Source organism: Schistocerca cancellata, chromosome 8 (assembly GCF_023864275.1).
Source record: "Schistocerca cancellata isolate TAMUIC-IGC-003103 chromosome 8, iqSchCanc2.1, whole genome shotgun sequence".
Classification (NCBI taxonomy): domain Eukaryota; kingdom Metazoa; phylum Arthropoda; class Insecta; order Orthoptera; family Acrididae; genus Schistocerca; species Schistocerca cancellata.
In genome coordinates, this window is record NC_064633.1 from 17,206,779 (window position 1) to 17,278,867 (window position 72,089).

Below are 72,089 nucleotides of genomic sequence, written 5' to 3' on the forward strand. Positions count from 1 at the left end.
TCCGTTCAGAAAAGTGTTCTTACCTCCCAATTTTATAATCGACGTCATTCATACTTCTCAATAATTAGACTTGGTTTCTCACTGTAGCCAGCAGAAAACCAACAGTAAACAGTTGTCACTCTTTCTGAGCTAATGATCGCTATCCGTAAAAGGGAGTAAGTGCCTTGGCGTTATTAATGGGAAATCATAAATCAGATCTGGCGTTCACTTACGTATGTAATAAAGAGGGCAGATTTTCTTTTCAGTTTCCTTTACTATTTCTTTTTTTTCACAGACAGAGTACGCATAGGAGAACTTAAACTGGTACTCGTCAGCAGCACTCGTTTGGCTGTCACCGCTGCTCAGCGATCCCAGTGCTGTGAGTCCACGGACAGGGTGGAGACGGCGTCGAGCAGGCCGCGACCCCTGGGGCAGGCCGCGTACCGCCGCCGACACCCTCCGCCTCCGCCGCCCCCGCTGCCGCCCATGCCCGCCTCCCGGGCCAGCACGTGCTCTGCCAGACCGGCGTCGCCGTCGCTTGGCCTGCGGACACCAATCGCGCAGTTTTAAATCTACTAATGATTGGTCCTCTGTCAAAATCTCTGTCAAATTTCATCCCGTGAGGATCTTCTGATCCAGCGTCCACTATCATTGTATATAATCAAGTATGTTGGTTAACTTAAAAGATCTGAAAGCAAAGCGTCTTTTGTATATGAGGTGAAAATACGAGTTGCTGTAACCAGTCACATTTATTACACTGAGGCGCCAAAGAAATTGGCATAAGCATGCGGTAACGGAGAGGAAGGTCCAGGGAGAAGTGGAATGGCGCACTTCGTCAAGCCAACCTTAGGGTTGAATACTGAAGAGAGGAGAGATTTCGCGCCAGACCGACATTGCTCTAGGAAGGGTTACTTTGCACTGGATGGATGAAAAGCACACAGCTGACAGTGCGTTCCACCCATTCTGCTAGCAGCGTGCAGGCTGTAGTACTCACGTCAGCAACAGGTGCGCCACCTCCCCAAACAGTCCGTTGTGCAGCAGCGGCGTTTCGGCCGCCTCGCAGACAGCCCTCAGCAGGCACGCGTGACCGTTGGTGCCTAACCTGCCGTACAAGATACAACAGTCAGCACTACAAGTTTATAAAGCAATGACTAGTAACTGTACTTTCTTATGAGGTGTAAAAGAAAAACTCTTCCGAATCAGTGGGTGTTTGACGTAGCACCCACTATCTAGTTACTGCTTCATTCATATGCACCTCTACGGCTTCGGGAGATGACTGTGTGAAAACTACGAGACATGAACAGGGGAAAAAAAGAAACGGGGAGTACGAGTAGAACTCGCTCTGCGAGATTTCCGTGCAACTTAATTATGTATATAGGTAGTTCATTCCTCCCGTAAACTGGTAATCTTCGTGATTTTTCCCTGCGCCGCTCGTGGTCTCGCGGTAGCGTTCTCGTTTCGCGAGCACGCAGTCCCGGGTTCAATTCCCGACGGGGTCAGCGACTTACAGTTGCCCCGAGTTGACTGGGTGTTGTGTCGTGTTGTGTCGTCTTCATTATCATCATTCATCCTCATTACGGTCAGAGGAAGGGAACGTCAAACCACCTCCACTAGGACCTTGCCTAGTACGCCGGTGCGGGTCTCCTGGAACGTTCCCCTAGGCTCTGTCTAGGCTCTAGCTCTAGGCTCTAGCATGGGACTTCATTTCATTTCCATTCATCGACATCGATACTGACAAGGCACCTGTGCTGGAAATTCCAAGATTTTCGTGAGTATATTAATTTCGGAGTCAAATTTTTATTGTAATTTCGCATTAACAGTTACAATTATTCACTAATTTTATTAATACGCTTTGCTAATTGGTAAGTGCAGATGCATTGACTTTGTCTGTTCTCATCTCTTTTGCGATTACTGGTAAGATTTGCGGAAGTCTGTTGTTGTTACGCAAATGTCGTATTGTTCTGCGGAACACAGCAATGGATATTTTATTGGCTATTGAAATCTCACCACAAGCAATCGAAGTGCTATCACGCTTTACTTGCAAGTATTACTTTACTCTGAAACATAACAGGTGCTTTTCGTGTTGAAAGCATACTCCCTCACGAAATCTCTGTAAGGAGAATGAGATGATGTGGCGGAAGTCGAGCGGCCTTGGCCTGTCACTTCTGGATAACAGAGCCATCGTTTTCGCAGAGACAGTACGCTTCACTCCATTGTGCCAATCAGCACGAAATATTTCTAAATTATACACACAAAGCTTCCTCGTGAATCATTCTAGTTATTACTGAAAATCACATCAAAATCTCTGCGACTTTTAGCAAATCATGGATGCAATGTAAGTTCGTAATCGCGAAAAAATATTTTTGTGCGATATAATTACAGATTACAATCTTCGGATTTTTTCCTTTACTTTCTCTGTTAAACCGTGCTTCTTGCCAAATTTCATGATTGTAATTCAACCTGCAAGAATCCACCACTCGTACTAAACCTCCAGAAATATCTCAGTTTAGCAGCTGAGTGCGCAGATGGCGGTATAAGGGGAGCACCGTATAACTGGCCAGGATTACCCACCCGAATTTTGCGATAATTAAGTCAGTCCGTCTTTAAACTAAGCTACTGAGCCGCTGCGTAGGAATTCTTCCTACATGTGGATATGCTCTCATAGTTTTATGTTCCCTTGCAGAGCCGCAGCAGCGCCGTCGGATTCTCAAAACCCAGCAGCGCCGTCGGATTCTCAAAATTCAATACTACTGCCTATGTTTTACGTAATTATTTGTACAAATAATGTTTACACGGGATGCCATTATGGTGCCTTTATTTAAGAAATACCGTAAAAGAAACTTGTTCCCACTGATTATAAGCCAACTATTAACGGTACGAGAGCGTGGTCTACCGCATGACTAGATCGAAATACATCCTATCGACGACTGCCGAATATGGCGCACAGTCTGTAACTTGAGCGGACAGTCGGCACAGATCGTATAAGATCGTACATCTTCGGTTATGCCAAAACTATTCATGTATTTATTAATATCACCGTTTCCTGGCATTGTAAAGTTACTGAAAGATAGTATTTATGACCCAAAGACACCTCCAAATGTCTGAGTGGCGAAAGGCGACTTTATTTAGCAAATATTTATTAATGACAATTACTTGATTCATGGCAGAATAAATGTATATTCCACACACATCTCTCTGCTTACGTCACGAGCAATTTCTGCATCGGAACCTCATCCCACTCGGTCTGAAATCGCCAGATGGCCAACCGCCTCTGCTAGCCAAAGTGGTGGGAAGCTACAGCTCGCCCCTTACTCCGCACGTACTGCAGCGCTGATGCATTCGCTTTACGTAGCATCACTGGAAATGAAGTAAAATGCTCTCTTATCTGCAAATAAGTATTACCTTACAAACGGGGAGTACCCTATAGGTTTTGATGAGTGAGTCTGCGAGTATCAAAATATGGCTGTATCTTTTTATTGACTTGCAAGGTTAAATTTTTGTACGCCCCAAAACGCCATAGAGGTTACTATGTGACATAAATTTCAACTTAATATCTCTGAGCATTCCTGAGGGAAAGGGGCCTTAACAGTCGGACAGGCAGATGGACAACGAAGTGATCCCATAATGGTTACGTTTCTATCGACTGAAGTACAGAACCCTAAGAATGACAGTTATTCCTGAATAGAGCATATCTCAACGATATACACACCATGGGGTACTTTCATTTAGGAGCAGATGTGTCAGGACATAATGTCGCATCAAATTAGTTCGCACCTGATTCTGTGTTTGTAGAATAGCGGAAAGCTTTTGATACCATTCCTCGCAAGTGGCTTATAAGCAACTTGTGTGCCTGTGGATTTCCTCTTAGTAATAACTGACGGAAAGTCGTCGCGTAAAACAGAAGCAATACCTGTCATTCCTCCAAAGAAGTGTTATACGCCCTCTGCTATTCACACTTCTTGTAAATGATATAGAAAACAATCTGAGCAGACCGCTTACGTTGTTTACAGACGACTCTGGCATTTAACGTCTAGTAAATTCATTGGAATACCAAAACAAATTGCAAAATTATTAATGTGGTTTATCGTGTAACCGAAATTTAACAGATTCCTTTTAGTACTCATGGGGATGACTTCAGTCTTTTCATTATTTATGGTCAATGGTGCGAAAGGGGCCATTGACAATAAATAATGACAACACCGAAGTCATCCACATGAATATTAAAAGGAATCCATTAAATTTCGATTACACGATAAATCACATAAATCCAGGGGCTGTGAATCAAGTAAATACCTAAGGATTACAATTATGAGCAACTTACATTGGAACGTACATGTATACAGGTGGTGTCCGTTCTGTCGGATATGGCCGAAACAACAGAAAATATTCCTATATGGCTTATTTCAATAGTGGTACAAGTCCATTTGTGTTGCCCGCATCTCGTGGTCGTGCGGTAGCGTTCTCGCTTCCCACGCCCGGGTTCCCGGGTTCGATTCCCGGCGGGGTCAGGGATTTTCTCTGCCTCGTGATGGCTGGGTGTTGTGTGATGTTCTTAGGTTAGTTAGGTTTACTAAGTTCTAGTGCTCAGAGTCCTAAAGTTAAATGAGCACTGAAAAATCTGCAGTTCAGATATCAGAAATATTCAAGCATATGGCTTCTTGCTAGAGATGGACCTTTCTTTCTGTTTGTTTGGATCATTAATTTCAGATGCATTATAGGCAGAAAAGTGGCGGTAATGGACTTGTACCACTATTGAAATAAGCCCTTCATATATTACGGGGCTCAATAATTGTAAGTAGGTTAATGGATGAACACCGTATTGTAGCATGCGATAAGCTGGAAATCTGGATCGATCAGGGACCGCGTCCCGATGGCCGAAGCGGTTAATGCCACAGCTCATGACAAGCGGTAGATCCAGGTTCGAGCTCCGGTCCAGCAGAAAATTTCAACTTTCACCATTGCATTTCCAGAGTGCACCCAGCCTTTCCCTTTCCTTCACATTCCTCTACTTCATATTAAATTCGCACGAAAACTTTCATAACCAAAGACTGTGTTTATTGGCAGAACAGTTGGAAGATACTACAAATCCACTAAAGAAGACTACTTACACTACTCTTGTCCATCCTCTGTTAGGGTATTGCTGTGCGACACTGAATCCTTACCAGATAGGACTGGAGGAGGACATCAAAATAGTTCGAAGAAGGGCAGCTCGTACCACATTATCTCGAAATAGGATAGTGTGTGTCGTGGATATGATACGAGAGTTATGATGGTACGCATTAAAGTGAAGGCGTTTTACGCTGCGCCGAGATTTCATGAAATTCCAGTCGCCAACCTTCTCCTCCGGATGCGAAAATATTCTTATCACTCGCACTGCTTACTTGAGAGGTAACGTGTTTGCCTAACATGAAGCGATCCCGGGTTCGATTCCCGACCGGATTGGAGATTTTCTCCGCCCATGTACTGTGTGTCAAGTTGTCATGATCATGATCATGATCATCATCTCATCACCAACGTGCAAGTCCCCCAATGTGGCGTCACCTGGAATATGACTTGCAACATGGCGGCCGAACTTTACCGGTTGGGGCCTCCCGGCCAACAATGCCACACGATCATTTTTTTTCTGTTGACCACTACCTGCATGGGGGGGACATAAGCATCGTGATAAAATAAGAGAAATCACACCTCGCGCGGAATATTTAAGTGTTAGTTTTTCCCGAGCGCTGTTCGAATGTGGAATGGCAGAGAAATAGTGTACAGTAGCTCGATGAACCCTCTGCCAGACACTTACGTGTGTTGAAGAGTAGTCCCATAGATGTAGATACAGATACGCAACCCAACGAACAAGCCGGCCCAACGACTGTGATGGTGTTATCCCAACGCATTACATTCCTCCACGGCAGACCGTCAATGCACAGCATTACTGTTCGCTTTTGGAGCATCACCTGAGGACAGCTTTGCGAAAGAAGCGGCGACACTTTCTGCGCAACTCACCCATCATTTTGCACGCAAGCGCCGGCCGCGGTGGTCTAGCGGTTCTAGGCGCTTCAGTCTGGAACCGCGCGACCGCTACGGTCGCAGGTTCGAATCCTGCCTCGGGCATGGATGTGTGTGATGTCCTTAGGTTAGATAGGTTTAAGTAGTTCTAAGATGTAGTGGACTGATGACCTCAGATGTTAAGTCCCATAGTACTCAGAGCCATTTGAACCATTTGAACAAATTTCCGAAAATATGCTTTCGTCGCGACTTCCCAGACAGTATGTGCTGCCGGTTTCATCAAATTGCACGGACGTGTTGAGCTTAGCCGCATCGTAAATGCTTCCCATACTGAGCAACTGTGTTTTGTGTCAAAAACTTGTGCAGTTGTTTTATCTGCTGAGTTGTATCTCTTTTGTGTATGTCTGGTAGTTGCTGCACAGCCGTCTTCTGAAATTCTGGAAGTGCTTATTACTAGCACTATACTTTTTTCGTCACAAAATCGTTCATAAAATGATAATGTAGTTGTAACAAGTGCGTAGACCCAACGCACTTCAGTGAACACTGTAAGTAGGCTGTTTATGTTTTCTTATCGGCAACGTTACGTAGCGCTCGGTATGAAAATCACTGGCTGTTCTGTGTGCAGTCTGTGGCTAGTTTCCATTGTTGTCTGCCATTGTAGTGTTGGGCAGCGGCAGCTGGATGTGAACAGCGCGTAGCGTTGCGCAGTTGGAGGTGAGCCGCCAGCAGTGGTGGATGAGGGGAGAGAAATGGCGGAGTTTTGATATTTGTAAGAATGGATGTTATGAACTGTTATATATATTATGACTATTAAGGTAAATACATTGTTTGTTCTCTATGAAAATCTTTCATTTGCTAACTATGCCTATCAGTAGTTAGTGCCTTCCGTAGTTTGAATTTTTTATTTAGCTGGCAGTAGTGGCGCTCGCTGTATTGCAGTAGTTCGAGTAATGAAGATTTTTGTGAGGTAAGTGATTTGTGAAAGGTATAGGTTAATGTTAGTCAGGGCCATTCTTTTGTAGGGATTATTGAAAGTCAGATTGCGTTGCGCTAAAAAATATTGTGTGTCAGTTTAAGCACAGTCTTGTATAAATGTTTGAAAGGGGACGTTTCAACACCATACGAAGGTGAAGACACAAGCAAATATCAACATATGCTTGCATACAGTGAAATTCCTGAGCTGTTTCTGTAAAAAATATTTTATCAAAAACGGATGTATGATGATGCTGGAAAAATGGCCTTGCAAATACAGCGTTTACACGGCACATAGGATTTGTAACATTCAAGAACAAGGTCCAGTTCCAGCCTTGCGCTTTGACTCATAGCGTCCTGTACCACGTCATTAGTTTACATTGCGAAAGATGCAAGCGACCTGTTATTATACGTTATCTGTGCTTGCCCGTATATCTCGTGTAGTGTGTGATGTTCGCAAACAGCAAGCTTAGCTTAAACTGTCAATAGGGAAACAAGTAGACCGGGTGGAACCGCACCTTACTATATTGATGTAGTTTGGTGGCCAGAATAGATTAGCTTGCAGCTTAGTACACTTATTAAGTACATTTGTATGAAAAAATTTTTTACTTAATCTAATTCTGAATTTTGTTTCCGAATGGGAATTTTTTTAATTGTTGGTTTTTATGTTGTGTTTCGTTATTTTCATTTGGAGGGCTATGTTTTTGGTACCAACTGATGCGTTTCAGTTCTATAGAACTGATGAAAATTACGATGGTGTTTCTTGTTCGGTTTGCGGGTTACGGTATCGCTGTCTTCGTTAGATATATATAAGCCAAAGAAAAAATTCTATTCCCAGTGTGCGATTTGTATATTTTTAGGCTTGGTTTATTTTAGACAAATTCGTTTATTTGATTTCTCGATTCTCTCGTCTTTTGGGGAAAAGAGTGTCCGGTATCGTTGTCTTCGTTTGAGCTAGGTCAAGAGAATTTTTCATTTTCAGTTTTGTATTTTGTTTATATTTTCGTTACATTTCTTCAAATAAATTAGCGTGTCCTATTTTGATATCCTGGTCTTATCTTTATTAACCTATTTTTTAAGTTTGCCCCAGTCACAAACCCCTTCATACCCATAGTTTTCTTGCTAATTTCATTTTTTTCATTGAGTGAAATACTTTGTGTATTTTTTACGTTTGTTTGTGAACGTAATGGTCTCTCTTGTCGCCATCTCGAAGAATGTAACCGGCCTGTGTTTTCTGCTGTTGTCTCAGTAATTAACGTAGGCTATCGTCTTTGCGGGTAATATGAAGTCATTGGTCAAAGCAGACGACAGAATTGGACAGCACTCTATTCGTGATTCTCTTTAGGTGCAATCTAATGGCCGCAGTCCGCCATCTGATCGGCACTCATTCCAGTCAGGTTAGGATTGGAGAAACATAGGAGAAGAGCTCATCCGTGACCTTTTCAGTGGAACACTGCCAGTCTTAGCCGATTTAGGGAAATCATGGAAAATCTAAATATGTTCGGGCGATTGGGATAGGAATCGCTGCCCTCTCGAATGGCGGTCCAGCATCCTACCACTGCACCAGATCGCTCGGTCTTCCATTGGTTTCTCACAAAACTAATTTTAACGGTATTCGTCGATTTTAATATCTTGAACTCTTTACATAAAAAGTAGCGTTATACGTGAAAGAAGCAATAATAGATATAAAAATCTCATATAGCCCGTCTATTACTGAGACTCTTGACATTCGAATTTGTAGGCTGATGCATACGCCTTCAGTACGAACACATGCCACTCGTTAACACTCATCTCTTTGCGAAAATTGATTGACAATTTTATACAAAGAAAGACCACAGGTCTACAGTGTTCGGGTTGTAGACACATTGGTTGTTACGGACACTTTCCCTCTCTGGAGGCTGCGGCAGAGTATCCAGAGTTCGGTTTCAGGAGGTGTGGATGGATGGAAGGAGGATCTGGGTTTCATTCTCTCTCTCTCTCTCTCTCTGTCTCTGTCTCTGTCTCTGTCTCTCTCTCTTTCTCTCTCTCTGTCTCTTTCGTTCGCCTCCCTCTTCCTCACCTTCCTTCCTTCCCTCCCTCCCTCCCAAAACAGTCATGAATGTGGGTTAAACGCTCCTCCCCTCTAATGTGCCACAGGTACCTACAAAAGTATTAATAATAAAAGTAAAATTTATTGCCCGTCATTTGTGGATAATTTTGTAAGGTGGCAACATTTGTCCAACACATATTTAATATTCTGTAAATTCTTTTTTCATTCATATTCATATTGGATCAATGCTTGTGACGCACAATCCCATTATTAATCGTTTCATTGGCTGATACCAGCTAGCACTGTGTATCAACCATTTTTGAAGTACTGCGTGTCTGGGTGTTGATTACAGCTCAACGCTGAGAGAAAGGGTAATGTTGGCAACACATTCCTCAGAAGCTACTATCAGCTAAAGCGAAATGGGAAGAGTGTCGTAACCTGCAGGGGTGGACATTTATTGCCCTGAGAGAGAGCAGAGTAAGGAGGCGGCAGTTTGCAATGCTGCAGGCCACAGAACCCCCACAGTGCAGACTGTACGAGATGTTACCCTCTGGTCGGCTGAAAAATATTTCGGAACAGCATAGCTGGCAAAGGGGAGGAACAAAGTCAAAAAGCATTCTTTGTAGTGCGAAGGGATGCGCGGGGGTTCACAAACGATGATCGCAAGCTGACGTCCAAGGGATCTTCTCACAGGAAGCACCGGATCACACTTATCTGCAAAAAGCAGAGATGAGTACTTGACTGGCGGAGGGCTAACGATGTAGGTGGGGAAATGGGAACTTCTAGAAAATCTTCTGAAAGGAGTATTATCTTCAGGCGTTTAGCTGGTATATTCATGATCTATGCACTGGGAAGTAACGTTTTTTTAACGGTCACTGGGATTCGTCACCTGAGCGCAAACATAGACAATGCGTGTCGAGGAGGAAGCAGGTGTGCAGTGTAGAGACACACTTCCCTGCAAGGATCGATCGGAGACACTTCCCTCTGTGGATCAAACCTCGCTCGGGAGAGCCACAGCAGAGAATCTCACGGTTAGATTTTGGGAAGGATTGATTTTGCCACAAGAAGCATGTGAAGCCGGTTCTCTGTGGACAGAGCTGTTATTCTGTTACTCGAATGCTTGGCCTCTTTTGAAGTCTGACACAAATTGAAGTGCACCTTTATGGAAGGATACTTGAGTCGAGTTTCTGTTTGTTGAGCAAACAGAAATCTAGACTTGTGTTCTGTCTTATACTGACATCATTTCGGCTCTCTGAGTTTGCAGATGGCATATAACGTCCACTGCACAGGCAGACAATTAAAGGTACGCCACACACACCGCCTCCACAGCAGAAAAAGCCGCGACGGGCAGGTCATCGGTGCAGTATAACTGCTGTCCGTATTTCGACAGGTGATATGCCCGCTTCTGTTCGGCGAGTAGGGAAACACAGTAAATGTGTTGAGTTCCATTTGCTTGTCCACTGAGCTTGTTCCAGAGTGTATGTCAGTCAGAGTGTATGTCTTCTGTTCCTCACCGCTAATCAGCATCAGCCACTTTTGTGTACGTCTAATAAATGGGGCACTGTCTAAAGAAAATTAAACATATGTTCTGCCAGCCTCGAGAACCTGACATTGTGTATTTCATATTTGTACAGTTTTTTACCCTTCGTATTTTTTGAGAATAAATCGTTTACGGTATCCAGGGCGTGATTCTTTCTAGTGGCATCACGATAGGAATAATTGGTTTGAGTTGCTAAACTGAAAATCTGTAGGTGTAGACTGTCAAAGGCAGGGTCGTTATAATAATTTCTAGGCGTGAGAATTTCATTGTGGAGATAACATTAGGCAACCACACATAAATAAGCTATATGTTGCATACACCATGGGGGCTTACATAAAAAATTTTTCATGCTTTCTGAAAGCCTGATAGATGCAGCAGTGCAAGTCAGTGTTCTGGACGATACAGCCAACATGACAGGCTGAAGATTTCTGCAGAGGAAACATGATTTATGGCAAATATCAGTAGTGCTTGGAAATGGAAATTTGTCGTAAGTACTATGGGACCAAACTGCTGATTTCATTGGTCCCAAGGCTTACACACTACTTAACCTAACTTACACTAAGGACAAAACACACACAGACACACACACACACACACACACACACACACACACACACACATGCCCAAGGGAGGACTCGAACCTCCGACAGAGGACGGGGGGGGGGGGGGAGAATACATGCAACAAAATGTCCTTATCAAAGCTTTAAATAAAGCACTGCAACACAATAGTGAACAAGAATGCCTATATGAAACCGAATGTATGGTATTAAATTATAAGTTTCATAAACTAGAAACAATAAAAAGAAGAGTTATAAGGAAAGGTTACGTTCTCATGAAAAGGCAGTGTTTTCGATTTTGGGATCACGTCAACGAACACCTACTGAAAACTATAAGGATGCGGAGATGACTACTTTTTGGAAGTATTTACGGAATCAATGATAAAAGAGTCACTGTGTAGAGCTTCAAATATCTTAGAAAAAAGTAATCGACAAACACCTGGATTCAAGACTTGGAAACGAATAATATAAGAGAAGAAGAATTATTGGAAAGAGATTTTAGGAAAAAGTTCTTCAAACTGGAAGGTGTCCAGAACAGGAAGAAAAGAAAACTAGCCAACGTGGTCTGAAGATAGAAAAGAGAAACATAGTGAAACAATGAAGGAATACTAGACGAAAAGGTAAGAGTAACGAAGGATTAAGAAATGAAATTGGAACGTGGCCTGTAGAAGTACTTAATACAACAAGAAGAAGAAGAAAAACAATAAAACATACAATCTGTTTTAATATAATAACAATAATACTTTGTTAACATCAGTGATTCGTACATCGCTTTAGCACAACTTCGAAGAAATTGTCATTCCGTGAAATGAAAAATTAGAGACTTGCCTGCGGGATGCCATTACTTTGAGGTCACAATAACCACAAACTCAGATACCATAGTCAACACCAAAATTTGTAAAATATAAATTTGAAGGGTGCATTCGCCAAATATCTTTATTTCATTTAGGTTGTGAACACATGTGTGCTTCGACTGAGCTAGTGGAAACTAGTAAACCTGTTACCTTCAGCCATTACCGCCTACATTCGAGAAGTTGGTCTTTCTGTATTTCTTTTCTTAGTAGGGGTCTTTCCGTTTCTGCATTGGCTTATTCAACATCAGGTACTGTCATCCTGCGAATGGGCACCTTTCCCTGGCAGGTAAGTTCTCTACCTGTGGTCCATACGTAAATCCGTCAACTTGGAATTTTAAGCTGTGAAGTTCCCTGTGTTAAACATTATTGAAATATCTAGAATTCTTTGCAATTTTTGACACTGTTAGTTTTGATGCTACATTATTCTCCAAACGTTAACTGAGGAATAATGGATATTGAGTTTTAAGTAAAAAAGGTTTTTTTGGATTGTCTGCGTGTTCATGACAACTCCTTCTCATCCCTTCCTCTTCTATCTATACCTCCCTCCCATACTGCTCTCATCGCATCCTACAGACACATACGAAATTCTATGGAACTATTGTAATTGATCACATATTCCACAAACATCAAGAAATTGTCTTCTAAATCAAATTTTTATTGAGACTAAAAAAATAGCTTCCGAACAACAGCACGACAGATTTCTGTAGTTGAATGGTACAAGAGTCTCCTTTTTACTGGGATCAAGAGTGAGGGGATGGACGACACCAGCTGTTTTACTTACGCGTTCATTATCGAAGTGAAAACTGCATAGATGGCAGCACGGCCAACATTCAGAGGGAAGTGTTGCGATATCTCGCTTATGTTTGACGGATGCGCGTACAGCCCTTGGAACTGCAGGAGCATCCCAACCGAGCGGTTGGACACCTTCACCGGAATAGACAGACCGACGACCCACTGTAACCAAGCGGTTAATGTTAGTTTCAGCCAGTGCAGCGTGCCACAGACTTAACGAATCACTACTGTTCATTTCAGGAATAAACTATTTCTCATTGTATGTACACTCCTGGAAATTGAAATAAGAACACCGTGAATTCATTGTCCCAGGAAGGGGAAACTTTATTGACACATTCCTGGGGTCAGATACATCACATGATCACACTGACAGAACCACAGGCACATAGACACAGGCAACAGAGCATGCATAATGTCGGTACTAGTACAGTGTATATCCACCTTTCGCAGCAATACAGGCTGCTATTCTCCCATGGAGACGATCGTAGAGATGCTGGATGTAGTCCTGTGGAACGGCTTGCCATGCCATTTCCACCTGGCGCCTCAGTTGGACCAGCGTTCGTGCTGGACGTGCAGACCGCGTGAGACGACGCTTCATCCAGTCCCAAATATGCTCAATGGGGGACAGATCCGGAGATCTTGCTGGCCAGTGTAGTTGACTTACACCTTCTAGAGCACGTTGGGTGGCACGGGAGACATGCGGACGTGCATTGTCCTGTTGGAACAGCAAGATCCCTTGCCGGTCTAGGAATGGTAGAACGATGGGTTCGATGACGGTTTGGATGTACCGTGCACTATTCAGTGTCCCCTCGACGATCACCAGTGGTGTACGGCCAGTGTAGGAGATCGCTCCCCACACCATGATGCCGGGTGTTGGCCCTGTGTGCCTGTGTCGTATACAGTCCTGATTGTGGCGCTCACCTGCACGGCGCCAAACACGCATACGACCATCATTGGCACCAAGGCAGAAGCGACTCTCATCGCTGAAGACGACACGTCTCCATTCGTCCCTCCATTCACGCCTGTCGCGACACCACTGGAGGCGGGCTGCACGATGTTGGGGCGTGAGCGGAAGACGGCCTAACGGTGTGCGGGACCGTAGCCCAGCTTCATGGAGACGGTTGCGAATGGTCCTCGCCGATACCCCAGGAGCAACAGTGTCCCTAATTTGCTGGGAAGTGGCGGTGCGGTCCCCTACGGCACTGCGTAGGATCCTACGGTCTTGGCGTGCATCCGTGCGCCGCTGCGGTCCGGTCCCAGGTCGACGGGCACGTGCATCTTCCGCCGACCACTGGCGACAACATCGATGTACTGTGGAGACCTCACGCCCCACGTGTTGAGCAATTCGGCGGTACGTCCACCTGGCCTCCCGCATGCCCACTATACGCCCTCGTTCAAAGTCCGTCAACTGCACATACGGTTCACGTCCACGCTGTCGCGGCATGCTACCAGTGTTAAAGACTGCGATGGAGCTCCGTATGCCACGGCAAACTGGCTGACACTGACGGCGGCGGTGCACAAATGCTGCGCAGCTAGTGCCATTCGACGGCCAACACCGCGGTTCCTGGTGTGTCCGCTGTGCCGTGCGTGTGATCATTGCTTGTACAGCCCTCTCGCAGTGTCCGGAGCAAGTATGGTGGGTCTGACACACCGGTGTCAATGTGTTCTTTTTTCCATTTCCAGGAGTGTAAATATAACTTAAAATATGTCATACATATTATCTTAACTTGCGGGCAACAGCAGCTAAACGTTCAAATTTTTCTGGGAAGGGGAAAAAATGGTCTATTTGTACAAAGTTTATTTAAACCACGACCGGTTTCACTTCAATTTAGGCACATCCGCCTGTGAGCTAAACAGCAAATATGTGTTTTACATTTATTTTTCTTTTCACACTGGCCTTGTAAATATTGCAACATGGAATAGGATTGTCCTGCACATTGAGTAATTTTATTGTATAAATTCTACAACATTAGCTAGAGCCCTGTGCAAGCACCCATGGGGAAAACAGCACTGGCCGTGGTATCCGAAAACCCAGCGAGATGGCGCAAGAGAAAGTGCGGCTAGTGCACCGAACGGCGAAGCGTGAAAGAGGAGATGCTTTTCATAAATCACAGCTTAAATCAGCAAATGATATAACACATCGTCGATGCACGTGTAGAAAAGGATTGTAACTTGGTAAGTGTTCTTTATGACCGTGCCTACATCACCTCCAGCTGATATCGTGGTATGTTCTTATTGGTGCTTATATACGCTTTCGCAAGTTTCGAAGGGTTTTCTCTCCGACTAAATACTCGCTTTATGTTGTTTTAGGTAAACTCACTTCTTATCTTCTAGCGGGTTTTAATCTCTCACTGGCGTGGACGACGGGGAAAGGCTTCAAGAAAGTGTAAAGTAACGTTAAAGGCACAATCTATATAAGTACCTAATGTGCAGGACTATTCTATTCCATATAACGCTATTTAAAAATCCGGTGTAAAAAGAAAAGAAATTGTATAATTCTTCCTTTCAAGTCCATGTACAGATCACCTGAGGATGCCCGTAAACCGGCATGAAACTAGTAGTGGTTTTAATAAACTTTCTTCCTTGCGTACCTCAACGATACAGGTAGCCGCACCGGAGAGGCAACCACAGTGGAGTGGTATCAGACAAACACGTGGTTTCTGAAGAGGGGTAGGAGGAGGAGATCAGTGTTTAAAGGATTTACCTTAATATAAAAATTTGAACGTATTATTATACCATGTTTTTTATTCATACTACGACAAAATATTCGTTCAGCTATACCAAATTAATCACCGCTGTTAACAAATTTTATAAAATTCTTACGCACAAAGCAAATTTCTAATATGTTCAAAAATGTAATTCAAATGAAAAACTAGTATATAGGGCTGTACAGATTCACCTTACAGTTAAATCTCAATGAATCTGTTCCAGTTTTGCAAGAATGGTCTTTTCTCCGCTGCCCTTCCCACATCTCCTTATTCCTTCTTTTCGCCGGCCGGTGTGGCCGTGCGGTTCTAGACGCTTCAGTCTGGAACCGCGTGACCGCTACGGTGGCAGGTTTGAATCCTGTCTCGGGCATGGATGTGAGTGATGTCCTTAGGTTAGTTAGGTTTAAGTAGTTCTAAGTTCTAGGGGACTGATGACCACAGATGTTAAGTCCCATAGTGCTCAGAGCCATTTGAACCATTTATTCCTTCTTTTCGCTTTTTTCGAGCAACATGGAACAATGTTTCATCCACTGGAATCGCATTTAGGAGTAACGAGGTTCGAATCCTCCTCTACCCACCTTGATTAGATTTTCCATTTTTCCCTAAATTGCTTAAGGAAATGTTGTACTGGCCAGTTTCAAAAGAAAATCGCCCTCTTCCCTTTCTCATTAGTACAAGGGGTTCTTCTGTAATGTCATCGTCATCAGCGTTAAATCCCAAGTTTCTTTCCTCCCTTTCATATCCTTCCACCCACATTCCCACCCTCATCCCCCACCCCTGCTCCATCTCGCTCCTTCTGTGTGTGTGTGTGTGTGTGTGTGTGTGTGTGTGTGTGTGTGTGTGAGCAACCGTGCGCGAGAGAGAGAAAGATATGAAAAATTGAGAGAAAGAGAAAGTAAGTATGGAAATGACAACGAAACGACGTATATAAAAATATGAAACACCTTATAGCGCTGATATACACTCCTGGAAATTGAAATAAGAACACCGTGAATTCATTGTCCCAGGAAGGGGAAACTTTATTGACACATTCCTGGGGTCAGATACATCACATGATACACTGACAGAACCACAGGCACATAGACACAGGCAACAGAGCATGCACAATGTCGGCACTAGTACAGTGTATATCCACCTTTCGCAGCAATGCAGGCTGCTATTCTCCTATGGAGTCGATCGTAGAGATGCTGGATGTAGTCCTGTGGAACGGCTTGCCATGCCATTTCCACCTGGCGCCTCAGTTGGACCAGCGTTCGTGCTGGACGTGCAGACCGCGTGAGACGATGCTTCATCCAGTCCCAAACATGCTCAATGGGGGACAGATACAGAGATCTTGCTGGCCAGGGTAGTTGACTTACACCTTCTAGAGCACGTTGGGTGGCACGGGATACATGCGGACGTGCATTGTCCTGTTGGAACAGCAAGTTCCCTTGCCGGTCTATGAATGGTAGAACGATGGGTTCGATGACGGTTTGGATGTACCGTGCACTATTCAGTGTCCCCTCGACGATCACCAGTGGTGTACGGCCAGTGTAGGAGATCGCTCCCCACACCATGATGCCGGGTGTTGGCCCTGTGTGCCTGTGTCGTATACAGTCCTGATTGTGGCGCTCACCTGCACGGCGCCAAACACGCATACGACCATCATTGGCACCAAGGCAGAAGCGACTCTCATCGCTGAAGACGACACGTCTCCATTCGTCCCTCCATTCACGCCTGTCGCGACACCACTGGAGGCGGGCTGCACGATGTTGGGGCGTGAGCGGAAGACGGCCTAACGGTGTGCGGGACCGTAGCCCAGCTTCATGGAGACGGTTGCGAATGGTCCTCGCCGATACCCCAGGAGCAACAGTGTCCCTAATTTGCTGGGAAGTGGCGGTGCGGTCCCCTACGGCACTGCGTAGGATCCTACGGTCTTGGCGTGCATCCGTGCGCCGCTGCGGTCCGGTCCCAGGTCGACGGGCACGTGCATCTTCCGCCGACCACTGGCGACAACATCGATGTACTGTGGAGACCTCACGCCCCACGTGTTGAGCAATTCGGCGGTACGTCCACCCGGCCTCCCGCATGCCCACTATACGCCCTCGCTCAAAGTCCGTCAACTGCACATACGGTTCACGTCCACGCTGTCGCGGCATGCTACCAGTGTTAAAGACTGCGATGGAGCTCCGTATGCCACGGCAAACTGGCTGACACTGACGGCGGCGGTGCACAAATGCGACGGCCAACACCGCGGTTCCTGGTGTGTCCGCTGTGCCGTGCGTGTGATCATTGCTTGTACAGCCCTCTCGCAGTGTCCGGAGCAAGTATGGTGGGTCTGACACACCGGTGTTAATGTGTTCTTTTTTCCATTTCCAGGAGTGTAGATGGATCTGTGTTTGTGTCAACTATAGCTCCACATATTTTACACGTCAATACCAATTATATCTCGCCGTTCAGAAAAATTTAAATTAAAAAAGAAATACAAAGTTGAGGAAAGTTTAAAAATAATTTGACGGGGAGGGTGCATGTCCAGCCCTCGTTACAACGCACTCTGAACATCTCTCTGTGTGACAACTAGTGGGATATCGACGAGGCAAACAAATAGTGCACAAAACATCAACACTTTGTAAACTCTGAAACTGGAGTAATTGCCCCTCGTGAAGATGAAAGAGCGGTACGTAAACAAACTACAATGTTTTGTTAAAGGGCGTTTTGTGCGCGCAGTATTGCGCTCCTGTGGAGCTTAATTGCATGACGCAAAATACACGTTAAATGAGCAAACGGAAGAGAAACCGACCGCGCGGAAGTGTAGTGGTTGGTAGCGATGTGTATCGACACTAGAGAATGGAAGCCGTGCTTGATGATTATTGATCTGCTGATTCTTGTGGAGAGCTGATATTACGTTATGTAATTATTTTAACAGAGGTACAGATCTAGGGATTGTTTTCTAAACAGCTAAATCTCTGACGACCAAAAAATTGCATTCAGATCCGTCGGTTTATAGAAAAGAGGCGTGATAACGGATTCATCTAGACACAAAGTCGGTTCGTAGCAAACTGGATAGCTGTCACCGACGAGAAATTATGAGATAAAAATATGTATTATCGGGTGTGCAGAAACGTCATCTAGTACACTTCAGAAAACGAACAAATCCTTAACTACTGACGTCTTCGTCATGTGCCGCGGGTAATGGTCTCACAAAGAAACACCAATTTGACATATTTTAAGGGGAAAAGAATCGCACTAGGAAAACATCAGCTTCAGCAATCGCCCCGAGCGAAAATTGGCCATAATTCCGGTAGTGTGCAGTTACGAAAATCTGGATGTACACTTCACCTAAGAAGCAGGCAAAAATACTTGCTCTTCAGGAACACACACAAATGACTATAAGAGAGACTGCTTCTGTAGTTGGTGCGGGAAGAATCTAGTGTTTCAATACTGATTATGGCATATAGTGATACTGCCTAATTGTCTCCAAAGAGAAAAGGCTGATGTAGGTGGGAACGAAAATCTGACAAAACTCTACCTCGAACCAGTAGAATTCATCCTCACAAGACAAGTAAAGACCTTAAGAGATATTTATTGGCTACTGGGATTGAAACTGATTCTTAAACAGTACGGTATAATCTTCTTGATTTTGGGCGAAAGGCACGAAATCCAATGTAGAAGCCGTTGTTAACATCTGCCTGAAGAAAAACAGTAGGCATGGGCCAAAATATATCAATGTTGGACCTCCAATGACTGGAAACGTGTAATTTTCAGTGATGAGTCACATTTTATTGTTCAAGGATACAGAGCAAGGGGTGTCGGACAAGCACCCAAAGTGATAGCTGAGCACCTTGAACAGACTGTAAAGCAACCTCGCAAAAAATGTTTTGACGTTTCTTCACTTCTAGTGGTCCTGGGGCACTAGTTCCAGTTGATGGCATGATGAATTCAACCAAATACTTTGAAATCCTTAGGTGCAAGATTGTGCTATTCTTTGCAGATGTTGGAGGAACATTTCAACATGATCTGGCCTCGAATCATACTTCTAAAGCACTCAAGACATTCCTGAAAGAAAACAGTATTAATGTGCTTCAGTGGCCTAGTAATCCACCAAACTTAAATCCCATCAAGAATTTGTACAGTGCTTTGAAAATGCTTCTTGGTAATGAGGACTGTTCAAATGGCTCTGAGCACAATGGGACTTAACTTCTGAGGTCATCAGTCCCCTAGGACTTAGAACTACTTAAACCTAACTAACCTAGGGACATCACACACATCCATGCCTGAGGCAGGATTCGAACCTGCGACCGCAGCAGTCGCGCGGTTCCAGACTGTAGCGCCTAGAACCGCTCGGCCAATCCGGCCGGCGAGGACTGTTCAACAAATGCATGTATGATGATAAATGTGGTAAAAGTCACGTTTCATGACGATGAATTACGAAAATTTTGCTTTAAGCTGGTCGAATCCACGCTACAACGTGTTCAGAAGCTCGTTAAAGTAAAAAGAAGACATATTGGTTATTAATATTCAGTAACCTACTACGTTATACATATAGTAGTAAATGTAAAGTTAAAGTGTAATTAATTTGCGCACTACTGCACATTGCGAATCACAAATGCGTTAATTTATTTGGAGTGAAATTAAAGTGAAGCACGTTAATAGAAGTCGCTCTATTCTTGAACGTGACTGCCATGATCAAATTATACATCGAAAATCATTAATTTCATATCAGTGTTATTACTCAGGTGCCTGTGTTTATTCATTTTGATTTTGAGACATACAGATATAGATAAAAAAATATTGTTGAACAGTATGTGTGCGAGGATAATATATTATGTACTATTTTCGATTAAAATAACGTATTCTCGATCAGTATTTGAAAACACGTTTAGCAGAAGTACCTCCCTCGCCTTCATCATCACACGATAAATTATAGAACAAAGTCCACTTCATGTGCCAGTAATTTCTTAATTTATTGCGAGACCGGTTTCGAAGGCTAAGCTTCATCTTCAGGTGCCACGAAATAATTACGAAATTATAAATGGGTGATGGTCAGGGCAGTCAATCACGGGGGGATCACGCCCACGCCAAACAAACGCGTGGAAGCGTAGAACCGGCAACCACAGCGTCCGCCTGTACAGCACGACACGGAAGTGGTTAAGCGCGGACACTCCAGAAGCCAGCCGACCGCAGCGGTGGGGGGAAGCGATGTAAATCTTCTACTTCGGTTCCCCATCTTACTGTCTCCCATGTCTGTCGCGTCCGCAGCCGCTGTCAGCTGATCCCTTGATTTCTCAGAATGTGGCTAGTCAACCGATCCCTTCTTTTAGTCAAGATATGCAACAAATTTCTTTTCTCCCCAATTCTATTCAGTACCTCCTCAGTGGTTACATGATCTATTCATCTAATTTTCTGCTTTTTTTCTTGTATCACCCCGTATCAGAAGCTTCTATTCTCTTCTCTTCTGAACCATTTGTCATCCACGTTTCACTTCCACACAAGGCTACACTTCAGACAAATACCTCCAGAAAAAACTTCCCAACAGTTGAATCTATAATCGATTTTCTCAAATTTCTCATCTACAGGAGCGCTTTCCTTGCCATTGCCAGCCTACATTTTATATCCTCTCTACTTCGGCCATCATCAGTCCTTCTCCTGCGCAAATAAAAAAAAAACCTCATCTACTACTTTAAGTGTGTCGTTTCCTAATCGTATTACCTGACCATCACTTGATTTAATTCGAATGGTTCAAATGGCTCTGAGCGCTATGGGACTTAACATCTGAGGTCATCAGTCCCCTAGAACTTAGAACTACTTAAACCTCACTAACCTAAGGACATCACCACACATCCATGCCCGAGGCAGGATTGGAACCTGCGACCGAACCGGTCGCGCGGTTCCAGACTGAAGCGCCTAGAACCGCTCGGCTACAACGGCCGGCCGCTTTAATTCGACTAAATTTTATTGTCCTTGTTTTGCTTTTAATAATGTTCATCTTATAACCTCGTCTCTAAACATTGTCAATTCCATTCAACTGCTCTTCCAAGTGCTTTGGTGTCTCTGATAGAATTACAGTGTCATCGGAAAACCTCTATTTTTTTTTAATTTCTTCACTCTGAATTCTGATTCTTTCTCCAGAGTTTCCATGGTTACTGCTTGCTCAGTGTATAAGTTGAATAACGTTGGGAATAGGTTACAACCCTGTCTCACTCCCTTCGCAAGTACTGCTTCTGGAAGATACAGGCGGAGTAAAAGCAGGCATTCGTAGTGTGCACCCAGTGACAGCTGAAGACGTGTGCGTAAACGCTAAGACTATTAGCTCGGGTAAAGCCAAGAAAATGTAACGTAACTGTAGTTCAGACAAATGCTCCTGAATGAGGCGCATACCGCATCTCGTGGTCGTGCGGTAGCGTTCTCGCTTCCCACGCCCGGGTTCCCGGGTTCCATTCCCGGCGGGGTCAGGAATTTTCTCTGCCTCGTGATGGCTGGGTGTTGTGTGCTGTCCTTAGGTTAGTTAGGTTTAAGTAGTTCTAAGTTCTAGGGGACTGATGACCATAGATGTAAAGTCCCATAGTGCTCAGAGCCATTTGACCCATTTTTTGAGGCGCATAGTATTACAGTTCTCTCGACTGACATGGACAATGCCACAATAGTTATAAATGTCGCTGGCTGTAACATGAATAGGCGCTTCGCAATTAATACTGTGGGCTTCTAGAGGCTGGAGAGCGAAGATAGAAGATAAAGTTTTGACAAGGAATCCATATCCGGAAATGTTTTATTTGGATATAAAATAAATTTGAAAATGGGATCACTTCAGATCCCTCGCTTCAAGTTAGGCGTACAAACTGAGAAGACTGCGCCATAGACAGTCCTTGTAGTAATTATGAAAGCACATAGTTATCGTCTGAGAATAATTACGACTGCGAGAAATGGCACGTTAGCATCTAGGAGGGTTCACTGTTGTCTTCCACGGACGCTCGTTTTGAAGAGGTAATACTTTGTCACGTAAAAGACAACCCGAGGACGAGTACTTGAAATACTGCCTATATTCGTCGGCTTTTGCAGAGCGCACAGGAAAAAGTTTTTTGTCTCCGACGAGTGCATACCGTGAAGCGGGAGATTTGAAAGTGATCCGTTCTTCTAAATTATTTCACATGCAGATGGCACATTTCCGGACTCGGATTTTTTGTCAACACTTAATCTACTAGGTCTCCTCTATAATGCCTTGATGCCTGTAACAGAAATTTTGAAATGTTAAACAGCGTGTAGACCCCACGAACAATTCCTCAGAATTTTTCCGCTGTTGATAAAAGGATTTCCTCGGTCGAAATAAGAGCTCTGAAAAGTCTCCATTTCAGTTGCGATACCAATTAGTCTATACAGGTTGATGAAAATTCTCACATAAAACTTGCTTTTAGGGTGTCATTGCTTCGACCGCCCATTTCATTAACAAATTTATGAGAACACTTTTACGACCACATGCTGGCCTGTCAGACTCATAGAGCTAGAATTCCACACAGTTTATCAGTAGATTAAATGGCATAGTGGTCCAGCCGGATACTACCGACGCTATAGAGGTTCATGAAAATTCTCACATAAAACGTGACTTTACGGTACCATTTGTTCGACCACCCATTTCATTAACAAATTCATGAGAACACTTTTACGGCCACATGTGAGCCGATCGACATTTACAGCAAGAATTCCTCAGACTTTATCAGTAGATTAAATGGCCCAGTCTGGGGCGTATTAGTCAGCTTCGAAGGGTCACCGTTCTTTATGATGGTTCTGCTTTATGATGTGTTGGAACAGATAAATAGATTTTTCCCGACGGTATTGCCAAGGTGTTTAAATGCTCTCAGTCGATCACGTACTTTAAAAGGACGACCAGTTTTACGAGCAGATCGAGGGAAAAGAACGAACATCTAGTTTCGGTTCGTACACAACACGTCTACGTCGTGGAGACGACAGACTAGATCATTTTCATAAAAACGTCAATGAGATTAATCTGAAAATTCAGTTGACCGAGGATGAGGAGGTAGAGTCGAGGTTACATCTTAGTAGATGCGTTAGCCTGCAAGAAACAAAATTGTAACTTCGGCCATACGGTTCGCTGAAAAATGAACTGGCACCTACACTGGGATCAAACCACCATTCACAACAAAAGCGCAGAGTTTTGAAAATGTTAGCAGATAGTGCGTGGAAGATATGTGCACAGCTGCTACCGACGTAAACACGAAAATCTTATCAATCGTTACTGAAGAACGTATTTTCGCCCGCTGACATAAAAAGGACGTTGAGACTGTAACGAAGTCAGTGTCCTACCGTGTATTAAAAATGGTTTTTAAATATATTAATGACTTTTTTAGACATCGCCCACACAGTAAGCCTCACTATGATTTCTGAACACCTAAATGCGTAACAGCCTGAAACCGTTAACAGGAAAGATTCGGCGCAAGTACCGTTATAACGAAAGCTATAAAGTTATCCTCATTTAACCTGAAATGTAGCGTATGGCCTGACAAAATTCAAATATATTAATTAATAAAATATGAAAGTTGATAACACGAAGCATACAAATTCAGTTAGTATATTATAGTGTGAAAAAATCATTTTTCGTGTGTTCTTATTTGTTATTCCGCTATAAAATGCTACGGTACATTACACAGTTTTAGGTCTTCTGAAAGTAAGAGTTTGAATGTTCCTTGGTAATACATTGCCAAAGTAATTCAGATGGTGCATTACTATCATGGCTTCTTGATATCTCCTGTTGCAGCCATAAAAAAGTATGGTTAACTTCTTTCTGACTGCGGCATCCACATGAAGAAGATGAGATAATGCCGAGGCGATGGAGAGGTTGTCGGAATCTTCCGTCATTAAATCAACAGTGTGGCAGTGCCCCTCCCTAAGAAGTTGCTACCGTAGTTGCAAATCTGTTATCGAGCACGTGATTTAAGCTGCAGGTTTCCGTTCCATAGGGCCCTGATTCCAGTGCTTACTGTATGGAGGGGAACGTCAAGTGTAACTTTATTGTACTTTACTAAATCAGTGTACAGAGAGTTTTTGCATTTACACCCAGAACGTAATGGCAATATAATTTAGGCTAGATAACTCTTGAACTGCTTCTATTAAGATACACTTCTGGCCATTAAAATTGCCACACCAAGAAGAAATGCAGATGATAAACGGTTGTTCATTGGACAAATATTCTATACTAGAACTGAAATGTGATTACATTTTCACGCAATTTGTGTGCATAGATCCTGAGAAATCAGTACCCAGAACAACCAACTCTGGCCGTAATAACGGCCTTGATACGCTTTGGCATTGAGTCAAACAGAGCTTGGATGGCGAGTACAGGTACAGCTGACCATGCAGCTTCAATACGATACCACAGTTCATCAAGAGTAGTGACTGCCGTATTGTGACGAGCCAGTTGCTCGGCCACCATTGACCAGACGTTTTCAATTGGTGAGAGATCCGGAGAATGTGTGGCCAGGGCAGCAGTCGATCATTTTCTGCATCCAGAGAGGCCCGTACAGGACCTTCAACATGCGGTCGTGCATTATCCTGCTGAAATGTAGGGTTTCGCAGGGATCGAATGAAGGATAGAGCCACGGGTCGTAACACATCTGAAATGTAACGTCCACTGTTCAGAGTGCTGTCAATGCGAACAAGAGGTGACCGAGACTTGTAACCAATGGCACCCCATACCATCACGCCGGGTGATACGCCAGTATGGCGATGACGAATACACGCTTCCAATGTGCGTTGACCGCGGTGTCGCAAACACGGATGCCACCATTATGATGCTGTAAATAGAACCTGGATTCATCCGAAAAAAAGACGTTTTGCCATTCTTGCACCCCGGTTCTTCGTTGAGTACAGCATCGCAGGCTCTCCTGTCTGTGATGCAGCGCCAAGTGTAACCGCAGCCATGTTCTCCGAGCTGATAGTCCATGCTGCTGCAAACGTCGTCGAACTGTTCGTGCAGATGGTTGTCTTGCAAACGTCCCCATCTGTTGACTCAGGGATCGAGGCGTGGCTGCACGATCCGTTACAGCCATGCGGATAAGATGCCTGTCACCTCGACTGCTAGTGATACGAGGCCGTTGGGATTCAGCACGGCGTTCCGCATTTCCCTCCAGAACCCACCGATTCCATATTCTGCTAACAGTCACTGGATCTCGACCAACGCGAGCAGCAATGTCGCGATACGATAAACCGCAATCGCGATACGCTACAATCCGACCTTTATCAAAGTCGGAAACGTGATGGTACGCATTTCTCCTTCTTACACGAGGCATCACAACAACGTTTCATCAGGCAACGTAGGTCAACTGGTGTTTGTGTATTGGAAATCGGTTGGAAACATTCCTCATGTCAGCACGTTGTAGGTGTAGCCACCGGCGCCAACCTTGTGTGAATGCTAATCATTTGCATATCACAGCATCTTCTTCCTGTCGGTTAAATTTCGCGTCTGTAGCACGTCATCTTCGTGGTGTAGCAATGTTAATAGTGTATTAGGTCCCTTTATTTCTCGGTCAAAAAGGTGGCCAAGTACGTAGGACTTTACACCGATCATTACATCACATTAAGCGCGTAAATAAAAAATGTGAAGTTTCCTCAAATGCCCTTCGTCCTTTGGGCGTTTCTTGGGGTGCAGGCCCGAGAATCTGCGTCAACATACAGGATGTTTCAAAGTATCTGATCAAACGTCTAGGGGTGAGAGACAACGTCACTGGTAGCAACTTTCGTTGCAGCCAAAATGTCGGTGACTCTTCCCGGCGACGACAGGCGTCCTTTAGTATTCGCCGGATCTCGATCGACGAGATTTCACCGAACTAGTTCGACTGCTGCCCTGGCCAGCACATTCTCCAGATCTCTCACCAATTTTAATCGTCTGGTCAGTGGTGGCCGAGCAACTGGCACATCTCAATACGCCAGTCACTACTCTTGATGAACTGTGGTATCGTGTTGAAGCTGTATGGGCAGATGTACCTGTACACGCCATCCAAGCTCTGTTTGACTCAATGCTCAGGCGTATCAAGGCCGTTATTACGGCCAGAGGTAGTTGTTCTGGGTAGTGATTTCATAGGATCTATGCACCCAAATTCCGTGAAAATGTAATCAACTGTCAGTTCTAGTATAATATATTTGTCCAATGAATAACCGTTTATCATCGGCATTTCTTCTTGGTGTAACAATTTTAATGGCCAATGGTGTATTTTGTTCCTTACGTCGTTTGTATCTGGTATATACGCATAAAGCTGTTTAATGAGACTATACACCGAGGCAGTTATCATTCATTTCTCATTAAAGATGTTACCGACCGCACTGAAAATATCTTGAAGAAACGCGATATCGGCTCACTATAGAGACTCACGTATAACGTGCGAAAACTCCAAGGGTCGGTCAAAGACTCTTTCATGCCTGTGGAATAAACAGGAATTTGCAGGGTACCGTGTAGTTGTGGAGTCCTGTTCGTGGCTACTAGAAAAAGAACAGTATAAAAGCGACTAGATGAACATTAGAGTATGAATAGCAGGGGAGAAACAGGTAGATCAGCAGCTGTGGAACATGCTTCGTAGCCAGGGGACCACCAGATTAGATTTGACGAGAATCACGTAATGGCTGCCGCAAGTGTGTATTATAATACATCTTTCAGACAGAGTGTCAAGATTATTAAACACGCCAATAAGTCGAAAGAGGGAGGTTATGAAACTGATTTGTCATTTGGATGCCGATGCTGAAGAAGATGTGAACCAGTTTTCCACGTGGAGAGACAGAAAAAGCGGACGACAGCCGTCGATAATGAACAATTGTTCTCCAATTTTTAAACCGTGTTGTCAAACCTCTGCACGGAAACAGGTGGAAACGAAATTTTACTTCAATCAGTGGCGAGCCGAGGAGTGAATCGGTCCTTGAAGACGTCCACCGCTGATGGGGTCCGTTAAGTTTATTTAAAAAACAACGTGGGATTTTTTAATAAGTGTGAGCTTGCCAATAGGAAAACGCATTGTAAAACCCCAGAAGACAAACTCTGTGGCACCGACAGGACTGCGGCATTACGTGGTGTCACAGAACAGACTGAAATGGAAGAATGTGGAAGTCGAATTATCGCACACTTCTCATGATCAACTACGATGAAAAGCTCTATAAGTTTTGCATTTCATCCTTAGTTCTCAGTTACGAGTAAATGACTCACTTTCTCTGCTAGTGGAACATAATTACATTAAAATATTTTTATAGTTTCATCAAGTATATGAAATAAAACGTTTGACAATATTACGGTTTACTTTGTAATTTCATTTGCTATCTACTGAGACTGAAATAAGTACATTGAGCTGTAGTCAATTATGTGTGCGTCATAGTTACCTTAAGAGCTCCTCCATTTGGATAGACAAGGAGCGGTATGTTCCTGGAAGCCCCCTCCGCCGTACAAATGTTGAACGTACAAGATGCTGTATAGAGCAGCAGCAGACACGCAACGGCAGTGATGCAACGCCTGTGACACGACAGAAATGTTGAAAATATTGAGGAGGGGTTTACTTCGTTTATTTTACCAATGAAATTTGATATGAGTGAAAGGAAACAGGGCATTTGGCTGTAAAACGTACCTGACACCTCATCTCAGTGGCACTATTTCTAACCTACCGTTCACAGTGGAATTACTAGATGTAGAAGAACGACATCAACCCCCTTAATGTTATTTGTACTGAACTGGGATTCTAACGATATTGTTCTCTCTCCCCCCCCCCCCCTCCCTCCTGCGCTCGTTCTCTCTTTCTCTCTCTCTTTCCACTCCTGTATATACCCATATACACGCCCATGCACACAATTATACTACTATCGACAAAAGTATGACGCAGTTTATTGTATCCCTTATGCACGGCTGGTTCTCTGGAACTTTTGAAGCTGGCTTTTTTGCGGCAGGGGCATTGTCTCCCTGTCTTACGTTCACCAGGCGCTAATGGTCACGCGGCATCATGCGAGCGGGGAGTCGTTCCTCGGGTTTCGTGCAGAACAGTCGTTCGTAATCGTTCCGTGATGATGATGATGATGAAGTCCCATACTCCTTCAAAGAGCGTGGGGGAACGACGCGGGAGACCCGCACCGTCGTACAAAGCAAGGTACTAGTGGAGGTGGTTTGCCATTGCCTTCCTCCGACCGTAATGGGGATGAATGATGATGATGAAGACGACACAACAACACTCAGTCATCTCGAGGCAGGTGAAAATTCCTAACCCCACCGGGAAACGAACCCGGGACCCCGTGCTCGGGAAGCGAGAACGATACCGCGAGACCACGAGCAGCGGACAAAAATAATTTGAACAACTTGTTAAAGTGATGAACTATGAGTTTTAAAGTATTACGTCCCTTGGTAGGACAACAATGAGTAATGATTCGGTTTCTATGCTTGAGGTGTGCGTAAATTACCCATGATATCAGTGGACAAAACTGTATGGTCGTTCTTGCTCAGTAGATTCCATTGGCGGAACATATTACTTGACAGTTATTTTATTTGAGTCTGAAACAAATAAAGGAAAGAATAATAAAGTTACACTAATACCGACCAAAACCTTGCAGTGGCAGTTACTCTCGGAGTCAGAAGCAGATCTCCTTACATGAAAGATGCAGGACACAGCTGACAGTCAAGTACGTGCTCCATGAACGATGGTACTCCGGAGTCACAGTTGGTGGTATCCGCAGGAAAGTGCCGTTACTGGCGGTTACTCGTGGATCTTCCAACTCCAGAATGGAGACGGGAGAGTTGGTCGCAAGTCGAAACGAGAAATCGACGATTTTTTCCTCTCTGTAGCTGCTGCTGTTTGCAAGACTGGAATGGCCTTGTGGCTGCTAGAACGTGCCTATGTAATGGATTGGCTCCCTGGTGAGCCAGTTTAATTCTCCCTGCGTTGTCAACTACTTCTCGGCGGATATCTGGCGGAACTACGCCTGCGAAATGGTAGAATTTTACAAGAGATGTAAGCTTCAGGCAACCTGTGACAGGCCGACGTGTTTAGTTTAGCGCCTTCTTAGTTATACGTGCTGGGATGTATTTGGACCAAACTGGACGCACGTAATCTGCAGCTCTCTAACATGTTGCTAGTGCTGTGGTTCTCAGGGTTTGTGCTCGAGATCTCCACTTACTAGCGGCGATCTTGCGAAAGATATTATGTCTGGCTTTCACCTTCGGTCATGTGTTCTTGCAACAACTATGGAAGTGCTGTTCGGGACAGTTATAACATGAAAGATTAATTCGGAAAAACAGTACAAAACAGCAAACTTCAATCTGGAAGTGGAATACTTTTAATTATTAACACGAGCATGGCTGGGTCTAGGTAGGCGTGCCATCACTTAGGTTGCCGACCGCGAATGTTTGGATCAAATCGGATTATTTTCCAGAACATGCAAGGCGATTCCATAAGAGAGTACAAAAATTTAACATGACATAGAAGATGCTCCACTGAACAATTTGAGGTAGGAAATCTGGGGTCGGAGAAGCAAGTTAAGGAGATAATAGGAATAAAATTATATTACTGTGTACTTTTTTATGTAGTCACAGTTAACTGAAAATACCATCATTGACACAATGAACTTCCCTTTTGTGCTGTTTCTCACAAAATGTGCTGAAACTGATGACCATCAAACTCAATACATGCATGAAATTGGTGAACAAGTTTCTGGTGCAGCCCGACAAATATCCGTGGTGTGTTTCGAATCACATTACTGGCAACTACAATTCTGGCGACTAATTCCACCTCCGTATCTACTGGGGTCTCATACACAAGTGACTCTGGATATCCCCATAGCAAACAATCAAGAAGATTCAGATCAGGAGACCTCGCAGGTGATGGAATAGGACCTCCCTTTCCAATCCAGCGATCGGGAAATTTTTTTTCCTTATTTTGTTACCTGAAGATGTGACATTTCTGTGTCTTTATATATTTTAATTGTTATATGTCGATGTATAAATGGTTTGTTTTGTAAATATTAATTGTATTTTTACGCTGGGTCTTGCCTAGGGAAAAATATGCTATCGAACGATTACATCGATAGGTCGTGTGAAGAACCAAAGTGGTTAGGATCTTTGGTAGTGTTAACTCTGCCGCGTGGAGCGCGGGCTGAGCAGAGTCTGGCTGGAGTAGGGCGGTGGAGCAGGTAGGTTGTGTGACGCTCCCGCGAGTTGCCGCGCTTTCGGGGTTTGGCAGCATGTAATTGCGCTCGACTTGCTATGATAGTTTCTGACACTGTGTCGCGGACGGGAAGCATTAGCTGGCGCACATCAAGAGCCCGTTTTGCTTGGTGACAGTGTCGAGAAGAAGGTGCGCCAACATCCAGCTTCTGCAACAGCGAGGGCCGACAATGAGTGACTGTCGCCATCTCCTCGACCGACGGCTTCAAACCTTCAATCAACCAACAAGGAAGACTGGAAGCACGTAAAGTTTTAGCCTGTATGGCAGACCTCAGCTATTAAATTTGTTCCATTCGCCTCACAAAATTACAGGAAATTAGCATGAACCTTTGTTGCTCATCGTTCCAATTGCATTACCAAGCAGGGTCCCTTCCTTTTCCGAAATGAACCCGAGTGTCGTTGAAATTCAAACGCCAGCATTAAAGTCTTATCATTGCATTTCACTGCTTTAATTTCAAAGTTCAGTTAAGGTACTCATAGCTGGCTACAATATTTAGATTACACAAGCACAAATTAAGAGTGCGAGTTTTGTTACCATATTTTAGCTTACATGTGACTACAGCTCAGCTTGGTACGTACTAAATTTTACTATTGTTAATTGTTCAGAATCATTTAATTCAAGTTCAAAGTTAAATCTCTTATTTCTAAATTGCGCAGATTCAAGTAGCTTTTGAAATGAATGTTGAGGTAGCCCAAGACTAACCTTCCTTTTTTTTTTTAATTTCGTAGTGCTTCAGAAACAAAGTTCACTATTAATTTCAGTCACTAAATTAACTTTCAATTTTCCGGTTTTATTAATTCTTTTCCTAAATTAAGTCAGAGTGTAGCGAAATTTACTACTTCTGACAAACATTCAGTTTTCACACCACACTTGTCAACCTTCAGTTGCCACGCTTTTAGTGCTAATTATATGTGCAATAACCTTTCTTTTTCAGTTATTATAGTAGTTGTCCATAGGACTGGCGACCGTAATTTTCCCCAAATCTCAAATATCTAATTAACGGCAGTTAATTGTTAACGCAACGACCGCACATTTACTTTCTTTATTAACTGTACCCGTTTTCAAAATTAATTTCCACCAGTTTCATTTGCATTTTTCCTTTCATTTAGATGTAACCCTTTCCTCCCTCTTTACCTACAGATTAACTTCGGTGACGATTGCTTTTCCCAAATTTCCATTAGGTACTCGCGGTTTAATTTTACTGCCATTAAGGTCGATAAGTGAGGGGGAGGTTACAAACTTAGGTAAAACTGTTTGCACGAACAAGTAAAGTAAACAAAACCTGCATCATGATTTCCTAGTAGTCAGGCTCGTCTACTTTGTTTCCTTGTAGGAAATAAAGAATATAAATCCAAATTAACAGCACAAAATGGTTCAAACGGCTCTGAGCACTATGGGACCTAACATCTGAGGTAATCAGTCCCCTAGAACTTAGAACTACTTAAACCTAACTAATCCAAGGACAACACACACATCCATGCCCGAGGAAGGATTCGAACCTGCGACCGTAGAGGTCGCACGGTTCCAGACTGAAGCGCCTAGAACCGGGCTTCCACTGCAGCCGGTTAAGCAGCACAGTACGGGTACATTTGTACCATATTAGTTGCAAATAAGCTGAGAAACAGCAATGCTAGACTAAGCGGTAGACAAGTTTACTTCCGTACCTCCCTAAGCTGGCTTCTCCGAGTCCAGGTTCCCTGTCTCAAACTGTTCAGTGCAGCACTCTCTATGTCCTGTTACATTTTTGCACGCTCTTGCGGAAACACCCTTATATACTCTGTCACGACAAACTGGCCGTTACAAATGAAACAATGACTAGTTAAAAAATCTTAAAGAAAATAAGCGATACAAATTTACATATGTGCGTATTCTGCAATATCGAGATACTACGTCTGTGGTACGAGCGTGATGAGTGAAACATACAGTTGTACAATTGACTTCTCTGCGGACAACTGTCCGGCGGATGGGGCGACGTCGCGGTGCATCCGATCGTCGATTGTCGCCGGTTTCTCACTGTCTTCAGTAAAAATTTATGGACAATATGTTTATAGAAGCCTGGAGATACTAAAAGGTATCAGATAGATTATATAATGGTAAGACAGAGATTTAGGAACCAGGTTTTAAAATGTAAGACATTTCCAGGAGCAGATGTGGACTCTGTCCACAATCTATTGGTTATGATCTGTAGATTAAAACTGCAAAATGGTGGGAATTTAAGGAGATGGGACCTGGATAAACTGACTAACCCAGAGGTTGTACAGAGTTTCAGGGAGAGCATAAGGGAACAATTGACAGGAATGGGGGAAAGAAATACAGTAGAAGAAGAATGGGTAGCTTTGAGGGATGAAGTAGTGAAGGCAGCCGAGGATCAAGTAGGTAAAAAGACGAGGGCTAGTAGAAATCCTTGGGTAACAGAAGAAATATTGAATTTAATTGATGAAAGGAGAAAATATAAAAATGCAGTAAATGAAGCAGGCAAAAAGGAATACAAACGTCTCAAAAATGAGATCGACAGGAAGTGTAAAATGGCTAAGCAGGGATGGCTAGAGAACAAATGTAAGGATGTAGAGGCTTATCTCACTAGGGGTAAGATAGATACTGCCTACAAGTAAATTAAAGACACCTTTGGAGATAAGACAAACACTTGTATGAACATCAAGAGCTCAGATGGAAACCCAGTACTAAGCAAAGAAGGCAAAGCAGAAAGGTGGAAGGAGTATATAGAGGGTTTATACAAGGGCGATGTACTTGAGGACAATATTATGGAAATGGAAGAGGATGTAGATGAAGATGAAATGGGAGATACGATACTGCGTGAAGAGTTTGACAGAGCACTGAAAGACCAGAGTCGAAACAAGGCCTCCGGAGTAGACACCATTCCACTGGAACTACTGACGGCCTTGGGAGAGCCAGTCCTGACAAAACTCTACCATCTGGTAGGCAAGATGTATGAAACAGGCGAAATAACCTCAGTCTTCAACAAGAATATAATAATTCCAATCCCAAAGAAAGCATGTGTTGACAGATGTGAAAATTACCAAACTATCAGTTTAATAAGTCACAGCTGCAAAATACTAACACGAATTCTTTACAGACGAATGGAAAAACTAGTAGAAGCCGACCTCGGGGAAGATCAGTTTGGATTCCGTAGAAATACTGGAACACGTGAGGCGATACTGACCTTACGACTTATCTTAGAAGAAAGATTAAGGAAAGGCAAACCTACATTTCTAGCATTTGTAGACATAGAGAAAGCTTTTGACAATGTTGACTGGAATACTCTCTTTCAAATTCTGAAGGTGGCAGGGGTAAAATACAGGGAGCGAAAGGCTATTTACAATTTGTACAGAAACCAGATGGCAGAGTCGAGGAACACGAAAGGGAAGCAGTGGTTTGGAAGGGAGTGAGACAGGGTTGGAGCCTCTCCCCGATGTTATTCAACCTGCATCTTGAGCAATCAATGAAGGAAACAAAAGAAAAATTCGGAGTAGGTATTAAAATCCATGGAGAAGAAATAAAAACTTTGAGGTTCGCCGATGACATTGTAATTCTGTCAGAGACAGCAAAGGACTTGGAAGAGCAGTTGAACGGAATGGATAGTGTCTTGAAGGGAGGATATAAGATGAACATCAACAAAAGCAAAACGAGGATAATGGAATGTAGTCGAATTAAGTCGGGTGATGCTGAGGGTATTAGGTTAGGAAATGAGACACTTAAAGTGGTAAAGGAGTTTTGCTATTGGGGAGAGGATATAAAATGTAGACTGGCAATGGCAAGGAAAGCGTTTCTGAAGAAGGGAAATTTGTTAACATCGAGTATAGATTTAAGTGTCAGGAAGTCATTTTTGAAAGTATTTGTATGGAGTGTAGCCATGTATGGAAGTGAAACATGGACGGTAAATAGTTTGGACAAGAAGAGAATAGAAGCTTTCGAAATGTGGTGCTACAGAAGAATGCTGAAGATTAGATGGGTAGATCACATAACTAATGAGGAAGTATTGAATAGGATTGGGGAGAAGAGAAGTTTGTCGCACAAGTTGACCAGAAGAAGGGATCGGTTGGTAGGACATGTTCTGAGGCATGAAGGGATCACCAATTTAGTATTGGGGGCAGCGTGGAGGGTAAAAATCGTAGGGGGAGACCAAGAGATGAATACACTAAGCAGATTCAGAAGGATGTAGGTTGCAGTAGGTGCTGGGAGATAAAGAAGCTTGCACAGGATAGAGTAGCATGGAGAGCTGCATCAAACTAGTCTCTGGACTGAAGACCACAACAACACCATGTTTATAGGAGTATCCCTAAACAAGTTTGCCGTTAGTTTTTTTTTTAAATAAAACTAACGAAATTACCTGCGTACCAGTCTTGATTTAGTGAATTTCAGCTAAGGTTTATTAACATCTATTTACTTCCAGTTAGTCGAATTTCTCCAGAAGCGTCCAGGCTTACCCACGACGAAGCCCTCAGACCTGAACAAATCCGCGGTAACCAGGAAGTATGCAGCTCTGGGCCTAGGCATTGTTAGGAAGTGCGTTACTTGCAAAAAGTCCGTAAACTATAATGAATCTTGCTGTTATTCGTTCAAACAAACATTGTTCCACTTAGAAAACTGAAAAACTCTAATATTCATAAAGTAAAGTAATGCGTTGTCGTATTAGACAACGAGGCCAAATTTATTTTGCAACGAATCATTTTCTCACTGTTAGCCATCCCCAGACCACGTCCAGTCACCAAAATTAATATAAAAATTGGTAAAGGAAGCGGAGGAAGCGGAACTTACGAAACTTGCGTGCATACACAGACTCTGACTTACATCCCCCCCTCCCCTCCCCCACCCACACATACATGCATAAACATACATTGTGATTTTTTTTCCGAACTCGGTTTATGACTATGTACCTGGCCCCCCACGCACACATACATGCATAAACATACATTGTGATTTTTTTTCCGAACTCGGTTTATGACTATGTACCTGGCCCCCCACGCACACATACATGCATAAACATACATTGTGATTTTTTTTCCGAACTCGGTTTATGACTATGTACCTGGCCCCCCACGCACACATACATGCATAAACATACATTGTGATTTTTTTTCCGAACTCGATTTATGACTATGTACCTGGCCCCCCACGCACACATACATGCATAAACATACATTGTGATTTTTTTTCCGAACTCAGTTTATGACTATGTACCTGGCCCCCCACGCACACATACATGCATAAACATACATTGTGATTTTTTTTCCGAACTCGGTTTATGACTATGTACCTGGCCCCCCACGCACACATACATGCATAAACATACATTGTGATTTTTCTTCCGAACTCGGTTTATGACTATGCACCTGGCCCCCCACGCACACATACATGCATAAACATACATTGTGATTTTTTTTCCGAACTCGGTTTATGACTATGTACCTGGCCCCCCACGCACACATACATGCATAAACATACATTGTGATTTTTTTTCCGAACTCAGTTTATGACTATGCACCTGGCCCCCCACGCACACATACATGCATAAACATACATTGTGATTTTTTTTCCGAACTCGGTTTATGACTATGTACCTGGCCCCCCACGCACACATACATGCATAAACATACATTGTGATTTTTTTTCCGAACTCGGTTTATGACTATGTACCTGGCCCCCCACGCACTCATACATGCATAAACATACATTGTGATTTTTTTTCCGAACTCGGTTTATGACTATGTACCTGGCCCCCCACGCACACATACATGCATAAACATACATTGTGATTTTTTTCCGAACTCGGTTTATGACTATGTACCTGGCCCCCCACGCACTCATACATGCATAAACATACATTGTGATTTTTTTTCCGAACTCGGTTTATGACTATGTACCTGGCCCCCCACGCACACATACATGCATAAACATACATTGTGATTTTTTTCCGAACTCGGTTTATGACTATGTACCTGGCCCCCCACGCACTCATACATGCATAAACATACATTGTGATTTTTTTTCCGAACTCGGTTTATGACTATGTACCTGGCCCCCCACGCACACATACATGCATAAACATACATTGTGATTTTTTTTCCGAACTCGGTTTATGACTATGTACCTGGCCCCCCACGCACTCATACATGCATAAACATACATTGTGATTTTTTTTCCGAACTCGGTTTATGACTATGTACCTGGCCCCCCACGCACACATACATGCATAAACATACATTGTGATTTTTTTCCGAACTCGGTTTATGACTATGTACCTGGCCCCCCACGCACTCATACATGCATAAACATACATTGTGATTTTTTTTACGAACTCGGTTTATGACTATGTACCTGGCCCCCCACGCACACATACATGCATAAACATACATTGTGATTTTTTTTCCGAACTCGGTTTATGACTATGTACCTGGCCCCCCACGCACTCATACATGCATAAACATACATTGTGATTTTTTTTCCGAACTCGGTTTATGACTATGTACCTGGCCCCCCACGCACACATACATGCATAAACATACATTGTGATTTTTTTCCGAACTCGGTTTATGACTATGTACCTGGCCCCCCACGCACTCATACATGCATAAACATACATTGTGATTTTTTTTCCGAACTCGGTTTATGACTATGCACCTGGTGGTTATAATTAAAGTGCAGCCACTCACTAGGTCTAGTGTCGGCTGTGATTATCGTACGGCAGCGATACTTGGAAGATATGCTAACGCGTTAATGCAGAACAGATTTAGGCTAGGAAATGAAATTCCAGTTGTGAACACCGCATTCAAGTCTGGCGCTGTACACTTGTTTTTATGACGGTATGGCATCCAAGCTGCGATTTGTAAGGCATAACGTGAGTGAACAGTGTGGCCACCGAGAAGTGAGACCGTGCGCTGTTGCGAAACTGTTATACGTGAACGGCAGCAACTACAGCGTATGGCCGACTGGAATGTCCGAGGAGAGGCCAGATGTCATCAAATGGTTTAAAGAAGATGATGAAAACACGGATGAGTTTAGTGTGGCACCTGGAAGAGGATGGTGACCTATCCCGGTTGGAAGTTGATGACGATGTTGCTGTTGCTGTAACTGAATATGCAGCACGTTTCCCGGGTCCTGTTATTGCTCGTGTAGTGTCACGAGAGCTATACATCCCATGGGCAACAGTATGGAAAGTTTTTCGGTCTGTCTTCCACTGGTATCCGTACAAGACCCAGAAGGTGCAATAACTGAAACATCATGATCCGCGACAACATTATGAATTTGCTCTTCGATTTCTGCCACGAATCGGAGTTGATGACACGTAGCCGGCCAGTATTCTGTGTAATGATGAGGCACATTTTACACTACAGGTTGCCGCCAGTCGAAATCCTGGGAGAACCTATCCCATGGAGTGGGACGGCGAAATGCCTAGGGGTTACCCTAGACCGAGGGCTCACATGGAAGCATCACATCCGAGATGTGAAAGGGAGAGCAATAGGACGCCTTCGCGCCCTGTATCCACTGCTAAACCCGCAGTCGTCATTGCCACTGCAACACGGCATCACGCTTTACCTAACGTTGTTTCACCCACTGTTAGAGTATGCGGCCGTGGTCTGGGGGAAAGCCGCAGATGCTCACATTGCGACTCTGTAGCGGATACAGGACCGCGCCCTGAAGACTGCTATGCATCTTCCGATGCACTTCTCGACGCGCCAACTCCACGAGGACACCGGGATCCTGCCTCTCCGAGACAGGATTCGCGCCTTCGCCAGGAAGTTCTGCGAGAAGACGGGACGCTCCCGCAACCGGCTCATCCGTGGATTGGGCCAACAACCTCATCACAGGCCAACCACGCGTTGGCCTGACCTGCTGAAGGATTAAGTTTTACTAACCCCTCACCAGAGTGTGTCTTTCTCTTTTCCAGGCTACACCAGCTAGGACCTGTGGTGTCACCGCCAGACACCACACTTGCTAGGTGGTAGCCTTTAAATCGGCCGCGGTCCGCTGGTATACGTCGGACCCGCGTGTCGCCACTATCAGTGATTGCAGACAGAGCGCCGCCACACGGCAGGTCTAGAGAGACTTCCTAGCACTCGACCCAGTTGTACAGCCGACTTTGCTAGCGATGGTTCACTGACAAATTACGCTCTCATTTGCCGAGACGATAGTTAGCATAGCCTTCAGCTACGTCATTTGCTACGACCTAGCAAGGCGCCATTATCATTTGCTATTTATCTTGTGACGCATGTACCGTCAGACCGATGTTCACCAATTATGGATTAAAGTTGAGTATTCCAGCAGCTCCGTATTATTTTTGCTAGTATAATTAGTTTACCTGTTCCAGACCTCACGCCAGCCTGCGTGAGTTTAAACGCGTGCCTTTCGGCTTCCTCATGGTGGCTTGGTTGTCTTGCCAAGTCACAGCAGGACCAATCAACAATATCAATAATATATCTTTTACAGGAACCGCAGGAATGACAAATTTTGTCTAAACTGCACCACCTCGAGCCAAGGACGGGCTCGTCTTTTCAGCGTCAGCGTCTGCGTCTACAGGTTGCAGTGAATACACAGAAATGTCGAATTTGGGCCACAAAATTCGGGTTGTTCACGGTCTTATTCCCTACTTCTTAGAAAAGAATACACCAGAGGGCCTGTCAGGTGTACCATGACGTTTGCACTGGACGTTATCGAAACCTCCTTGTGTGGCATGTAAGTGCTCTAGCGCAACTGTGTGGACAGTGCTTTTGCATGCAAGATGAGGCAACACCTCATGTCCCTCGCCCAATTCAAGATCTGCTTAATGCAACCTTCCACGAACGTGTTATCTCTACAGATTTTCTAGGTGCATGGCCGTTAAGATGAAGTCATCTGAATCCATGTGATCTTTGGCTCTGGGGTACCTAAAAGAAAGCGTTTACCAGGGACACATTCGGTCTCTACGTGATGTAAACGCCACTATACAGGAACGAGTTCCTCAGATATCGCGAGAAGTACTGTGAAGAACTGTCGATCACGTCGCTGCACGGAAGCAGCATCTCGTTGACATTTCCGGTGCTCATACTGAACAAACAAGACCGCACTGCAGTTCCTTCTCTAAATCCTCGCACCAACGAAAAAATGGCTGACATTGAAATAAGTGTCCAAGGAATAGAAAAGCAACTGGAATCACTCAACAGAGGAAAGTCCACTGGACCTGACGGGATACCAATTCAATTCTACACAGAGTACGCGAAAGAAATTGCCCCCCTTCTAACAGCCGTGTACCGCAAGTCTCTAGAGGAACAGAAGGTTCCAAATGATTGGAAAAGAGCACAGGTAGTCCCAGTCTTCAAGATGGGTCGTCGAGCAGATGCGCAAAACTATAGACCTATATCTCTGACGTCGATCTGTTGTAGAATTTTAGAACATGTTTTTTGCTCGAGTATCATGTCGTTTTTGGAAACTCAGAATCTACTATGTAGGAATCAACATGGATTCCGGAAACAGCGATCGTGTGAAACCCAACTCGCTTTATTTGTTCATGAGACCCAGAAAATATTAGATACAGGCTCCCAGGTAGATGCTATTTTTCTTGACTTCCGGAAGGCGTTCGATACAGTTCCGCACTGTCGCCTGATAAACAAAGTAAGAGCCTACGGAATATCAGACCAGCTGTGTGGCTGGATTGAAGAGTTTTTAGCAAACAGAACACAGCATGTTGTTCTCAACGGAGAGACGTCTACAGACGTTAAAGTAACCTCTGGCGTGCCACAGGGGAGTGTTATGGGACCATTGCTTTTCACAATATATATAAATGACCTAGTAGATAGTGTCGGAAGTTCCATGCGGCTTTTCGCGGATGATGCTGTGGTATACAGAGAAGTTGCAGCATTAGAAAATTGTAGCGAAATGCAGGAAGATCTGCAGCGGATAGGCACTTGGTGCAGGGAGTGGCAACTGACCCTTAATATAGACAAATGTAATGTATTGCGAATACATAGAAAGAAGGATCCTTTATTGTATGATTATATGATAGCGGAACAAACACTGGTAGCAGTTACTTCTGTAAAATATCTGGGAGTATGCGTGCGGAACGATATGAAGTGGAATGATCATATAAAATTAATTGTTGGTAAGGCGGGTACCAGGTTGAGATTCATTGGGAGAGTCCTTAGAAAATGTAGTCCATCAACAAAGGAGGTGGCTTACAAAACACTCGTTCGACCTATACTTGAGTATTGCTCATCAGTGTGGGATCCGTACCAGATCGGGTTGACGGAGGAGAGAAGATCCAAAGAAGAGCGGCGCGTTTCGTCACAGGGTTATTTGGTAACCGTGATAGCGTTACGGAGATGTTTAACAAACTCAAGTGGCAGACTCTGCAAGAGAGGCGCTCTGCATCGCGGTGTAGCTTGCTCGCCAGGTTTCGAGAGGGTGCGTTTCTGGATGAGGTATCGAATATATTGCTTCCCCCTACTTATACCTCCCGAGGAGATCACGAATGTAAAATTAGAGAGATTAGAGCGCGCACAGAGGCTTTCAGACAGTCGTTCTTCCCGCGAACCATACGCGACTGGAACAGGAAAGGGAGATAATGACAGTGGCACGTAAAGTGCCCTCCGCCACACACCGTTGGGTGGCTTGCGGAGTATAAATGTAGATGTAGATGAAACTGTGTGAGCGTTGCCTTTCTAACTTGTTTGCCCTTTCCTGACCACGTCCCTGCCCCAATCCAACACATATGGCAACATTTTTATACGCCTTCTTTGCATTCACAGCGCCATATTTGCACCTGGTGGCGAAAATACAACTATTTTTTCCCGGCGTAAATCGGCTCCACATTAACGCATTAGAATATTTACCACGTTTCGCTGCCACACGATAATTACAGCCTACACCTCTGTGAGTAGCTGCAGTTTAGTTATAACCATTCGGTATCATCGATTGTCAGTGTAAAACGGTTTGTCTGTGATCTTGAAGAAGAACAGGCAAGAGTAAATGAAAACGAAAAGGAGAAAAATAACTGGAAGTGACCTAAGCTGTTGGTGACGGCAGGGACTGACCTGGAGTTGTCCATTGCAGGCGCCGGTCTGAACCGCAGTCAGCTTTCTGCGCGGGCTGACTGCAACGCCAGACGTCGGCCGGTTAGGCCCAGGGCGTTGCCCTGGCAGTATGAGCGAGTATGCGCCGTCACGTACAGCTTTTGAAGGCACCACCAGCGACGTGGGCTGGCGTGCTGCATACGCAACAGAATCCACTTCTCCACCGCAGCGGCCTCTTTCTCAGTCACTAGCGACAGGCCACTGACGCGCTATCTGTGAAGGCGAAGGCACTGTAAGAGTGTTTCGTCCATTTCGAAGGTGGCAACCAAGTATGGCAGTCGTAAGGATTTTACTATCAACTTGAAAAAATATCAGTCTACGACATTAAAACTGCTACTCATGTTAGTCCTCTTGTCGTGGAAACGTTCCACCTCGAAATCACTTCGTCGTCATTCTGTATGTCATGACCAGATAAAACTACAATCGTTCGGCTGTAGTTGCAGATTCTTTGATTGCTCTGGAAGGCGGATCACTAGAACTACTACAAGAGACATATTAGTTCACTTTATTACTTGAATGAATAAAAAGATTTACTTTACTTTATACAATGCATTGCCATAGGTGTGCATTGACTATCAAAGCATCTACATCTACATATATACTCCGTTAGCCACCAACCGGTGTGTGGCAGAGGGCGCTGTTCGCGCCAAAGTCATATTTCCCCTCCTCTGTTCCACTCGCGGATGGCGCGAGGGAAAAACGACTGTCTGAATGCCTCAGTACGAGCTCTTATTTCCCTTATCTTTGAATGATGGTCATTCGCAATTTGAAAGCTGGTGGTAATAATATATGCTCTACATCCTCGGCAAAGATCGGATTCTGGAATTTAATGAGCAGCCCCTTCCGTTTAGCGCGGCGTCTATCTGCAAGTGTGTCCCACTTCAAACATTCTATGTGATTTGTAACGCTCTCGCGATCACGAATCTTGCAGCTTCTCTTTGGACCTTCTCAATCTCTTGAATCAGACCCAACTGGTAAGGGTCCCATACTGACGAACAATATTCTAAGACTGGGCAAACTAAAGTACTGTAAGCAATTTCCATGGTTGAAGGACCGGATTGCTTCAGGATTCTACCAATAGACCGCAATCTAGAGTTCGCCTTGCCCGTTACTTGTGTTATCTGATCCAAACTTTTTATCCAACCGCATATGTCATCGGATAGACAGTAAGCGCGCACTTTTTGGGGCAAGCGACAACGCGCAACTATATCGAACGCCTTTCGAAAGTCGAGAAATATGGCATCAACCTGGGAGCCGGTATCTAGAGCCTGTTGTATATCATGCACAAAGAGGGCCAGCTGTGTCTCACTTGACCGCTGTTTCCTAAAACCATGCTGTTTTCTGCAGATGAGCTTCTCAGATTCTAGAAGGATCATTAAGTCTGAACACAAAATGTGTTCCATGATTCTACAACAAATCGATGTCAGTGAAATTGGCCGGTAATTACGTGCATCCGATTTTCTAACCTTTTTATAGAGTGCTATGTCCTGGGCCTTCTTCCAGTGCCGTGGAACTTTCCGCTGTTCCAATGATCTCTGACAGATGATGGATAAGAAAGGTGCTATATTTCTATATAGTCGAAATACCGTCCGGGCGAGATGCCTATCTGGCGTCTAAGGATCTTTACTGTTTTACAATCCCAGATACACTAAACACTATGTCAGCCATCCTTGCGTTTGTTTGATAATTGAAAGGAGGAATGGTGCTGCAGTCCTCTACCGTAAACGAGTTTTTGAAAGCTAGGTTTAAAATTTCGACCTTGTCTTTATCATCATCAGTTACATTACCCGTACTGTCAGCAAGAGAAGGTATTGAATTATTTGTAGCATTCATAGATTTTACGTACGACCAAATTTTTTTGGGGTTATTTTTAGAATCTGCAGATAAAATATTGCTTTCAAATTCGTTAAAACAATCTCTCATTGCCCTTCTGACAGCTGCTTTCATTTCGTATAATTTCTGTTTCTCAGCGGGGCAGTGACTACGTTTAAAACGAGTGTGTAAAATTCTCTGCTTTCTCAGCAACTTCCTAATGTGTTTGTTGAACCAAGGTGGATCCTTACCCACACCTATATTTTTGCTAGGCACATACTTATCTAGCACCTGGTGGACAATACTTTAAATTCGGACCAAAGATGCTCACTATCTCTGCTTCCCACGGTGAATTCTTGGAGCTGACTATGAAGATATTCATTAATGACTATTTGCTTTCCCAAACAAGAAACCTCTACGCTGTTTCTTTGGTTTTTTTGCAACGTCCACTGACATAGGAGCTTCAACGACTTTATGGTCGCTAATACCTTCTTGTAGATTAACTTCCTCAAAAAGATCAGGTCTGTTTGTCGCCAAGGTATCTGATATGTTCCCATCTCGAGTTGGTTTTCTAACCAGTTGCTCAAGGTTGTATGATGAGAGCGTTCCTAGAATAACTTTACACGTGTCTTTGCATCTGCTTCCTCTAATAAACGTGTAATTTTCCAGTCAATAGGCGCCAGATTAAACTCTCCGCCTACAACTAATGGATAATTTGCATATTTGTTTCCTACGTACTCAAGACTTTCCCTGAAACGTTCTGCGACGTTTGTTGCGGATGGCTCAAATGGTTCAAATGGCTCTGAGCACTATGGGACTCAACATCGTAGGTCATAAGTCCCCTAGAACTACTTAAACCTAACTAACCTAAGGACATCACACACACCCATGCCCGAGGCAGGATTCGAACCTGCGACCGTAGCTGTCCCGCGGTTCCGGACTGCAGCGCCAGAACCGCTAGACCACCGCGGCCGGCCTGTTGCGGATGCTGGTTGTCTATAAAAACATCCTAATACAATGGTCACTCCTTGTCTGATTGACAGCTTTATCCAGACTATTTCTCAGTCCGTCCCAGTATCGATCTCAACTGCGTTTAAACAGCTTTTAACTGCAACGAACACACCACCTCCCATGGCATCATTCCTATCCTTCCTAAACATTGTCCAATCCGAGCTCAAAAGTTCACTGCTATTTATGTCTGGTTTCAATCAGATTTCGATAGCTGATATGATATTGGCATTACTAGTGTTTATTTCGGAGACTAACTCGGTTATCTTGCTACAGACACTTCGACAATTTACTAACATGAGAGATAGTGTATGTAAATCCTTTGGAATGACCTGCTTAGGCGAAATAACACTTTTTACAGTTGCCACACGCACATCAGTGTCATGAACTGGTAATTTTTCAGGCCAACGGTATGTTTCCCGTGGGGAGGAACCTAATCTAAAAAAAAAAAAAAAAAAAAAAAAAAAAACATGTGCACGCCACAAGTAGTGTGCTACCCATGTTGCTGCTTCCTGTGTGTAGTGCAACCCTGATCTATCTAGGGGCGTCCTACAACCTTCCACCCAATAGCGTAGGTCGAGGAATCTACAACCATTTTCGTCACAGAGTCGACGTAGCTGGTTTAGATTCTCCACTCGACTCCAAACCGGAGGACCCTGGGTAAGATGCTGCAAATCGTCAGCTTGGCTTCCACTCCTCGAGAGATGGAGGCCGCCTTCGCCAATTTAGCCAGCAGTCGAAAGGACCCAATGATTTCCTCGGAACCCCGACGACAGGCATCGTTGGTGCCGACATGTGCAACAAAATCTGCAGCTGGCTGCACCCCACACGCTCGGTAGCCGCCAGAAGAGCCTCTTCCACATCCTGGACAAGGCCCCCCAGCAAGCACACAGAGTGAACGTCGGACTTCTTCCCCGCCCTAGCCGCTATTTTCCTGAGGGACTCAATGACCCGCCCGACATTGGAGCTCCCAATGACTAACAAATCCCTATCCCCACGTGCCTGCCCGGACCTTGCTGAAGGAGCGGCCATGCAGCCTTTGCCTTGAGGCTCGAGACCTCTACACAGTCCGCCGCCCAAACTGAGGTGGGAGTGGGCCGGCCGGCTCAGTCGCACCTGAGGTGGGCTCAGTGACAGAGAACTGTGACATCCCCCCGTGCACATCTAGTACAGCAGAGGCTACCCCAGGCACTCCATCTCCACCGCACCTCAAGGTGGCACTATGGAGCCTGTTGACTGTGGCCAATAAAGCTTCCAGTTGCGTTTGGACTGCGGCCAACTCTTCCTGCATCCGTACACAACAGACACAGTCCCTCTCCATCTAGTTAATATGTGGTTAACTATAAGAAACTTAAGGAAACCTACCACCACACAAGGTTAACAACTACACTCTAGTTGGGAGAAACAGACACTCAACAATGAAAAGCAACAAAAATATATGGTAGAAGCTAGATCTGGTGCTTATTTTCCTGCTAGGGGCTATCAAGTGAATACTAAAGAAAGAAAGAAAAAATAACGTACGGTAAACTGCTAGGGCCTATCTAGTGAATATTATTAAAGAATTAAATAGTAACCTACGGTAAGCTACACTTACTCATTATCCCTCGTATTTATAACGTAAACAAACGTTTACGTACATGCGAAAATGACCTAATAAAACTATAAAAACTGCTACCTTCAATGTATCGAGTCTAAATAACAATAATAAATGGTTCAAATGGCTCTGAGCACTATGGGACTTAACATCTGAGGTCATCAGTCCCCTAGAACTTAGAACTACTTAAACCTAACCAACCTAAGGACATCACACACATCCATGCCCGAGGCAGGATTCGAACCTGCGACCGTAGCAGTCGCGCGGTTCCGGACTGCGCGCCTAGAAACGCTAGACCACCGCGGCCGGCAATAACAATAATAAACGTAAATACTGATTATTGTACACTGATAGATGCAGGTACAAAACAAAACCTTTAGCTAACAGTAAGAGTTGAGAATGTAAAGCACAAATACTAACTCTACTCTATAGGAACAGATGGGCTTACAGTACACTATCACTGAAGCCCACAACAAGCTAAGGAATTTAAGCAGACGGCGAGGTGAGTTTTAGCTTTCTGCTAACTAAACCGTATATAAGATGGTCTCAGAAGTTGTATTATAAAACTGATTTACTCAGATATTGTAGTGTAACACTAATTTACCACGTATTTTACGTTTGCTTAACTGTTAACGCTCGCAGATTGCGCTAGTCAAGTGTATACAAATCAGGTTAGAATTCACCGTCAGTATCACTGTTCCTAATAAAATGTATAAAAACTGCTACCTGCAACGAATCGAGTCTAAATGACACTAATAAACGTGAATACTGAGTATTGTGCACTGACTTAATTGATAATCACGCGTATTTAACGTCAGTTGAGAATGTAAGCAAACGTTTGCCTACACGCGAAACTGTCCGAAACAGAAACTACGCTTTTCCTATTCAGACACAAATAAAAACTGAAACCTTCAATTTATCAAGTCTATCTGACACTAATGTACGTGAGTACTATAGAATATACAGCAAAACAATTAATTAATAGCTAAATTACTTATCTTATAACACAGAAAGGGAAAGCGCTCGTAGCCAGCGTCAGGGCTGCCAACGTCACATCGTGTGGCGCAGTACTTTTCTAACTCTTCTCTTGAAGTAATGTTCAGTATTTACAGAACTACATTTCCCTCTAAGACTTGAATATTTCTTTAGTACTTCTTGTCGATCTTGACTGCTTCAGCTGAGGTCACGAACTGGGGCAGAGCAATTTCACACTCGGCTCTATATTGACCTCCGTGTGAGTGCCCTGCTGTGATGGGAGAGAGGCAGTGTCGTCGTTTCGGATTGCAGTGAGTCATCGCTAATGTCTGTGGTGTTGATGCGCATTGCTAGCAGTGGCGTGGGACCGCGATCTTTTGGCGTTACAATACCGGAAATGCCTGCCAAGCAATGGATTTTCCATGTGAGGAAAGAGGATGTAGTGATTTGGCGACACTTCAGGAGAATACAGGTGGGTGGCGGGGTGGGAGGAGAGAGGGCAGAGGGAGAACAAAATCTGATGGCCCATAGAAGCAGCAAGTGTGACTGGCTCCTGTGCAGGAATTAGCTGTGGCATTGTTGCGGAGCATCAAGACTCCTTCGGGCACTTTCCCTCGATGATTCGTCTTCACTGTCTCCTGTAAGCTTGTCAAGAGATTTTGGCAATATACTCGGTAATAGAGTCACAAATAAAAATTCAGCATAGGCTCAGCAGATGCTGGTTGAGAATTCCCCTTTTTCGGCGGTGGTGAATCCACCTGTTTCCACTGCTTGCTTTGCTCCTTTTTTGACAAGTGCTTATAAACTGTCGTAAGAGACTACCTTTTCCACACTCATCAAGTGGTGTATGACGCTGAAAATTGACCATGGACTGATTTTCTTAAAATCTTCCCATACAAAAAGGTCAATATCCTCTGAAATAAACCTACAGGATAATCGCAGTCTGTTCATATCGACAGCTACACAGAAGTTGCATTAACTTGCAGGCACATCCACGCTTGATGTCAGACGTGAAGTGGCTGCTGATTTGGGGAGGCAAAAGGTTTATAACGTCACCGCCCGTCCCCTTCATGAACGACAGCTCGAGTTAAGTTCAGAAACAGTTTCTTGGAAGCTTCTGCTCCACGTTAGTCAAATCCAAGAAAAGCCGATGCTGAACATGCGACGTAACGCGCTCTTTCGCACATCGACGTCGGTTCTGCAACATAAAATGTCCACCTACCTCTATACTGCTGCAGATCTGCACACGTAGCTCCTGACTGCAACTACTTAAGAGATCTCAGAAAAGCAGTGCTGAAGAAACCGAGATTTCATAACTACACGTCGGAGGCCGCTATAAGTACAAAAAGCTGAAAATAGTCTTGTGAAATCTAAAGAATATATCGGAAATGGGTTTCTGTTCAAATTTCTACGTTCAAAGTTCCATTTAAACTTGCATCAGGATTTTTTATCGCTATTAAGCAAGATCATAAGCCCACATGTGCTCAAATCTTTAAAGTTTCTGTTCACAGTGCTCGTCACACCCAAACAGCCAGAACTTTTCCTATCCAATTCCGAAACCATTTACTAGAGTAACACAGTCAATAAACTGCTATTTACTTTTGCACACGGCATTCAGTGGTTGTCTTTAAATAGTGTTTTTGCTCGCCTTAAATACTCAGCAAAAAAAAAAAATTACTTAGTACGGCAACGCTTTTAGTTCAAAGTTTACACACGCGATTTTCTCCAGAACAAAATATCTCTCGACTCTTAAAATTTCACAAATAGTTAATGGTAAACACCAGCTACCTTTATTACTGTACCGAAACGCGGAAGTCACAATATCACTTCATTTTACACATAACGCGGACACTTTCAGCATGACCGTCTCCTTCGAAAGCTAGTCCACCAACTCCTTCTTCTCTCTCTATGCCTCTACAAGCACCTCTATCACCTGCGATAGGTGGCAAGCCGTCTCACTTATTATTGGCTGTACTGAATTACGGCCAATCAGAACTGACTTTCAGGGCGCAGCTCGCGCCAAAATCTAGCAAGAACCAACCACTACTCTCAGCTCACTGACGTCATTAAAATAAGCAACTCAAAACTCTCTTATTAAACAAATAAAGTGAAACAAACTTTAAGCTGTACTTTACGACTGGAATTTAACTATATAGTCGCGAATGTTCTGGCTGTCTCTTACATATTCAAACATGCTTGGAAATCCGTCATCCACTAGTAGGGGAACCACTGGTGGATTTGTTCCGACGATACAAAGCTGGAACACTTGCAAGTTCCTATAGAGAATTGCAAACTGAAAATTTAATATTGGCGAATGCCCCACATATAGTCACACAAGTACTCTCTTTCACACTCACCCTTACGAAAGGTTTTCTAAAATGAGAACTTTCCAAATTTGAATCTAAACACTGAAGGCGTTATCATATCTTTACAAATACTCGCAGTTGGTGAACTATTAACACACACACACACACACACACACACACACACATCTCTCTCTCTCTCTCTCTCTCTCTCTCTCTCTCTCTCTATATATATATATATATATATATATATATATATATATATATATATATATATATATATATATAGAGTCTTTTTAGTGTCGAATAATTACGTATTTTGCTGACTTTTTTTTTTTTTAACCTCCAAATTGTGAGAGTTATGACTTCAGATTTTGACAGATTGTTCCTTTACACAACAGAAGATTATGTACCTAATATGAAGTTCCTCAGATTATTTCTAGATCAGTTATTAATTTTTATAGTTCCAGAGAATGTAGCTACTCAGTAAGTGCCTCACCGCTACTTTCACATGCTGCAGTCACGTCATATGGTCATGACGCACGTGCGCAGGACACAGCTCGCCCGTTGCAGATCGTATAAGACTGACTGCTTACACTGGAGCCCACATACATTCATACAAGAAAGCTCTAATAGACAAATTGGTGATGGCGCCCTAGCTGCGACGCCTCAAACAGTCGAGAGAGAGGTATGCCGATAGTCCGGAAGGTATGAAAACTGATGAACAATAGCCATCTGATCACGAACAAGGACAGTGTACGTGGGAGTCGTCAAACAGGCTGCGCAAAGGCGTTGCCATGTCCAGGACAATCACAAGAAATGCTACATTGTCAATGATGAATACTCATCTTGCGAATGTGAGGAGGAACAACTATCTAGTTATCCCATGAAGCGCCGCCATTGTGCTGGTTCATGCATAAGGATCGAACAGCACAGGCTGAAGCTAGTGGCACCAGTAGACAAATAGCGGACACAACTTGTGTAAAAAAATATGATGCAAATATTTCATTATGTCCATTTACTTTCCACGTAGTACTGTGTATCTTTCGATTTTAAATTTCTTTGTAAATTTTTCCTGGGAGCATTACGTGTTCCCACCTCTCGCTATATGAGTGTACGTCCAGTATTATAAAAAAATGGCTCTGAGCACTATGGGACTCAACTGCTGTGGTCATAAGTCCCCTAGATCTTAGAACTACTTAAACCTAACTAACCTAAGGACATCACACACATCCATGCCCGAGGCAGGATTCGAACCTGCGACCGTAGCGGTCGTGCGGTTCCAGACTGTGCGCCTTTAACCGCTCGGCCACTCCGGCCGGCGTGCAGCATTATAGGACATGATCTATGGTCGAAGTGGATACGGCGAGCGGAGGCATAACGTAGCACCGGTGTACTGACATCCAGATCTTTTAACACGATACACTAACATATCATCGTTTTTGTATCACTGCACTCCTTCCCAAAGTGTGTGTGCGTCTTTTCAGGACTGCATCCGACCCTGACTTCATTTTTGCATAACAGTGGGCGACTGCATCAACCAGAGGATATTCGGCGGATGGACTTATCTACCCCTTCGCTCGACTTAAATCCCATAGATCCCGTGTAGGATGCGTTGGGGAGACGTGTTGTAGCATGTCCACAAGCACCAAAGACCATACTGCAGTCGTCCGTCGCTCTGGTTGGGAAATGAAACGCCCTACCACAAGAGCTCCTTACCAACATTGTGGCCGGCATGAGAGCACCTACATCTACATCTACATATACATTTATACTCCGCAAGCCACCCAACGGTGTGTGGCGGAGGGCACTTTACGTGCCACTGTCATTACCTCCCTTTCCTGTTACAGTCGCGTATGGTTCGCGGGAAGAACGACTGCCGGAAAGCCTCCGTGCGCGCTCTAATCTCTCTAATTTTACATTCGTGATCTCCTCGGGAGGTATAAGTAGGGGGAAGGAATATATTCGATACCTCATCCAGAAACGCAGCCTCTCGAAACCTGGACAGCAAGCTATACCGCGATGCAGAGCGCCTCTCTTGCAGAGTCTACCACTTGAGTTTGCTAAACATCTCCGTAACGCTATCACGCTTACCAAATAACCCTGTGACGAAACGCGCCGCTCTTCTTTGGATCTTCTCTATCTCCTCCGTCAACCCGACCTGGCACGGATCGCACACTGATGAGCAACACTCAAGTATAGGTCGAACGAGTGTTTTGTAAGCCACTTCCTTTGTTGATGGACTACATTTTCTAAGGAGTCTCCCAATGAATCTCAACCTGGCACCCGCCTTACCAACAATTAATTTTATTTGATCATTCCACTCCAAATCGTTCCGTACGCACACTCCCAGATATTTTACAGAAGTAACTGCTACCAGTGTTTGTTCCGCTATCATATAATCATACAATAAAGTATCCTTGTTTCTATGTATTCGCAATACATTACATTTGTCTGTGTTGAGGGTCAGTTGCCACTCCCTGCACCAAGTGCCTATCCGCGTTGCAGAGTGGGCATTGCCGTCCGTGGTGATCACACGCGCAACCGTGTCTCGTCTTTTGTAATGTCCTGCGGATCGTCATGAATCACGGTAATTTCACTGTAATTATTATCATTGAATAAAAGTGTCGTTCATGTTCGTCTCATTGCGTGTTTGTATCATACACCTTATGTACTTTACTGTAGCATTTGTTTCTATCGGCCACCCCCGCCGGAGATTCGAGTCCTCTCTCGGGCATGGGTGTGTGTGTTGTCGTCAGCGTAAGTTAGTTAGTGTGTAAGTCTAAGGATCTATGATCTCAGCAGTTTGGTCCCGTAGGAATTCAAACGCATTTGAACATTTGTTTATATGAGTAGTCCAAGTTTCATCGACCTGTGTTACATAGCAGTCAAACGTCACGCGAAAGTTACTTTCGTCCCTAAGTTTTACGCATCAGTGTATTTTGCACGTTCAGTAACACCACCGGTATCGTCTTTATATTATGAATTTTCAGTATTTACAAGTAAGTCATCAAACTAGAAAGTAGTGGTAGTTGCAAAATTATAGTAGTGAATCTCTACTGATTTCCCGATGACAAATGTTCAATTTTCTCCATTTTTACTCTGAGAGACACTTATTTCAGTTTGGGTTTTTAGGCTCCACCTTGTGCTAAACATAATTTTTATTTTTATATTTAGAGCAACGTGTTTCGACACCTGCGAGTGATCTTCTGTGGTTCTTGATTAATTCCCGTAAAAATATTGTGAAAACTTTCCTCGTTGTTCTACTGTAGGCCTAAAAGTTATAACATCCATGTTTTATTTGTTTTGTTTCGATTACGCGCGTGGACCTCCATTACCTATGAAAAGTGGATTTCTCCAGTTTGGCAAAGTAGTGACAAGGAACTTGCTTATTTTTTAAAATACTGTTTAGTGAGTAATAGTTACGTATGTCCTTTACTTACGTTTTTCTTTCAGCTGTATGTCTCTTGTTTCTTTATCTGTTGAATTATATCTGTAACACTTCACTCTCACCTGCGAAAGTATTGGCTTGATGACTAAGAGAAAAGATAGTTAATGAAGGAAGGCAGGATATAGGAGAAGTCAGTCAACTGATGCCGCTTTCCTCTGTGTATGTGTCATAAAGAGATTCAAAGAGAACATCCACATTACAGCTTTGGCCTTTTGTCCAAAATATTTTGCCAAGATGTCTGCAACATTCTGAAACAAAGTCATCCCACGGATGGCACAACGCTACAGATGGAACGCTATGTACTCAGCAGTGCTAACGGGACCGACGAAGTTGCTGCAGATTCGAACGGTGCACATTTCTTGTTTGAATGGATTAAGTCAAAACATATATGTAAATTATTTTCTACTATTCATAAGAAATTTGGAGAAAAAGTCATAAAATCAATGTAAATCACTACTATTTGCTTCCAAAACAATTGTTACCATATTTATGCGATATTTCACACAGATTTCACAGGCTGCGCTAGTCTCTCAGACTGATCACTTTTCCTTTCAATATTTATATTTTTTGTGAGCATAACAACATGAATACCAGGTGTGAGATTGATAGTTCACATCGTATTATACTGGACTGTAGATGTTGCAAAAGAGATATTCTTATGAAAACAAAAGGAAGCCAGTAATTATTACGAGTTTATTTATTCTTGCACAGTAAGATCAACTACAACCTGTAAGTAGGCTGTTTATGTTTTCTTTATGTAAGTTTGATGTTTATGTTTTCTTATTGGCAACGTTACGTAGCGCTCTCTGTATGAAAATCACTGGCTGTGCTGTGTGCAGTATGTGGCTAGTTTGCATTGTTGCCTGCCATTGTTGTCATGAACTGCTATAGCTGGATGTGAACAGCAGATTGCGTTGGGCAGTTGGAGGTGAGCCGCCAGCAGTGGTGGACGTGGGGAGAGAGATGGCGGAGTTTTGATAATCTGTAAGACTGAATGTCAATTATGAATATTAAGGTAAATACATTGTTTGTTCTCTATTAATATCTTTCATTTGCTAACTATCCCTATCAGTAGTTAGTACCTTCAGTGGTTTGAATCTTTTATTTAGCTGGCAGTAGTGGCGCTCGCTGTTTTGCAGTAGCTTGAGTAGCGAAGATTTTTGTGAGGTAAGTGATTTGTAAAAGGTATAGGTTAAAGTTAGTCAGGGCCATTGTTTTGTAGGGGTTATTGAAAGTCAGATTGCGTTGCGTTAAATAATATTGTGTGTCAGGTTAAGCACAGGCTTGTATAATTGTTCTAAGTGGACGTTTCACATGTATAAATTGTTCAAAGGGGACGTTTCATATGTCGACCCTTAGCCTAGGATACCTCGCTGGAATCTTCTGATTTTTTCGTGTAGTTTGTGTATTTAGTGTAGCTTTTGTTTATTGCTAGCGCGTAATTGTAGAGAGAATCTCCTTTGTAGTTGCAGTCTTTCATTGTTGTAATGTAAAACAGTTGTGGCATGCATGTAGATTTGCAACAAGTATTTCGCTGCTGCAATTAACTAGATATTATTTTCAGTGCTATGTTAATGTGTTCTCTTGTTTTTGCTATTCAAGTTGTGCTTTTCTGTGTTGTCGTGTGAAATATTGTGACAATAATGGCGTGTGAAAAACGTAACACTAGGCTCCAAACTAAATTGAGAAATAATAGTGACGACGAGCGTAGCTTATCAGCACCACTGGGTGGTGAATTAACTAATATTCAAAGTAGTAATTTGGTAACTGTGCATAGGGAAATGGAGCGGGCGTCAGACAATGGCGTAGGCAGTGAAACAGGTAGTGAACAGGGAAGCATTGTCGATCGATCGGTCGGCAACAGCTCGCCTCAGGAATCCGAAATGATAGGACACAATTTTGCAAATACTGTAGATTCAGGTTTTGCGTCCTCACCGTTTTCTCAAATGAGTCAAGACACATCTTCCGCTTGTCAAAATGTGAATGTTGCCGGTGCAAATTCACTGCCGAAAAGCACTGAGGAACATGTTTCAGACACCAGTGCATTGTTATTACAGTTAATGCAACAAATGGGACAAAGGCTACAAAAGTTAGACACAACGCTTGAACAAAATCAGAAACAAATGGGACAGAATCTTCAAAAGTTAGACACAATGGAACAAAAGCTTCAAAAGTTAGACTCAGTGGAACATATACTTGAACAAACACGTGAAGATTTAACTACTGAGTTACATAAAATAGAATCGAAATGTCAGAAAGTCTGTAATGACGTAAAAACACAAATTTGTGAGCATTTCCAACCTATTTTTTCGCGTCATGAGAATGTATTACAGAATCACGAAGCAGCCATAAAAGAACTGCAAACCATTGTTCATGAAAATCATGAGACCTTGTGGGCTAAAATTGACTCAGTTGCATCTACCGATTCGGTTACGCAACTGGCAAAAACTCAGGAAAACTTAAAGAACACAGTAGATTCGATTTCAACACAAATGGACACTCTGAAACTTGGTTCAGAAAAACACACTGAGGAAATGTGTTCACTATCGGAGAAAGTAGCTGAACTTTCGGATCAGGTCACTAGCTTATCTACAAAGGTAGATGATGATCTGAATGACACAAGACCCGTAGCCTTCACTGACACAGAAGACTATGAACAAATAAGAAAATTCAAACAAAATCAAAATCAAATTAATACACAGTATAAAAGAGAAATCCGGGAAGTACAAGATCAGTTGACGCAGGTGATACAAGAATTACGTATTTCAGAGGACACTCGCGCCCCAATACTGGAAGAGGGACATAGAAATACGGAAAAGCCACAATATAATAACACAGAGCATTTCGGTAATTATGAAAGAAATTGGCAAGGTGCACCGAATTTTGAGATGGAACCGCCGACACGACGTAACAATGACCGATATGTGACTCGCCGACATGATGATTTTGACTATAAGCTGTTCATTACTACACGTAAATTCAAAACATTTAAGAATTCTGGCAACGACATTCATCCACAAGCGTGGCTCCATCAATTCTCTCATTGTTTTCCTCCCAACTGGTCATTAGAACACAGATTAGAATTTATGTGTGGCTACTTGGAGAATGAACCAGCTGTAAGAATGCGATCGGTCATTCATGATTGTCACAGTGAAGGAGAATTTTACCATGCGTTCCTCTCAGCATATTGGTCACAAGCTACACAAGATCGCGTGAAACATAGCATCATGATGATGAAACACTTCGAACAATCTGAATTTTCCAGTCTTGTGAAATATTTTGAAGACATGTTGCACAAGAATCAGTACCTGTCAAACCCATACAGCCCCTCAGAACTCATCCGCATTTGTTTAATCAAACTGCCTGAACATTTACGACATATTATTTTAGCAGGACGTTGCAAAGACGACATTGAAGCTTTTCAGGGACTGTTACAAGAACTGGAAATTGACACTGACAATCGCGGAACGCGAAAACAGGAGTACAACAATTACAGGTCACATCTGTCACAATTCCGTGACGACAGAAACGATAATTGGACGCGACAAGGCTATTCTCACAACGCAAATCGTGACCAAAACAGACACCACCCGTATGACAACCGTTGGCAGAGTAGTAATAATTACAGGGAAAGATCACCTCTCCGCAGTAATGACTATCACAGAGACAATCAGAGAAACAGACAATATGGGAACCAAAATAACTATTATCAAGGGAGACAGAATAACTTTAGACGCAACGGTCCAGCACGCAGTTACGACTCAGGCAGAAATTCTCCACCACGTGACAGACAAGAAAGAAACTATCGAACCTACCGACATGACGACAGACGATATGATCGTAACGACAGACCTGAATTGCATCAGAACTGGCGAGATTTAAATAGAGCAGAGCACTCTCGTCACGATGAATTTGTAGAAGTTAGGTCTCCAAATCCCAATAACGACGCGCGCCAACAAAGAAACAGACAATGACTCGCACCGCAGGCAGCTGCGTGCGCCGGCTGGCTCCGAGAAAAATAACATTGACGCTAACCTTGAGCAAAATTCCCGTATTCTTTACGGACGAATACCGCATGATAATTGCATTCAAGTTGAAACTCTGCGTACTAGGAAGAGTAAAGGTTTACACCACATCTCACATTAAAACCGTTTATTGAGAGATAAACTGTTTTTTAATTTAGTCTTTGCTATAAAATTTTTCACTTCACGTTACTAGTACAATTTGTCACACTGAGAAACTGTTAACATGCAACTATGTTTTAAAGCAAACTAACCATCCAGTCAAGAACATAGGTAACTTAGACAAGTAATTGCGAATGCATTGTTATTGCGAACAGACGACACAGTGTTGTTATTTATACATTCCTCCTTGTTAGTTGCACGATTACGTAACGAATATACGGCTTACATACTTAGAACATATACCAGCACTGCTAATGAAATTTTCATGCAACATTTTGGTTTGCTTACGAGTGGTTTCTGGATTTGAGGTGCTTTCTGTGAAATGCCAGATGACACAGTGGTTAGTTTATGTGACAGCTACACGATTGTATCACGACGCTGCTAATGCGTGACAATTTACAATGTTGCTTTTGCGGTGTATCTGTTTGATATCTGCACAGTTTTTCTTAATTCTTCTGTAAAGTAAAACATGTTTTAGTGGTGACTTTTGTGCTATTGCTACAAGGAGACAGCCTTTTCCGTAGGACAACAATACGTTACAGCACAGTACTTTCCTCATCACGGCAATAAGCGTAATAAGTATGATATCTATACGCAAAGCATTTCACTTTTGTGTATCATGAGGTAAGTACATTGACTTCTGCAGAACTTAGCTTTCGGAGGACAATAACTACGACACTTCCCAGAGATTATCTTAGAGCAAGACGCACATTTAGCGCTACTGGACACGTATTTGAGTGATTAATTTTGTACTTAAGACATTTATTTTTAGAGATTTTTGAATTACAAAGAAAGTTTTTCGCGACACATTTCATTTCATTGCTGTAAGCTGTAATACCTGAGGATACAATTACAATAAACCTCAGGGGGGTACACGCCTACTTTGTGTACCATGTGTTTGGCAAGCACAAGGAGCCCTAGCTAATATGGTATTTGCTTATACAATTTAACACATCGGTACCATATTTCTCTAACACATAAATTACACAGCTATCTGATCATTTAACAGAGAAACAAACATCTTTTTACTACGTCAGTGACACATGTTTACGCAATTACAGAGTTGGATTACTTCACACTTAAGAAATTGTACTTTGTCTGTACTTTGTGCACTGTTCATATTTTTTTGGAACCATTGTGATACTATGAGAACTTTGAATGATGTATTTGGTAAGGGAGTATGATTTTAAAGTACGTTGGAGGCAGATGACACTTTTGACATGAGCAGAGAATTTTGTTAGGTTTTGAAATTATTGGAGGAAGCTACGACGATTTTTGAGATTTGACTGAGGTGTTATGGTGTTATTTTTACGATGACTATGTGTATTATGCTGTTGCGGTATGTTTATGATCAATAAGCTGATGCTATATGAGTTATTTGAGTATGCTATGTATCTGTTATGATGAAATATTGAAGAAGTGTCGAAGAATAAGGTAAGGAATAATGAGTAGTGGTTAGGGACTCTGGTTTGTGAAAAAGGATGTTTGAAACCAAGAATTGTACTTTAAGAGTTATGAAATGTGTGTAAATGCGTGAATGTATCACAATGAAGACGAAAATTTTTTGGACACTGTCATATCAATAGCATTTTGTTACTACACATTTGCAACGCAAATTCTTGACCTGTGAAATATTTTTATATGAGACTGTCACTGTAGCAGAAACTGCTGTCGTAAATATTTCCGTAAGAAAGTTAAGTGACCACCTGCACATAATGCGACGTGGGCACCCAGGTGTGTCAGACACCTGGAGAACAAGCCTTTTCAGACGCTCAGGTAGAAAAGAAAGCCATTAGGGTGTGCCAGAGGCACAGGTGGAAGAGAAGGACAAAGAGAGGCCTATACCCCTGTTTATGACATTCCTTTGTAGAGGGCATCGCTAATGCGACACGCTCGTTACTTGAAAACATATGATTTTTGTAATGCGTTGTGGGCACACAGCTGTGTCAAACACCTGGAGAATAAGCCATTAGGATGTGCCTTTCATCGCTAATGCGACACCCTCGTTACTTAAAAACATATGATTACTCGCACTTTGTGCTAATTACTGAAATGCTTATGAATTGATGGGAAATATTCGTACATCTGCACACCTGATTATGACAAGTGTCTTTTTACGAGAGTTGAGAGCAATTAACTTATGAAACGAAATGCCACATGACTATTGAATGATATTTTTATGCTTTGCTTTTCGTAGTTGCGTATTTCATTTGATATCTGGTTTCCAGCTGTGTTACAGCATTGCTTTGATAAAATAAAATGCATTTGCTAATGTGAACTCTTTCTGTCAACAGATCTATTAAATAATTATTTTATGATCCACATTCTTTAAAAAAGGAGCACCTGGAAAGGAAAGAACAATAAGAAGGAACTAGTAACTGGACACATAGTTTTCTTTTCAAGTACATGGTAATATTTTTTTTTACAATAAGTTGTTATGGTGCACCACTTTAATTACATAGACATTAAGATGTGAATATGCTTTTCCCTTGTCTGCATTGTTGTTTTTACTGTAATATTTTTTCTGCTTGCGCTATGTCATGTTTAGGTATAAGTTGCTGCTGTTTGCCAGGCATAGTGTTATTGAATTTGACTTTTGCTAATTTATGCTGCTAGCTTTGCCAATTTGCATTTTTTGTCATTTCTGTTTGTGTTGATTTGCTGTGATGCTGCATTGCCTCGTCCCTTGGTATATATATCTGAGCTCAGTAGATTTAAGTTAGCTTAAGAGGGGGTAGACTATATAAGAAACTGACTATGGAGAATAGGTAAAGAATGCATTGCGAAGAAAGATTTGGGCCCAAATGAGTATGGTACAATCAGAAATAATTATTTTGAAAGAAATATGAATAGAATACAGGAACGAGGTATAGGTAGGATTTTCTTGGAAATAAATGATGAGGTAAGCAATGTGTGAACATATAAATACAGAAAGCATACTTAGATAGGATTTTTTTGGTGGAAGCAAAGGTTGAAATAAGACGAACGATCTATGGAATGAAGGGAGATCTCCAAGCAAAATACTGCAGTAAAAGAAACCCTGTCCATTCCTCTTTGCTGCTTTTTCCCAATATGTAATTGTGTGTTGTCCTTTCCTTTTGGTGTTATCCCACTATGTGTTTGTGTACCCTTGTGTATTAGTGTTTTCCTGTCTTTATGAGTTTAGCTGATGAGAGCTATGTTGTAGAATTTTTCTAATACTCTGTTATTTTCTTTGTAAAGATGCTTAGACTTTATTTATTCTGTTTTGTTTTAATGCTCATGTGTGAAGTTGAATTTTTAAAAGTGATTCTGATCTTTTATGTATGTACTCATGTCATCATTCCTGTAACACTGATGTATATGTTTATTTCTATTGTTTTGTAAAGCCTGCACTACAAATATTATCTGTTTTGTTATGTTTTTAATGATGTATTTTGTATCTTTGTAATTGTATTCTTATGTTATATAATTGTAATTGACACCAGTTACTCAAATTAAGTAACTTGGAAGTTCCATTTCACTGCACACATTTCTGTTGGTCATAGTATATGGACAATATGTGAGAAGTAGGGACTGTTAGTGTTTGCACGTGTGTTAATAATTCAGCAAGGGACTGGATAACAGCATTGCTGGTTCTAAGGACAATTCCCAAAAACTTTGTGAATGCACAAGTGGTGGTTATGGACTTGCTCTATTATCCGCAAGACTCTTCAATGGTGATTGTGCACCTGCACAGTTGCAACAGATGGCTGCTGGCCATCTCTACAAGGACTACAGTGGGTCTACACCTCTGGTGGCCCACAAATACCACAATCTCTACAAGGACTACAGTGGGTCTACACCTCTGGTGGCCCACAAATACCACAATATCTACCAGGACTACAGTGGGTCTACTCTTTGATGACCCATCTACCAATCTTCTTCAAAACGTCAAATGACTCTGCTGTGGGTTTGCTCTGTTGTGGCCCATTACCTGTCAGCATGTCAAGAGTCAGCACTGTCTTTCTGTTGGGAGGACAACACTACTTCTTCAAGACTGCATGGAAATCCACTACTTCTGTGTGCAATTTCTTTTACTAATGAGACTTTGTGAAAAAAACTGTAATTACTATTATGATGAACGATCAGGACTGTCTTTATGGACTGTGAGAAAATTTTAGCTGTTGACCAACATTGTATCAATAAGTGTGTGCATTGGATATCTTTGTTAGTGTAATTATGAAAAATTTTATCAAATCATTATTGGCCACTGGCCAAAAACATTTGTAAAATTTTTTGTGGGGAGCATGGGGGCTATGTAAGTAGGCTGTTTATGTTTTCTTTATGTAAGTTTGATGTTTATGTTTTCTTATTGGCAACGTTACGTAGCGCTCTCTGTATGAAAATCACTGGCTGTGCTGTGTGCAGTATGTGGCTAGTTTGCATTGTTGCCTGCCATTGTTGTCATGAACTGCTATAGCTGGATGTGAACAGCAGATTGCGTTGGGCAGTTGGAGGTGAGCCGCCAGCAGTGGTGGACGTGGGGAGAGAGATGGCGGAGTTTTGATAATCTGTAAGACTGAATGTCAATTATGAATATTAAGGTAAATACATTGTTTGTTCTCTATTAATATCTTTCATTTGCTAACTATCCCTATCAGTAGTTAGTACCTTCAGTGGTTTGAATCTTTTATTTAGCTGGCAGTAGTGGCGCTCGCTGTTTTGCAGTAGCTTGAGTAGCGAAGATTTTTGTGAGGTAAGTGATTTGTAAAAGGTATAGGTTAAAGTTAGTCAGGGCCATTGTTTTGTAGGGGTTATTGAAAGTCAGATTGCGTTGCGTTAAATAATATTGTGTGTCAGGTTAAGCACAGGCTTGTATAATTGTTCTAAGTGGACGTTTCACATGTATAAATTGTTCAAAGGGGACGTTTCAAACCCTTATTGTTTTCTACGGTTTAGTGACCCCATATTAGAATATTAACCTTATGCTCTAGTACCATCTGTTTGGTATCGATTGCTGATAATGCTAACTTATACTGCGACTTGCTGACAACTCCGCGAAAAGTTTGAGTGACTTTGAAGGAACAGTAATCCAGCTTCTTACCAATATGAATGTGTATTACTGCTCTTCAGTTCTATCGTGTGATAGTAGAAGATGATACCATCCTGAATTCCAAGATGACGTTAATACCATAGCACGGGATCACTATAATGTCAAACACGTAATATTTTTACTTTCTTTCACAATACAAAATTACTGTACATGTGGAAAAGATTACATTCTGTGTGTACGACGTGTGTGTGTGTGTTTGTGTGTGTGTGTGTGTGTGTCTTCGCGCGAAGAAAAAGAAAGGAACTAAAGCATTTCAAACACAATTACCGGATTACTTTTTAAGGGAGATGACATATACAAGAAGTATAGGATTTGATGTATGAAATACATAGATGTGTGCGTTAGTGTATGAGTGTCTGTGTGTCTGTTCACGAAACTCAGAAGCAAATATTTTGGAAAAGATGCCATTTTACGTAAATATGTTTGACCTTGCAATTTGTGAAGGTTGCGTAATTTATTTGTATATTTGTGAACGTGAGGCTATTTTTATGCAATATTTAATACTACACTGTGATTCGCTGGAGATGGAAAGGGACAGCTGGAAGCGGGAGAGGAGGGGAGGAAAGGGAGAAGAGAGGGCAAAAGGGGGGAGGGGCTTGCCACGTCATGATGATGATGAAGACGTCATTGAGAAAGCGGGTATGGTATCGCCACAAATATGAACAAAGTGAGGACTAGAACGTCCAGTGTAAACAAAGCGAGCAGGACAGTAGTTAGGCACTGCTGCCGCTCACCAAGTCTGATAATCGGCATAATCGCAAAACCAACAGGGCCGACCATGTCCAAGTTCTGAGCTTCATGGGCAAAGAACAATATAGATGACGTATTTGTGTTGTAATGACCAGTTTACACCTGATGAGGCCGTCTTCAGGTCCATTGGATGAATATTCCGTCGGCATCAGCTGGTGCAGCACCTGATAGCCACTATGTTTCACATCTGAAGATGTTCTGACTCAGCCAGAACCAATCATTACAATACGAATATGTGCTCCAGAGTCTGCTTTGTTCACCACGTTAGAAAACAAGGTCACTGTTTTCTCGTAGTCAGAACGGCACCACTCTGTAAGTCTAAGCGTCCATTCCTGTAAGGACATACGCCACTTGTCAGATGATTTACCTCCACAACCGTGGCTTTGTGTACGACACACGTTTAACGATAACGGTTCTAAAGACTACAGAAGGCTCAGCCTATGAAAAAGCAAACGATAGTAATAGACAGTTAGCACCAGCAGATTCACAAGTATGATAAATGAGGTGTTGTTCTGTTTTGGCAGATGTACATTCCTGGTTAGTGCTGAGCGTCTTTCGACAGGTAACTTCCATAAATGTTTTCGTGCACATCAGTGGTTTTGTACTCGCGTCCATGACGGATGGTGACGACGCACCAGTGGCTTACGTCATATCGACAATGAGTGTGCTCTCCAGCTATCACGATAACATTTGCAAGATGTCGCAATTTTTGGTCCAGCGGTATGTAGCAATGACGACAGCTTTCCACTGCCACGTCTGGGTGGCGCATAGTGCACAGGGTATGATGCGGGCAGATGAAGGAGCGTCAGGCGGTGAAAAGCTTGGACACGGCGTCGAGCAGCCCGTGGCCCGGGCGGCAGGCGTCGTAGCGCTGCAGGCACGCGCCGCCCCCGCCGCCCCCGCCGCCCCCGCCGCCTCTGCCCGCCTCCCGCGCCTCCCTGTGCTCCTGCAGCTCCTCCTCCTCCTGGTTGCCCGGGCTGCAACACATCACACCACTGTCCACGTCTGCAATCCCGTAGGGAGGCTATCTGTATTAACAGACGACTAAAACTTGCAGGTTGCCTGTCTCTCAGGGGCAACAAAAATTTGATTTTCAGTGTTCCATATAATTATTTAAAACTTTAGATACCTTAAAGGTTTAACACTTTAAATCAACTACATAAGTTAGAACGAAGTGCTCGTATTAAGAAGGGTGTAAGACAAGGCTGTAGCCTTTCGCCCCTACTCTTCAATCTGTACATCGAGGAAGCAATGATGGAAATAAAAGAAAGGTTCAGCAGTGGAATTAAAATACAAGGTGAAAGGATATCAATGATACGATTCGCTGATGACATTGTTATCCTGAGTGAAAGTGAAGAATAATTAAATGATCTGCTGAACGGAATGAACAGTCTAATGAGTACACAGTATGGTTTGAGAGTAAATCGGAGAAGACGAAGGTAATGAGAAGTAGTAGAAATGAGAACAGCGAGAAACTTAACGTCAGGATTGATGGTCACGAAGTCAATGAAGTTTAGGAATTCTGCTACCTAGGCAGTAAAATAACCAATGACGGACGGAGCAAGGAGGACATCAAAAGCAGACTCGCTATGGCAAAAAGCCATTTCTGACCAAGAGAAGTCTACTAATATCAAATACCGGCCTTAATTTGAGGAAGATATTTCTGAGGATGTACGTCTGGAGTACAGCATTGTATGGTAGTGAAACATGGACTGTGGGAAAACCGGAACAGAAGACAATCGACGCATTTGAGATGTGGTGCTATAGACGAATGTTGAAAATTAGGTGGACTGATAAGGTAAGGAATGAGGAGGTTCTACGCAGAATCGGAGAGGAGAGGAATATGTGCAAAACACTGATAAGGGGAAGGGACAGGATGATAGGACATCTGCTAAGACATGAGGGAATGACTTCCATGGTACTAGAGGGAGCTGTAGAGGGCAAAAACTGTAGAGGAAGACAGAGATTGGAATACGTCAAGAAAATAATTGAGGACGTAGGTTGCAAGTGCTACACTGAGATGAAGAGGTTAGCACAGGAAAGGAACTCGTGGCGGGCCGCATCAAACCAGTCAGTATACTGATGACAAAAAAAAAAGTTAGAAACTGTGCATACGCGTTGAGGCATGGCATTTCCCAGCGCGAAAATTACCCAGCCTGTCTTCATCCAGCACTTAGCTGCTCTCATCAAACTTTACGCACAATTTGAAACTTTTTCGAAACGTCTGCTCGCTGGGATTCACCACCCCCTAAATAATGAAGAAAAAAAGTTTATCACTTATTACAATTTAGTATTTATGGAATAAAACTACAGCATAAGGCATGACCTTTTAATTTATTACTTCTTTACTACAAAATCTATTCGCAACACACTTTTCAAACGGTATCCACATATTTCCTTGAATGAACCTCCAAAATTATAACACTGTGTGGCACATGATTTCAGGAAATACATTATAAAATGTTCAAATGTGTGTGAATTTCTGAGGAACCAAACTGCTGAGGTCGTCGGTCCCTAGTCTTATACACTACTTAAACTAACTAATGCTAAGAACAACACAAACACCCATGCCCGAGGGAGGACTCGAACCTCCGGCTACTCCGCGCGGCAAATACATTACAAAATTTGAAATGTCAGAAAAACGAGCTTTACTTAAAATGGTGTAAAATTACCAGACTATACTCATCTAGTGTTTGATAATGACTTTTGATAAACTTTGAACAGAATTTCAAATAACATTTAAAACTTTTATCGCTTACACTTGTGATGTTACAAAATAAAAGTGATGTTGTTATTCAATGGAAAGTTGGAAATTGAGATTTAGCTTACTGTTTTATCAGTCACAATTGGCGTAAGAATCATGGATTGACCATTGTCATAAAATATTGCATTATGAGATGTGAATAGTTTTTACTTGCAGTTTCGCGTGGCTTGAGGCAGTCACAACTAGCGTGCTATTGATTAAGAAATTGCGTTATCGTCTTTCTAATTACTTCATGATCGTAGATACGATCATACCCGGTTGTGAAGTTATTTTTATGACAAAACAATTTCCTAAGGGACCAGAAAGTTCTTAAGGGCACAAAAACAACTGTAACATCACACAAAAGGGAAATTCAATATTAAAGCTGATGCAAGAAGACGATAAAACAGTTTTCTTTTTATCAATGTAACACGCACATTCGACTGCTGATCTTGGTGTCTGTAATATTAGCAAAATGCATAATTAAAATGAAAATAATACTGAGGAGATAATAGGAATTAGCACTGCTAAATGATTCAGTATTCCCAGAACAAATATTTATTATAACTAAAACCTACATCGTACCTTAAGCTTAGTACTACAATGACGGTAGATTTTTATGTCCGTATCATGTCCATTGAGCGCTCTTTTATATAGCCATTGTCTTCTTTGAGTCGCTCGTGCGTCGTCACGGTAAGTTATAACAGTTCTTTACACTTCACTCAAACTTAGACATAACACGTTTTTATACATTTAGCAAAAATTAGATCAGACTGCCACAAATCTGCGTCCGTCTTACTTGAGAAAAACAGTACAAGTCTTTAGCGCTCAAGGCTTCATTTGTTCTCCAGCGAACAAAATAGTGAAGGATCGCATATCTATCCGTATTTTTCTGTTGATATTGCCGCCCAAAGACGACGAATTACATTATTTAGAAAATTCCACCGTCGCCATGCAACGCCTCATTATACATTAATCATTATTTATAAACAAGTATTTGCCTTCTGGCTGAAAGTATTAACTACTCGTATTTGCTGTTTTAATGAAGTGAAAAATAGCGAATATCACACACTCCACAAGCTAATGGAATTTTCATTGTTCATGTTGTAGAAATATAGTACCAAGCTGTAGAAGTATCACCGTAGTCAGGGCTCTGCGTCTCTTAAACCATAACGGTTCTACATGCTTAACGTCAAATATTCAGCAGATTAACTCATTTGTAAAGCAATCTGACGTCTGAAACTGTTTTAAACATGGGAGTTGGATTCTTTGTATTAGATGGCGGCGGGGCGGGGGGGGGGGGGGGGGGGGGGGGGGAAGGCAGGAGGAGGAGCCGTTACTGGTCATTAACATCCGGTCACAGTCAAGCATAGTTTGTTATCATTTTTTTATCTAGTAGAGATAAACATACACATAAATGCTGCGTGTCATTGCGTGTCATTAGAGAGTTGTTTGGCGGAGGGTACTTAGTATACCAGTGCCACATTCCCTTCTCCGTGTTTCAGTCGCGTATGGTTCGAGGAAAGAACGGTTACTGGTAAACCCCGGTGTGGGCTCGAATCTCTCTGATTTTATATCCGCGGTTTTTTCGCGAGAAAGCAATACACTGCTTGACTCTTCTAGGAATGTACGCTCTCGGAACGTTTGTAGTAGATCATAACGTGATACAGAACAGCTCTCTTGCAGCATCTGCCACTGAAGTAGGCTGGATATCTCCGTGACCATTTCTAGTTCATTAAATCAAAGTGTAACGAAACGTGCTGCTGTTCTTTGGATCTTCTCTATTTCCCCTATCAGTCCTCTCTGCTACGGAACCCGTTCTGACGAGCAATGTTAAACTAAATTACTGGTCGAACGAGTGTTTTATAATCTACTTCCTTTGTTGATCGATTACATTTTTCCTACGATCCTTTCAATGAATCCCAGCCTGGCATCCGTCCTACTCGCGACTAATTTTATGTGGCCGTTACACTTCAGGTCGCAGGGCACTCGTGCTCGTAGATATTTTGTGGAAGTAAATGCTTTCAGCAATGGTTCTCTGATATTGTGATCATATAGTAACGGGTCTTTCCCTCCGTGTACTCGCTATACGTTACATTTGTTTATGATGAGGGTCAGTTGCCACTCCCTGCACCAAGCGTCCATACTCTGCAGATCCTCCTGCATTTCGTTACAACTTTTTGTCGTTGCCACTTGTCTGTATACAACTACAACAACAACATCCGCGAAATGCCCTGTGGAACCTCCGACGTTATCTATTGGGTCATATATATGCACATACACACACACACACACACACTGATAAGCGAAAACGTTATAACCACTGCCCACCGCGACGTTGGATATATATATATATATATATATATATATATATATATATATATATATATATATATACACCACATAAATTAATAAGTGATGGTACTGATCCCCAATGGTACACAAAACGGGTCAGATCGTTGTTGCAGAAGCAACGAAAACAGCATGCCAAATTTAAAAGAACGCAAAATCCCCAAGATTGGCAAAGTTTTACAGAAGTTCGAAATATGGCGCGTACTTCAACGAGAGATGCTTTTTAATAATTTCCACAACGAAATTCTGTCTCTAAATCTGGCAGAAAACCTAAAGAGATTCTGGTCATACATAAAGCACACCAGTGGCAAGACGCAATCAATACCTTCACAGCGCGATAACAACGGTGAAGTCACTGATGACAGTACCACTAAAGCACAGTTATTAAACACGGTTTTCCGAAACTCCTTCACCAAAAAAGATGAAGTAAATATTCCTGAATTCCAATCAAGAACACCTGCCAAGATGAGAAACATAGAAGTAGATATCCGAGGAGTAACGAAGGAGCTTAAATCGCTGGCCTCCGGTCCAGGTTGTATACCACTCAGGTTCTTCTCAGTGTATGCTGATAAAATAGCTCCATATTTAGCAATTATATACAACCACTCGCTCACAGAAAGATCCGTACCTAAAAACTGGAAAATTGCTCAAGTCACACCAATAACCAAAAACGGAAGTAGGAGTAATCCGCTGAATTACAGGCCTATATCACTAACGTCGATTTGCAGTAGGGTTTTGGAACATATACTGTACTCGAACATTATAAAGTACCTCGAAGAAAACGATTTATTGACATATAGTCAACACGAATTCAGAAAATATAGTTCTTGTGAAACACAACTAGCTCTTTATACTCATGAGGTAATAAGTGCTATGGACAGGGGATGTCAAATTGATTCCATATTTCTAGATTTCCAGAAGCTTTTCGACACCGTTCCTCACAAGCGTCTTCTAACCAAACTACGTGCCTACGGAGTATCGCTTCAGTTGTGCGACTGGATTAGTGATTTCCTGTCAGAAAGGTCACAGTTCGTAGTAATAGACGGAAAGTCATCGAGTAAAACAGAAGTAATATCCGGCGTCCCCCAAGGAAGTGTTATAGGCCCTCTATTGTTCCTGATCATAGGAGACAATCTGAGTAGCCGTCTTACATTATTTGCAGATGATGCTGTCATTTACAGACTTATAAAGTCATCAGATGATCAAAACGACTTCAAAATGATTTAGATAAGATATCTGTATGGTGCGAAAAGAGGCAATTGACCCTGAATAAGGAAAAGTGTGAAGTTATTCACATGAGTACTAAAAGAAATCAGCTAAATTTCGATTATGCGATGAGTCACACAAATCTGAAGGCTGTAAATTCAACTAAATACTTAGGGATTACAATTACAAATAACCTAAATTGGAACAATCACATAGATAATATTGTGGGTAGAGCAAACCAAAGGCTGCGACTCATTGGCAGAACACATAGAAGGTGCAACAGGTCTACTAAAGAGACTGCTTACACCACGCTTGCCCACCCTATTCTGGAGTATTGCTGTGCAGTGTGGGATCCACATCAGGTGGGACTGACGGATGACATTGAAAAAGTACAAAGAAGGGCAGCTCGTTTTGTATTATCGCGAAATAGGGAAGATAGTGGCACATGATACGTGAATTGGAGTGGCAATCATTAAAACAAAGGCATTTTTCGTTGCGACGGGATCTTCTCATGAAATTTCAATCACCAGTTTTCTCCTCCGATTGCGAAAACATTCTGTTGGCAACTACCTACAAAGGGAGAAATGATCATCACCACAAAATGAGAGAAATCAGGGCTAGCACAGAAAAATTTAGGTTCTCGTTTTTCTCGCGTGCAATGGTAGAGAGACAGCATGAAGGTGGTTCATTGAACCCTCTGCCAGGCACTTTATTGTGAATAGCAGAGTAATCACGTAGATGTAGATGGGTGCCGCCTGGTGGCGTTGCGGGCACGTGGCGCGGTAACAAAAGTACACTCCTGGAAATTGAAATAAGAACACCGTGAATTCATTGTCCCAGGAAGGGGAAACTTTATTGACACATTCCTGGGGTCAGATACATCACATGATCACACTGACAGAACCACAGGCACATAGACACAGGCAACAGAGCATGCACAATGTCGGCACTAGTACAGTGTATATCCACCTTTCGCAGCAATGCAGGCTGCTATTCTCCCATGGAGACGATCGTAGAGATGCTGGATGTAGTCCTGTGGAACGGCTTGCCATGCCATTTCCACCTGGCGCCTCAGTTGGACCAGCGTTCGTGCTGGACGTGCAGACCGCGTGAGACGACGCTTCATCCAGTCCCAAACATGCTCAATGGGGGACCGATCCGGAGATCTTGCTGGCCAGGGTAGTTGACTTACACCTTCTAGAGCACGTTGGGTGGCACGGGATACATGCGGACGTGCATTGTCCTGTTGGAACAGCAAGTTCCCTTGCCGGTCTAGGAATGGTAGAACGATGGGTTCGATGACGGTTTGGATGTACCGTGCACTATTCAGTGTCCCCTCGACGATCACCAGTGGTGTACGGCCAGTGTAGGAGATCGCTCCCCACACCATGAAGCCGGGTGTTGGCCCTGTGTGCCTCGGTCGTATGCAGTCCTGATTGTGGCGCTCACCTGCACGGCGCCAAACACGCATACGACCATCATTGGCACCAAGGCAGAAGCGACTCTCATCGCTGAAGACGACACGTCTCCATTCGTCCCTCCATTCACGCCTGTCGCGACGCCACTGGAGGCGGGCTGCACGATGTTGGGGCGTGAGCGGAAGACGGCCTAACGGTGTGCGGGACCGTAGCCCAGATTCATGGAGACGGTTGCGAATGGTCCTCGCCGATACCCCAGGAGCAACAGTGTCCCTAATTTGCTGGGAAGTGGCGGTGCGATCCCCTACGGCACTGCGTAGGATCCTACGGTCTTGGCGTGCATCCGTGCGTCGCTGCGGTCCGGTCCCAGGTCGACGGGCACGTGCACCTTCCGCCGACCACTGGCGACAACATCGATGTACTGTGGAGACCTCACGCCCCACGTGTTGAGCAATTCGGCGGTACGTCCACCCGGCCTCCCGCATGCCCACTATACGCCCTCGCTCAAAGTCCGTCAACTCCACATACGGTTCACGTCCACGCTGTCGCGGCATGGTACCAGTGTTAAAGACTGCGATGGAGCTCCGTATGCCACGGCAAACTGGCTGACACTGACGGCGGCGGTGCACAAATGCTGCGCAGCTAGCGCCATTCGACGGCCAACACCGCGGTTCCTGGTGTGTCCGCTGTGCCGTGCGTGTGATCATTGCTTGTACAGCCCTCTCGCAATGTCCGGAGCAAGTATGGTGGGTCTGACACACCGGTGTCAATGTGTTCTTTTTTCCATTTCCAGGAGTGTATTTTGGTTCGTATATATAGCCTACGTTAGTTGTCGTCGGGTCTGTGTGCCTTATTATACAGTACTATCAACCCTGGGTACGTACCATGGTGTTTTACTTTCTTCCAAATGCGGACTCACTGATGTGTTTAGTTTTATTGCCCTGTTTGTACTTACAAATGGTTTAGTACGAGGGGCTGGAACTTAAATAGTGGCAACTATTTATTCACAACCGATACAAAAGAGTCACATTTTTGCACCTGTTACTGTCCTTCAAAGTAGTCACCAGCGTTGTATAGAACCTGTTGCCTGCCAGCGATGTGGAAGGCTTAGTATACCGTTAGCAGAGCCTGTTCTGTTGATGGTGCGAATGGAGCAGTCTATTGCCTATCGAATCACTGGAACAGTTCTGAAACGAATGCCACGTAGTGGTTCCTTCATCTTCGGAATCAAATAAAAGTCACAAGGACTTAAGTCCGGGGACTATGGGGCATGGTACAGTACTTCCCAGTCCCATCGACCGAACAGAGTAGCTACAGCTTGCATGCAAAATGATGGGTGAGTTGCGCAGAAAGTGTCGCCGCTTCTTTCGCAAAGCTGTCCTCAGGTGATACTCCAAAAGCGAACAGTAATACTGTGCATTGACGGTCTGCCGTGGAGGAATGTAATGCGTTGGAATAACACCATCACAGTCGTACAAGACAATCACCATAACTTTCACCATACTGAGACTCTGACGCACTTTCGACTTTCGCGGCGACCCATAATGGCCCCATTCGT

General features: G+C 43.2%; 1 protein-coding gene across 1 annotated transcript; it reads right to left on the reverse strand.

The window, feature by feature from the left end:
• Positions 1-341: 341 nt before the first annotated feature.
• Positions 342-41,660, reverse strand: LOC126094977 (uncharacterized). The gene is made up of 4 exons (XM_049909631.1): positions 41,623-41,660; positions 12,710-12,882; positions 974-1,081; positions 342-522 (listed from the first exon to the last, which is right to left on the reverse strand). Exons 2-4 carry the CDS (start codon positions 12,829-12,831, stop codon positions 342-344), a joined length of 411 nt encoding a protein of 136 aa, XP_049765588.1. The 5' UTR covers positions 12,832-12,882; positions 41,623-41,660.
• Between the last annotated feature and the right edge of the window lie 30,429 nt (positions 41,661-72,089).

What these genes read in the sequence shown, in the direction of transcription:
- LOC126094977 (XM_049909631.1), bottom strand. Translation starts at nt 12,831, where the DNA reads ATGCTCCTGCAGTTCCAAGGGCTGTACGCGCATCCGTCAAACATAAGC. An exon ending in TTCACTTCGATAATGAACGC is followed by an intron (nt 1,082 to 12,709) that starts GTAAGTAAAACA and finishes CTTGTACGGCAG; the next exon opens with GTTAGGCACCAACGGTCACG. An exon ending in GTGGCGCACCTGTTGCTGAC is followed by an intron (nt 523 to 973) that starts GTGAGTACTACA and finishes TGGTGTCCGCAG; the next exon opens with GCCAAGCGACGGCGACGCCG.